The sequence below is a fragment of the Pteronotus mesoamericanus genome, unplaced genomic scaffold (assembly GCF_021234165.1).
Source record: "Pteronotus mesoamericanus isolate MK-2021 breed Mesoamerican mustached bat unplaced genomic scaffold, CSHL_Meso_final contig_25, whole genome shotgun sequence".
Taxonomy (NCBI): domain Eukaryota; kingdom Metazoa; phylum Chordata; class Mammalia; order Chiroptera; family Mormoopidae; genus Pteronotus; species Pteronotus mesoamericanus.
This window is the reverse complement of record NW_026555105.1, coordinates 17,197,657-17,269,532: the sequence shown is the minus strand read 5'-3', so window position 1 is coordinate 17,269,532 and position 71,876 is coordinate 17,197,657. Positions and strand designations below refer to the sequence as shown.

Below are 71,876 nucleotides of genomic sequence, written 5' to 3'. Positions count from 1 at the left end.
CCACAAGCCAGAAAGAGGGTTGGAAATACGCTCGGGAAAATAAACCCAATAAAGAACGAACAGAAGGACAACAGACTACACAAGCTGCCAAAGCTCGTTTTTCATTCATGCGGAGTGAGGAGCCAGGCTCAGGCCCCTGGGCCCGATCATGGCTCCTTCCACTCCAGAGGGCACCCGGACCACGCCGCCCGCAGCTCAGCCGGTGATGCGAACATCGGTGCGCCGGCGAAGACGCCGGGCCCGCAGCGCCTCAGGCATGATGGCGAGCAGCTGCTCTTGCACCAGCATCTCCACGATCTGCTCCTTCGTGCGGATGTCGGGTCGCAGCCACTGGCGAGAGAGCTCCCGCAGCTGCCGGAATGCCTCTCGCGGGCCCGCCGCGTCCTGGTAGCGGAACTGTCGGAAACGCTGACGGAACGTCTCCGGGCCAGGCCGGGAGCCGCCAGGGCCAGACGGGGAACGCAGAGCGGCCTCAGCAAGCTGCGCGGACCCCGAGGATGTGGGCTCGAGGGGCAGCTCCTGGGCCGCGGAGGCAGCCGCGGGAGGCGGAGAAATCACTTCGGGGACAGAGGCGTTGGGGCTGGAGGGTTCGGCGGCTGGCGTTGGCGCCTCAGAAGTCGACGAGGAACCCTCAGGGTTACGCTGCGCATCTGGGCTCCTACCGGCTCCCTCCTCTTTCTCCCGCGGCAGCGCGGAACTCCCAATGGCCGCCAAGCCCGGGTCGGTCGCCGCCATGACTCCGGCTCTGGACGTCACTCTTTGTCCTGCCGTTGTGGGTTCAGCACTGCGTCTGCGTCGGGGCGGAGTGAGAAAGAAAACGTTTTCCGCTAAAGGGGAGGGCCGGCGCAACCAGGAGGGAGGCGGACACGGCAGGGAAGGAGAGCACCCTAAACTCACCGACAGCAGCGAAACGCCTCAGGCTGACGAAAACGGAAGAGTCCGGGGCCGTCTCTAAGATGAGCTCAGCGCGCAAGCGCAGGAAAAACGAGTCCCAGCTACAGGAAGCGGCGCCCCCTTGCGTTCTCGAGTCGCGTCAGGAGGTGAGAGCGACCGCGCAGTCCGGGGCCCGTCTAAACGTGCAATGGCTTCCTTGGGACGGTGGTCTCTCCAAGCACCACTTCGAGCGGGAGTCCATATTGGTGGATGGGGATGAGTCGGAGAAGGAGCCGGAGCCCAGAGAGGTTCCTGTCTGCCATGGTCGCTTCACATCGAAGGTGACCGGTGCCAGCCCGCTCCGGTTTGCGCGTCTGCCCTCTAGATACTGATGAGGATGTTGGCGAGTGCCGGGCGCGCGGGGGCTGACGCCCGACCCCTGCCCTCGGCGGGACAGCTGACCGGTGGGCAGGCTGACGCGGAAGCAGGGCTGGACTGAAGAAAGTTCTTAGAGAATATAACGTGTGTAAGATCCTCAGCACAATAAAACTGGCCCTTCCCATGCCACAAAGTAACTTTTTGCCATTATTAGGCCTTGCGTGTCCTCTGAAACCAAGGGACAGGTGATTCTGTGGGTTGGGCTTTAACTTTAGGATTAATAGATACACTAAATGTGTTGCTCGGTATGGTGGTCACTAGCACATGTGCTTACCAAGCCCCTTGAAAGGTGACTAGTTGGCATTCTGAGGTACTGTAATATAAAATGCACAAGGACTTAGTGTGAAAAAATAAGGCAAAGTATCTCAACTGTTCATATTATATTGGAATGATAATAGTGTGCATATTTGGGTCAAATAAAATACGATTGAACAATTTTGGAACCAGAAAAGTAAGTGTTCGTGCTGCCTGACCCTGCCAGAATCAGTAAATAGAGACAAGGATTGAATTGTGCTTTATTCATAAAGCACACCTATTCATAGGTGCCTTATTCAGATGCTGGCAATAGGTCATAACATTTCATCTCAAGCCAACCTTTTTATTAGGAGAAGAAAGGGTAGGTAAAAGGGGTTTGGAAAAAAGGTTAATTGGTTAACTGTTGTAGTCAGAGTATTTTTTTTTTATCTGTTGATCAATTTTTTTATCTGCTTCATTGACATTCCCTCCCTGGAGCACATTGGCTCAGATACCATCTAGTCCCTTGCAGACCCCCTGGACACAAAGGTTGAATTGCTTGTCCAGCTCCTGGAGTCATGTAAGTCCTTAGTTCCAGTTCTTGAAATAATAGCTTTCCACATGCATTAATCACTTAAGCTTATTAACTATGGCCGAAGCTAAAATCTTTACCTCCTGACTTCCCCTATCAATTTCACGTGCTTCACTTTACAGTACTTTTTAAATGTGGCTACTAGAGAGTTTTAAATTACATACATGGTTTACATTATTTTTTTTAATTGAATGGCACTGTGGAATGAATCCCCATAGCAGACTTTATTTGCCTTAGGCCAGAGTTGTTGAGGGGATTAACCCAGTAAAGCCCTGGGAAAGAAAGGCCTTTTAAAATGTTTGCTGTTGTCTTCATTAGATAAGTTGTTTGCTACCTCTGAGTTAGTCACTTCCTAGTCTGTCACTTAAGCCTATCAAGTAAGGCTAAAATCTTTAACCCTTGAGTTCTCCTATCATTCCCCCTTGTTAGTTTTTAATTATCTTATTTCTATAAGATTAGTTTACAAACTAGAACAACAAAAGATACCTTAGTGGGGTGTTACAATTCCTCAAAACAGTGTTAGTGCAGTTGACAGTATTTGCACATTTTCCAACTAGGGCCACATTAGCATATTTAAAGAAAACATTTCCCTGCCCTTTAGAATTACCACAGGTCCCCAATGATCTTTCCAGGGTAGTACAAACACCTATAAGACATATAAGTTTGTTTGATGTAGGTTCCAGTCTACTTTTCTTCCAGTTGGCTTTCTGGGGATCCTGTCTTCCAAGTCTTGAGTAGCATCTTATATCCAGGCTCAAAGGAATGTGGGGGAGAGGTTCCTAATACAATTAATCGCAACTAAGGTCTGACTTAAATGTTGTACATAGTTGTTTACCTTCACTTCTTGATCTACATACATATCTCCCATCCCAATCATAACCTGAAATAGTCACCTATACACAATTTCATAAAGACTCACTTGAATCCCATTTCAAGGAGCCACCCTTATCCTGAGCAGGGCAATAGGTAATACTTGATCCCAGTGGAGACTGAGTTTCTTGACATAGTTTAGCTACAGTTTCTTCAAGGTGTGATTCATTTCCTCTGCCTTCCCAGATGCCTGAGGTCTCCATGCCATTTGGAGTCTCCACTCCTAAAAATTTACTAACCTTCCATGTAATTTCTGAAACATAAGCATGTCCATTAGTGCTCTGGATGCTGGCAGGTAGGCCAAAGCAAGGAATTATTTCCTTCAGTAACTTTCATTACCTCAGGAGATTTCTCAGTTCTAGTAGGCTAGACCTCTACCCATCCTGAAAAGGTATCAACAGAGACTAACAAATATTTCCATCCTTGGACCCTTGGTGTCTGGGTAGAGTCTGTTTGCCAATTTTCAAATGGGCACTGCCCTTGGTATTGTTTCCCTTTCTTTTTTCCTGATGGGGATCAGTCTTCTGGCACATGTGGCTTTAGAAATTCCAGGATCTGTGAGCCATGGTTTAATATAGATGGTTCAAACCCCCAGCTCTTAGCTTTCTCCAAGTCTGTGGTTGAGTACTCAGGGTCAAATTGTGACTAGGCTAGAAATGGTACAAAAGGCATTATAAATGTTCTTTCACTGCTTGGTCACCCAGATTATTTCCTCTAGCCACTTCAGTGTCCTCTTTATGATGCTCCAGGCAGTGCATAACTGCCACCTGTAAAGTTACCTGGACAGCTTCTAATAATTATAAGATTTCTGCCGCATGCTTTATTTCCTTTTTATTGGAGGTTAATAGTCTTCTTTCCTTCCAGAGCGAACCATGTGCATGAAAAATGAGGGTAGCGTACCTTGAGTCGGTATACATGTTCACTCTCATTTTGTGTGACAATTGCAGTGCCTTTGTCAATGCAGTCAGTTCAGCTTTTTGAGCAGAGGTTCCTAGTGGTAAGGACTTGGTCTTTACTATTCCTTCAGGAGCCACAGCTGCACATCCAGCTTTTCTGTTTCCTTTGTCCATGTAACTGCTTCCATCAGCATGTACAGTCCAGTCTGTGTCTTCTAGAGGATGGTCCTATAAATCAATTCTGCTAGAATAAACTTTATCAGTCATCTCAGCACAGGCATGCATTAGCGCAGCCAAGTCAGACTCTGGGAGAAGGGAGGCAAGATTTAATTTACACTTTTGAATTGCTGGATACCTGCCCATTCTTCCAGCAGTGAGCCACACATCTTTTTGCTCCAGCAGGTTCAACACTTGGTGGGGTGCATAAATGATTTTAGACCGTCCCCAAGAAAACTTTTTCAGCTTCCTATAAAAGCTCTCAGGTGGCTGCCACAGCTCTCAAGCAGGCTGGCTGCACTAGACAGTGGAATCTAGTTTCTTTGACAAGCCTAGGAAGACTCCTTCTGCTAGGTTCAACAGGAACCCAAGAAACCATACTGCTTTTTGGCAAATCTGGGCCTCCTGGGCTGATAGTTTATAGCCACAAGATGCCAAATGGTTCAAGGTAATAGTTAAGTAATGCATCTACATATTATAACAAGTTCTTCCTCCTATTTTTAGAACCTTTTTAAAAGTCCTGGCTCTGGGTCTTCCCAAAAGTTCTTGAGCCCTTGTGGTAAGACTGCCCAGCAGTACTGAGTCTTGACCTGAGACTCCAGGTCCTGCCATTCAAAAGCAAACAATGGTTGAGAGTCTTGGTCAACCAGAATGCAAAAGAAAGCATCTTTTAAGTCCAATACTGAGTACCAGAGACTGTCCACAGGTATACTGTTCAGTACAATGCCATTTATGGCCCTTAAGTCTTGTATTGTACAGGGAGCAGAAGGGCCAAACGAGTCAATATTCCTAAAACTTCTGAATTATTGAGCATATTTCTATGGGGGGTCTTCTTTTGCAAGAGATATTGCCTCTTATTGGTAGTCCCTTCCCCTGGTTTGTGGTCAACTTTAACAGGGGAGGCTTGCTTAGCCTTCCCTGGCCTTCCAGCAGCCCACACAATGGGATTTACCTGATTCTCAATTTTCTCTGGGCAGGATTACTTTCCTCCTTCCCAACAGTTTCATAAGAAACTGCTGGGTGTGCTCTGGATGGACCTATAGGTGGAGCTGTTGTCCTTCTGGATAGAAAGTGATTTGGGCATGGAGTTTTGACAACAAATCCCTTCCCAGAACACCATATCTCCCACAGTACAGTCTAATGGCTTCAAGAAAAATTGGCCCTGCCTGGTGTGGCTCAGTGGATTGAGCACCAGCCTGCAAATCAAAGGGTCGCTGGTTTGGTTCCCAGTCAGGGCACATGCCTGGGTTGCAGTCCAGGTCCCCAGTAGGGGGAGCGCGAGAGGCAACCACATGTGGATGTTTCTCTCCCTCTCTTTTGCCCTCCCTTCCCCTCTCTCTAAAAATAAATAAATAAAATCTCTAAAAAAATTATTAAAGAAAAAGAAAAATTGGCTTTCAGGACTTCCAGAAATTCCAGTTACAATTCAGCTAGAGGGCTATTGACCATGCAATATGTTGCTCTGGTATCAGTCGAAAGGTCTACAGTTCGTCCCCTAGACTGATAATTTTACCTGATTTCTCAGACTCTGACCTCCTTTTCCCTCTCTTGGGGCATTCATTTTTCCAGTGCCCTTTTTCCTTGCAACATGATTGCCCTGCCCCCGAAGGAGCTTTTCCTCCACCAAATTTGGTTCCCTGACAGGTTTGTGATGGAGAAAGTTGTTCAGGTTCATCACCTTTGGCTCCCTCCGCTGAGTAAGGAGGAGAATCCCCCAGGGTTGGAGGGGCCATGGGAGCCCGGGCCATGGGAACCCTGACCATGCTCACAGCAGCCTTCCTCATCTTGATCTCTCTCTTCTGAGCTTCTGCTGTCTGCCACAGGCATATTCTTTCCCCCCCAACCCCCCCACCCCGGACTATTTTCCCATTTCCCTAGTCTTTGACAAAACAACTCGAATAGCAGTATAGTACAGTAGTCTAATGACCCATTTATCAGCCAGTATTCTCCTGTGTCCAGATTATACATAAGCCAAGCAGTATTGCAATAAAGATAATCATTTTCTTAGGTTCATATAAGCATAAGTCGACCAGTCAACCAGAATTTGCCCCAAAGGGCTGTTTCCTGGAACAGAGTCTCCCCCCTCCACCATTCTACCAGACAGAGCTCTGTAATATCACACAAATTGGAAGGCACCTTAATTAAACCAGAAGACACCTTTTTACCAGGCAGATCTCTGTAATACACAAGACAGGCTCTGTAAACCAGAAAGTACTTTTACCAAATAGAGCCCTGTAAACCAGAAGGCACCTTTTTGTTAGACAGAGCTCTATAACCAGAGGCGCCTTAATTATCCCAGGACTACAGTCCTGAACCAGAAAGCTCAGTGATTCAATCGAAAGTGAAGGCAACATGGGGTGCCAAGAATCAGAGAAGGAGCATCCCCAGGTGAAATCATTTGACATCTGCCAGGGAGTCTCCAAATCTGTACCCTGGGGCCCCCCAATCCACACAGCCAACAGGGCTCCCTGCCAAATACCCAAACTTATTGGAGCGTTCCGAAGTCTCTCCCACCAGAGTCACCAGAAGACTTATAAATATATTTTGTTATCTCTATTTTATGAATAGGGAAATTGAGGCCCAGAGAGAAACAGGTAGGTGCCCATGTGAAAGGTCTTGACACTTGCTGGCCCTTTGAGCTCTGTGCCGAATGAGTGGGCCTATTTAACAACCATCACACACCAGTGGCCCTGATAAAAAAACTTGCCCTGACATAGGATGTGCTCTCTTGACTGTGTAGAAGTAGATCTTTACAGAACAGTTTCCAGGCCCTGAAAACCCTGAAGGTTATCACAATGGATCTCTAATGTTTTTTAGTTACTGCCACATAAAAATTGGGAGATTTCACATGCAGTCTGGATTTCCAGGTTTTCTTGAAAAAGCGAATGAGCTGTCCACACTGGACCCACCCACATTCCTGCTAGTCAACAATCAGCTGGAGCTGAGTCCAATCTTTTTCCTTTAGACAAGATACTCTGTCCCAGTAGCTTCAATCCCCATCACTCCCTATTATTCCCTGAGATCCTGCAGAGTGTTTGCATAATTACAATACTATTGCTCTCAGGTTGTTTTCCTTAAAGCTGGTATTTTTCTCTATTTCATTTTCAGAGGTAGGAAACAGGGGCCCAGAGTTTGTTATAACTACTAGCTTACAACCTTTATTTCCTCTGCCTCTTGGCAGTTGGGTTTGCTGCCCTGAGTGAACCGACAGTCCTCTTCCCCGTGTGGTAACAGGCAGTCAGTATCCAGAGCTAAGGGAGCACACCAAACCCTGCTTCAAAGAGGAGCGGTCATCAAAGGCCTCACTGGAAAGGGAACCTTCAAGCTGAGACTCAAGAAAAAGGGTGGAGTTGGGCATTCCAGGTAGAAGGCACTGCCTATACCATGGCACAGTGTGAATGGGAGCAAAACTGTATGGAAACTGCTGGCTAGACGGGAGTGGTTGAGATGCGGGGAAGGGGTGAGAGCTGAGGGTGGCAAGTCAACTGGAGGTTAAATCATACAGAGCTTAGAATTCCATGTTGAAAATTGAATCCCTGTCCTCTCAAGAAAGGGAGTGAATTCTGTGGTATTTGGAATCATAGAATGTTAGACCTCCAGTTCATTTCTTTCATCTGTGTTAGAATCATAGAATATTAGAAATGGAAGGGGATATCTTAGAGATCTAGTGAAATTGTGGAATGTTAGAATGGGAGGGGCCATAGAGATTAAATCCAAAAATTGGATTCAGTTATTCTAAACTCTTTATGGGTCAGTAAGCCCCCAGATTCTTAAAAAAATACTTCTTCCTAGAAGAGTGATCTACTTAAATACTTTTGCTTACTGTTTTAGGTAATTTCCAGGTATCCTTGAACTCATCCAGGGTGTAACTTATATTTCATTATATGTAACACCACATTTGGTTTATCCATTCATTAATTGACGGGCATTTGTGCTGTTTCCACCTTTTAGCTAGCAGAATAATGCTGCTATGAACATTGGTGTACAGATTTCTCTTACGTCCCTGCAGTCAATTCTTATGGATACATACCCAGAAGTGGAATTGTTGGATCATGTTCTAATTCTATATTTACTCTTTTGAGGAACCACATACTGTTTTCCACAGCAGCTCCACCATTTTACATTCCCATCAACAAGGCACAAGGCTTCCAGTTTCTCCACATCCTCTCCAACACTTGTTCTTTTGTATGCTTTTAAATGTGAGATATTAAATAGAAATTTTAAGATGTTACCAGTGGCAAGAAATTTAGATTTTCAACAGATTTAGTAATCCTGTAATTTCATTTACACACACCACACATTACGTACATCATTCCAGGGGGCCAGTTTTGCTCACGGTGAAGAGGAAGCGGGTTCAGCTAATTAGATGGTTTGGATAAGAGGTCTCCAGGATGTTTCATTTTCTGCAATTTTAAATTTAATGCAAAGTCTAAGAAGCTGGCTCTGGCCTCTCTACTGACTTTACTGCCTTCTTTTTGATAACCTATTTTATCAAATGTGTTTGATCTTGGAGTGAAACCTGTTTCTTTGATGTTTTGATGAGCTGCAGATAACTGGACTAGTGTGCTTAATGTAGTGGATTGTGCTTGTAATTAACTCAGTTATTAGTAATTTCATTCCTGATAAACCAGTGTGAGTTCAGACGCCTAGATACTTTGTATCCTTTTGCCTTTCTCTTCACTGATTTCTATTTAGATGAATTTCTGCTAGTTCCCAGTCAATTTTCAATGAATCTGTTTTTATGTAGTGCTCTGCCAGTAGCTCTATGTTCCTTATTGCATTGCACTGATTTTGTTTTATTACTTAAAAAATGGATTCATTCATTCCCTGAATAGCATTATATATATATAATTCAAGAGTCACAAAAGAGTAATTGTTAAACTTTTTCATCCTTTTCTCTCTAGTCTTAATTATTATTGTTAATTCCCTTCATATCTTTAAATATGCTTACACATCTGTTTCTTTCTTTACCAAGTTTAAAAGGTGACTTAAGATTTACAGTTCTTAAAAGTTCTCATCACAAGAAAAAATTTTTAACTGTGAATTAATGGATATTAACCAAATTTATTCTGATGGTCACTTCACAGTATATACATATATCAAATCATTATGTTGCACACCTTAAATGAGTACAATTATATTGCAATAAAACCAGAAAAAAAAAGATTTACAGCTATAAAAGTCAAAGAAAGCCATGCACTTACTGTCCTCACATCCCTCTATTACCACCATACTTGTTAGCTATATTATTTTCTGGTTCCTTTTTAACTGTTCATTTTCAACTCCTTTACTTGCTTTTTGCAATCCTATCCTCTGTATTCAGCAAGGCTAACATTCTTTTTGATGTTTCAGAAATGACCTTCTCTTCTGAGATTTTTTTTTTAAACACTTGTTCCCTGAGCTCTGTCAATGCCATTTCCTCCAGTTGTCTCGTCATCTCTTCTTTGAACTATGGCATCTTTGCTTTGATGTTTTGTTTTAAAATTCACTCAGCCTTCTGAGTTCTTTCTTGTTCATAATTATCATCTGTTTCATGTTAATTTTTTTCTGGTGGGTGCCTTTCATCTGCCATTTGTTTTTCTTGTTTCCTGCCTCTCCCACTTCTGCAGTAATATATTTATATAGATTTGGTGCTATTTATTTTTTACTGTAACTCCCCCATATATGAAGAGAACCCATTCCCCAATTAAAGATAAGCAAGTTAAATATTTAATAATATTTTAACTAAAACATCAACAAAGTAGGCTGAAGCTCATTTTGGCCCATGGGTGGCTAGTTTGTGGCCTTTGTCAGCCCAGTCTCACTTTCGGCCACACTTCCCAGGCATCTCACATTCCAGCCGCATCTCATGCTCCCTGAACAGGCCCTACCCTTTCTTCATATATGTTTATAACTATATTATAGTGAGACTTCATTTTATGCTTGAGATTACATTTTTCTTCCCCATTACATTGTGAACTCTATGAACAGAGACTGTGTCTTACCTTTTCCTCCTTTATATGTAGTTGGAGCTCTGTGAATGTTTGTCACATAACTTTTATAATTAGCAAAACAATAGTGATCTTATCTTAAAAGGAAATTATTTGTGGAATTAACTTTAACTCCACTTTTTCCCCAAATCTTTTAATGTTTTCTTTTTTTAATATATCTATTTTATTTATTATGCTATTACAGTTGTCCCATTTTTTTTCTCCCCTTTATTCTCCTCCACCCTGCACTGCCCCATCCCCCCAGCGTTGCCCCAGCCCTTAGTTCATGTCCATGGGTTATACAGATAGGTTCTTTAGCTTCTCCATTTCCTACACTGTTCTTAACCTACCTCTGCCTATCTTGTACTTACTATTTATGCTGCTTATTCCCTGTACCTTTTCCCTTTTCTTCCTTCCCCCTCCCCTCTCCTCTGTTTTACTCTTCATAGTTTTTGATCTTCTTTTTCTTAGGTAAGTCCCTTTAACATTTCATATAATAGGGGCTTGGTGATGATGAATTCCTTTAACTTGACCTTATCTGGGAGGCACTTTATCCGCCCTTCCATCCTAAATGATAGCTTTGCTGCATAGAGTAATCTTGGATGCAGGTCCTTGCTTTTTATGACTTTGAAAACTTCTTTCCAGCCCCTTCTTGCCTGCAAGGTTTCTTTTGAGAAATCAGCTGGTAGTCTTCAGGAACTCCTTTGTAGGCAACAGTCTCCTTTTCTCTAGCTGCTTCTAAGATTCTCTCCTTATCTTTAACGTTGAGTAATGTAATTATGATGTGCCTTGGTGTGTGCTTCCTTGGGTTCAACTTCTTTGGGACTTTCTGAGCTTTCTGGATCTCTTGGAAGTCTGTTTCCTTGGCTAGATTGGGGAAGTTCTCCTTCATTATTTTTTCAAATAAGTTTTCAATTTCTTGCTCTTCCTTTTCTCCTTCTGGCACCCCTAGGATTTGGATGTTGGAACGTTTAAAGTTGTCACAGACATTCCTAAGCCTCTCCTAATTTTTTTTGAATTCTTGTTTCTTCATTCTGTTCTCATTGAATGATTATCTCTTCCTTCGGCTCGCAATCATTGATTTGAGTCCTGATTTCCTTCCCTTTACTATTGGTTCCCTGTATATTTTTCTTTATTTCACTTTGCATAGCCTTCACTTTTTCCTCCATTTTGCGACCATACTCTACCAATTTAGTGAGCATCCTGAGTACCAGTATTTTGAACTGTGCGTCTGATAGGTTGGCTATCTGTTCATCGCTTAGTTCTATTTTTGGAGCTTTGATCTATTCTTTCATTTGGGCCATATTTCTTTGTCTCAGCATACCTCTTACATTGGAAGGGGTGGAGGCTTAGGTATTCGCCAGGGCGGATCAACCCAAGTTGCTGAGTTGTGATGCTGTCTGTAGGGGAGGGAACGGGGCTGCTTACTTGGCTCTCAGCCAGCTTTCAGTCACTTTCCCAGCTACTCACAAGCAAATTGGGCTCTTCTCATGCTGATACCCGGGTAGGTGGGTTTGTGTACGTTCTAGGACCCTTTGGGTCTCTCCAACATACTCTCCTGTGTGGCTGGGAGTTTCTCCTGCCACTGCAACCCTCACAAGATTTTACCTCCAGAGGTTTTGAGGCTTTCTTTTCCTGCACTGGAACCCTGGACTGCACGGTCTGTCTCTCTCCCCTGCTGTTCCTCTGGTTTCTCTGCATGCAAATGAGGGACCGTCTGGTGTGCCAACCCCCACCTTGCCTCATGGCCTCTCTACCCCAGCTGCCTGTGTCCGCCCTTCCTACCAGTCTGATGAATGTTTCTTCTTTAGCTCCTTGGTTGTCAGACTTCCATACAATTCAATTTTCTGGCAGTTCTAGTTATTTTTTGTTTTTAAATTTGCTGTCGTCCTTCTTTTGGTTGTGTGAGGAGGCAAAGTGTATCTACCTACTCTAAGTCCATTTTATATGGAGGAAAATGAGGCCCCACGTGGTTAAGGGATTGACCCATGATCTCATAGGAATAGGACCAGTACTGTTTCTGACATTCTACTCTGTAACAGTTCAGTTGTAAGATTAGGAGCTGGGACAAAAATGGCAGTTTCTTAATTTTTTAGAACTGACTTTAATGCCTGATTGAGTCCTTAGCCTGCTTCCTAGCACAAAACTTAATCATTCTTAATGATTCTCAAACTTAATACTTTTTTGCATTCATTGGTTGATTCTTGTATGTGCCTTCACAGGGAATCAAACCTGCAACATTGGCATATAGGGATAATGCTCAAACCAACTGAGCTATGAGTCCAGAGGCAGACAACTCAATTTAGATGTCTTTAGGTAAATGGGGATCCAATCCAGTAATTCTGAGGGAATGTAATTTCAGGTTTATTCACTCATTTTAGGTCAGTTTAGAGCTCTCTAAACTTCCTGCCTCTTCTTCCCCAACACTGGTACAATTCCTGGGAAAACTATACAACCACAGCTGCAGTAGGCAAGGCTGGGAGTGTCTGCTTTTGGAGCCTTATCAAGTCCTTGGGCTTGCTTACTGGCATACTCTGATGTCCCTTGTTAGTCTGTCATCTGCATGTCAGTTGGATCCTCAGGTAACTTGGGAAACTGATGGGACCACCCCCCGTCTATAGCCACCTCCCACCATCTCTCTTGATTTCCCCTTGCCCAGTAGTTTCTCTCACTAGCCCTCTAAACTTTTATAGGGGATCTCCTTGTATTTTCTTTAAGACCAGGTCTGTGGTAGGGGAGGCAAAAACTCATTATTGCACTTTCTCTCTTTCTTTTTATTAAAATATATATATATTTTTTCCCTGCCACCCCCCTCCGCCCCTTAGTTCATGTTCATGGGTCATGCATATAAGTTCTTTGACTACTCCATTTCTTATACTGTTCTTAACATCCCCCTGCCTATTCTGTTCCTACCAATCTGTACTTCTTAATTCCTACACCTTTACCCCCTTTCTTCCCCTTCCCCCTCCCAACTGTTAACTATCCAAATGAGCTCCATATCTATGATTCTGTTTCTGTTCTGCTTGTTTGTATAGTTTGTTTTTTAGATTCAATTGTTGAGAGTTGCGAATTTACTTCCATTTTAATGTTCATTGTTTTCATCTTCTTTTTATTAAATAAGTCCCTTTAGCACTTCATATAATAATAGCTTGGTGATGAACTCCTTCAGCTTTACCTTGCCTGGGAAGTACTTCATCTACCCTTTAATTCTAAATGATAGCTTTGTTGGACACAGTAATATAGGTTGTAGGTCCTTGCTTTTCATCACTTTGAATTCTTCTTGCCAGTCCCTTCTAGCCTGCAAAGTTTCTTTTGACAAATCAGCTGATAGTCTTATGGGAACTCCTTTATAGGTAATTACCTGCTTTTCTCTTGCTGTTTTTAAGATTCTCTCTTTATATTTAACCTTTAGCATTTTAATTATGTGTCTTGGTATGGTTCTGTTTTCATCCATCTTATTTGGGATTCTCTGTGCTTCTTGGACTTGTATATCTATTTCCTTCACCAAATTAGGGAAGTTTTCTTTCATTATTTTTTCAAATAAGTTTTCAATTTCTTACCCTTTTTCTTCTCCTTCTGGCACTCCTATGATTTGAATGTTTGTAAGTTTGAAGTTGTGCCAGAGGCTCCTTACCCTATTCCAGTTTTTTTGGATTCTTTTTCCTTCTTGCTGTTCTGACTGAACTTTTTTTTCTTCCTTGTGTTCCAAATCATTGATTTGATTCTTGGCTTCATCCATTCTACTGTTGATTCCCTGTAAGCGTTTCTTTGTTTCATTTAGTGTAATCTTTATTTCTGCTGGGTATTTTTTATGCTGTTCAAGTACCCAGTAAGTTCCTTGAGCATCCTAATAACCAGTGTTTTGAATTCTGCATCTGATAGATTGCTTATTTCCATATTGTTTAGTTCTTTTTCTGGAGTTCTGTTCTTTAATTTGGGCCACAATTTCTTTGTCTCCTGATTTTGGCAGCCTCCCTGTGTTTGTTTCTATGTATTAGGTAGAGCTGTTTTGACTTCCTGTCTTAGTAGCATGGCTTAATGTAGAAAAACACAACTGTAAGTTGACTGGGGCGGAGCCTTAGATAATTGCCAGAGTGGGGGCAACACCTCTGGACTAGGTTGATGGAATCTCAGATATGGTGCAGCTGTTCTGTGGGTTCGTGGCTCTGTGTGGGGGAGGGCTCAGAAAAGGGACACTGGCCACTGCCTGGCCTCTGGAGTTTTGTCTAGTAGGAAGCTGTCCGCTGGCACTTGTCTTGATGCCAGACACTTCAGTTTCTACCCGTATGCCACAAGTGCTCTTCATGCTGCTGCCCTGGTGCTGGAGCCCAGGGGGAGTGAGTCTGCATATGACCTAATTCCATTGTGGGCCTTTTAAGAGGAGACACCTGAGAATCCCAAAGGTTCTTCCTCTGCCCCAACCCCCACTGGTTTTTACAGCCAGAAGTTATGGGGACTTATCTTCCTGGCACTGGAACCCTGGGCTGGGTGGTCTGGTGTGGGGCTGGGATCCCTTGCTCCCGAGATATCCCTCCCAACTTTTATCTACCACACGAGTGTGGGATCATCCATTCAGTGTCTCCACATCTCTGCCCTTCCTACCTGTCTGAATAAATGTGTTTCTTTAATTACTTGGTTGTCGGACTTTTATACAGCTCAATTTTCTGACGATTCTGGGAGATAGTTATTTTGTATTTTGGTTGTAATTTTTGCTGTGGTTGTGCGAGTAGGTGAGCCATGTTTACCTGCACCTCCATCTTGACTGGAAGTCCCTCTCTCTTTCTTTCTGAAACTTTCTCTTCCTTTGTTTCTGAATCTTTTGCATCTTTCCTCCAGGTAAGGGGAAAAAAGCCAGTTCTATCTCTTTTTACCTCTGTAAGTGGTTAGTGTCTTACCCCAGGAATGGTGACCTATTAATTTAGTAATTCAAGCCTGGGTCTTTGTTCCCAGCTGCCCAGCTCTTTTCACTGTGTTCAGTGCCCTTACATTTGGCTGTCATTTTGGGGAGAGTTTGCAGATGGGCATAGCTAAGTAGGAATGGCAAACCAGGCTATACTTGAAGTCATAGTCATTCACTGAAGAGTCTTACTTTTTCTAAATTTTTAAAAAATTTTTGTTGATTTTAGAGTAAGGAAGAGAAAGAAACATTGATTTTATTGTTCCACCCATCCATACATTCATTGGTTGCTTCTTGTATGTGCCCTGATGGGGGAGTGAACCCACAACTGTGGTGTACCAGGATGACGCTTTAACCAACTGAGCTACCCAACCAGAGCTCACTGAGGATTCTATACAAGAGCAAATTGTGATTATCAACTACCATCTTTAATCTAATCGGAAAAAGTACTCTATACTCTATATTCTCTACTTTTGAAAGGACCCCAGAGTCATTGAGTTCCAGTCACCAAGTTCCTTTCAACATTCAGCATCCCATTTGTTTGAGGACTTCCAATTTTCTGAATGTTCCTGATTTACTGATTTATCAAGATTTATAGGAGAATGACATACACTTACATTTCAGGGTGTCCAAGTTCTAAGCCTCAGAGTGGTCCCCAGGCTGAGGTGTTGGATGCTCCAGGCCCCAGCCCAGGAGCCTTCTACTTTGTTTTTGATGGCCCCATGGCTCTGATAATCATTTAGCCACTGAGCTTCAGTCTCCTCATGTGGTGTGGGCATGAAGTCTCTCACCTTGTGGTAGTTATGAAGATGAAATAAAATAATGCCTATGAGAGTTTAATAAATGTTAGATGGTCAGATTTTGGTTCCTCTCTTCCTTCTAAAATCCTTCATTGTGACATAAGGAGGTTCTGAGGATGAGATTCTCTCAGAACAGGCTTCTAGCAGCTGTTGGTAGGGTATGAGTTGTGGAGAGGAGCACTTACCTTGCCACTAAGGGAAGCCATTCATTTCTAATATAATTGGATTCTTGGGGAAGGATTCGTGGTTCTGCCTTTGAAAGGCAAAGGGGCTTGTGGCACTTGCCAAACCAGGAACCATGAGGAGAGCTATGATATTTCATTCCTGGCAGGCCCTGAAGAAGGAACTGGTGAGGAGTGTGAAGGGCCCTGGGAGGGAAGAATGGAAGATTGAACGGAGAGGTATTTTGAGAAAGGGAGAGGCAGGTGTGGGAGGGGGCCTTGGAATGAATGTGGCAACCTTGTACCTTTTGGAGTGACAGCGTGTGCACAAAGGTAAGAGTCCCAGATTAGGCCATAGAAAGACTGAATTCTGAGCCCTACCCCCTGGACGCTGTACAAGTCATAGGCTATCCTCTGGGTTCCTGAGTTGTGCTCTGTGCGCACTCTTTCTACTATTACGAGATCGGAGAAAATAAGGCCCAGCAGCAGAGTAAAGTAATAGGTTAAACTTATGGATTCTGGAGCCAGGCTTCCAGGGTTCAATTCCCTATCACCCATTAGTCACATGACTAATATTAGTATTATGCAAATTACTTGGTTTACTGTGCCTGTTCTTACCTCTGCAAAAAATTGTTGAGGATTAAATGAGTCAATACTTATGAAGGGCTTAGAATAGTGCCCAACAATGGTAAGTTGTTCTCAATAAGTATTAATTTGTATTAATAGAGCCTTTCCCTATATTACTTTAGATATATAATTTTTTTCTTTTAAGTATTTTATTGCTTATGCTATTACAGTTCTAATTTTCCCTCTTTACCCACCTCTACAGCATGCCCCCCATTTCCACATCAATCCCCACACCATTGTCCATGTCCATTCATATATGTTCTTTGACTAATCCCTTCACCTTTCAACCAGTCTCCACCTCTACCTTCCCCTCTTACAGCTGTCAGCGTGTTCTGTGTTTCTATGCCTCTGATTCTATTTTGCTCATTAGTTTATTTTGTTCATTAGATTATATTTATAAGTGAGGTCATATGGTATTTTTCTTTCATTGACTGGCATATTTCATTTAGCATAATAGTCACCAGTTCCATCCATGGTGTTGCAAAAGGTAAGAATTTCTTTTTTTTTTTTTTACTGCTGCGTAGTATTACATTGTGTAGATGTACCATCCTTTTTTTTTTTTTTTACCCACTTTTCTATGGATGGGCACTTACGCTGTTTCCAAAGCTTGACTATTGTAAATAACACTGCTATGAACACAGGCATGCATATATTCTTTTGCATTGGTGTTTTGGCATTCTTAGGGTATATGCCCAGAAGTGGAATCACTGGGTCAAAAGGCAGTTCCATTTTTAATTTTCTGAGTAGATATATAATTTTTAAAGAAAATATTACAGTTACAGGTGAAGCTTCTCACCACCCCACTCCCTGTCTCCTCACTGGTAACTAACTACTTTCCTGAGGTTGATATGTACCCTTTCTATATATATATTTAAATTTTATTACATATGTATGTAAACATAGAAATGATAAGCATCCATAAGCAGCTATATAGTGTGCAACACACTTTTAAAAATGGTATTCTAAATTGCATCATATTTCACCTTTTTTCCACTCAAAATTATGTGTGAGCTTTACCGACATTGACATACATAGCTAGGGCTCTGTTCAATTCTGTGACTATACTGTAATGGGTTGATGCATTCTCCTACTGATGGAAACTTCAACTGTTTTCAGCTTTTTAGTGTTAATATGTGCCATGTTCATCCTCATGGCTATCTCCTTGTACACATGTGTAAGTTTCTCTAAAGTGTATATTTAAGGTGCATACAATTCCTTGATTGTAGAGTACACACATCCGCAACTTTTAAAAATATTGCTAAATTGCTCTCAAAATTAGTTGTACCATGTTTTCCATTCCCCCAGTCTGATAAGTATAAAATGGTATCTTATTGTTACTTTAATTTTTATTTCCATTATTTTGAGTGGTATTCAGAATTTTTTCATTGTGTATTGCTGATTTGAATTTTCCCTTCAAACTACCTGTTTATAGTCTTTGCTTATTTTTATGTTGGGTTATTTGTATTTTTTTGATTTGTATAGTTTTTTGAATTAAAATTCCGGATAGTAATCCTTTGTAATAGTAATCCTTTGTAATTCTGGATAGTAATCCTTTGTCATAAATATGCATGGCAACTATATTCTTACAGTCCTCAATTAGTCTTTTCATTGTGTTTATGATATCTCTATTATCAGAAGTTAATGAACAATAGTTTTTGGTTTTTACATTTTTTAAATTATGAAAATTTTCAAACATGAAAGTTGAAATATATATAATGATCATCCTTAGATCTAACAGTCAACATTTTGCCTTACTGGCTTTGTGTTTGTGTGTGTGCATGTGTAGGGGTATATGTTTGCTGAATCACTTAAAAGTTACATACTTTATAATACTTGCTTAAAAATAAGAACACAATCACAATATCACCATACTACTAAGAAAATTAAAACTAATTCCCTGTGTCATATAATATCCAGTCATATTCAATTTCCTTATTTGTTCCTAAAATGTATTTTATAGCTTTTTGTGATGAATTAGGATCCAGTCAAGGTTCATAGTTTGCATTTGTTTGTGTTTTTGAGTCTTAATCTAGAGCAGCCCCCAAAACTGTGTTCTTTTTTCCTCATGAAATTGACTTTTTGAAGAAACTGGGATAGGTGACTTGTAGATTGTTTCACATTATGGATGTCTCTTTAGTGCTGAACTTGCTTCCTTATTCCCTGTATTTATACTTGGAGGCAGAGGGTGACTGTCCTTCTTCCCAAATTCATATTTGGGATTTGTCTTCAGTTCCATTTCCGAATTCCCAGGGAAAACATTAGATGGACCATCTGGATTAGGTGTTACGTTAGTTTTCTATTGCTGATTTAACATGTTACCACAATTTAGTGGCTTAAAACAATGAAAATTTATTAGCTTATGTAGGGTTAGAAGTCTGGCATGAATCTCCCTGAACTAAAATCAAGGTGTTAACAGGGCTGTGTTCCTTTCTAAGATTCTAAGGGAAAATCCACTTTCTTGACTTTTCCAGCTTCTAGAGACTATCTACATTCCTTGGCTCATGGCCCACTTCCTCTGTCTTTAAAGCCAGCAATGTTGCATCTCTTGACCATTCTTCCCTCAGATCCATCAGATTCCCAAGTTCAGGCTCTCTGCATCACCCCTCACTTCCTGCCACTACTATTGCTCTTTATTTTCTGGACCAGTGAGGGACTAGATATTTAACTAGAGCTGTACTGGTGAACGCTTGAACAGCTGGCCCCTGGGGAGAGGGATGCCCCCATTTGTAGTCATTGCCAGTACTTATGTGACATAAATATTCTCACTGTGGGCAATTTCAAGCTACCAACATGATTTCAACAGTCTTGAAGACTTCCTGAAAATATAACCATCATTCCAGCACACCACCACATTGAATCTTATTACATTTCTCCTTCAGCATAATGCAGTCTGCTGCTGATAGTTGAAAACAGATCGTTTCCAATGCTCTTGTCTGTTTCGTTTCCACAGGGGCTGCACCAGCTCATCCTGGATATCATTGTGATGATCCGAGTTTGTAAAATGTTCCGCCAAGGCCTCAAGGGATTCCGAGGGTATCAGATCACTGAGACTGTTAACAGAAGGCACCCTATCTTCTCCTTCTGGGATGTAAGCTCCTGGGCTCTGCAAGATTAGCAGAGTTAAAGGAGGGCCTGTAACTAGCATCCCACTTCCCAGTCTTAGTTCTATATCAACAGAGAGAAGACAAAGGGTAAAGCAGAAGGGAGGCCCCAACTGTCACTTTTATTAATGATGAAATTTATATTGGGGATGACTTGGATCATCAAGTGAGAGGATTGCCTAATACTGAACCCCAGAATGAACCCCTTGCATGCCAAATCACAGGGAGTGCTGGACCATAGCAGGCCTCCACCACAGCAGCAGGGCCTCCTGCCTTCAGCTCCCAGTAGAGAGGGGCAGAGCAGAATGTGGGCTCAGAGGGAAGGAGAAGGGGGTGATCATGCCCAGTTTCTCCTTCCAAATCTACCAAGAGGTTTGTCGCCCCCTCTTAGGGTGGAAGGAGAGGGGGTCAGTAGTGTTCAACTAGTACAACTCCCTCCATGTGGAAACAATGTCAGGAGCAGGAAAGAAGCCATGTCCATTCCAACAGCGATCAAAAGAGCCAGAAGAAATCCAGATGGGGTTTTCTGAATGCGCACCAGCTGTTCATCTTCTCTACCTTCTTTCCTGTTTCTTTACTTAAACAAGAAGGGAACATTTGCAAGACTCTGTTCACTCCGGTGACCATGCTTTCTAGATTTTTCTAGAATCTCCATTTCAAAAATTGTATCCCAGTGGTAGATGATGAGCCCCATTGTGGTTCAGAAAAGTTGATCACAATTTGGTTAACTTGTTCTAATTCCCTAAAGTCGTCGTCATTACTACCCAGGGCTCCAAAGTTTCCCTTACCCATTTTCTTGTTATGTCAAGAGTGACTAGTGACTAGACATAGCTTCTGCCTCCTCCCTGCATGCAATGATTCACTGCAAGAATTTCCCCAAAATGATTTTGAAGGAAAGTAGCTAAGGAGAGGGGTTGGGGGTCTAGTGGTGATTGGGCAATGGAAAGTGGTTTCTAAGAAGCCAGCAGGTAATGTAACTGTGTGTGTGTGGCTGAGTTTAAGATGTAGCACGGAGCAGGGGCCTGTGGACAGCTGGAGAAGAAGGGCAAGCCCCAACTAAAGACATTCAGGTTCATATATTTCGGAAACACTTTGCTGGCCAAACCAAACAAGTCTACAGCCAGATTCTGCCCTGTATTTGGGCCATGAGATGGGAAAGGATGGAGTAGAAGAATTGTTACCTAGGAGACTGAGGTTAGCTCTCAGGAAGGACATTCTGACTCAGGGTGTCATGCAGTGGTGAAGTGAAGGGCCTTGGAGACCAGGAGGAGTCATTGGTTGCCTGCAGACCTGGGCTGATGCCTGGGCAGTTGAAAGTTAAAGATCAGAGTCAGGTTTCACATCAGGGTAGGCTTGCGTGGAAGCCTCTCAAGGGCGGGGTATATGGATCACATGGCTGCTGGGCAGAAAGCTAGAGGGCTGGGGCAAAGGGTCAGGCAGAGAGAGCCAAAGACTTATTTTCAGGGGAGTATGTGAACCTGGATCCTTCTGAACACCACCTCTTTCCTTCATTGGCCTCCCTGAGAAGCACCATATGGATACCCAAACTATAAATGAGGGGAGAGGGCAGAGATCTGAGTGAGTTCTGGGGAAGAACATAAAGAATAGCTAGAGATGCATGGGGCCCTGGTTTGGCCCAGTATGGTGGTCAGGGCCTTGTTTGTCCTCTTCTTTCACACCTACCTCCCCCTACATATTTTTCCCACTCTCTTTGCTCATTCCTTCCTTCCTTCCTCCCTCCCTCCCTCCCTCCCTCTTTTCCTCCTTCCCCTCGCCTCCCCTCCCCACCCCTCCCCTCCTTCCTTCCTTCCTATTTATTTATTTTTAGAGAAAGGAGGGGAGGGAGAAAGAGAGGAAGAGAAACATCAATGTGCGGTTGCATCTCACACATCCTCTACTGGGGACCTGGCCCACAACCCAGGCATATACCCTACACTGGAAATTGAACCAGCAACCCTTTGGTTCACAGGCCAGCGCTCAATCCACTGAGCCACACCAGCTAGGGCTGCCCCTCTCTCTCCTCTTCCCACATCTTCTCTGCATCTGTTAGGAGATAGAGTTGGATTAATTTATCCTCAAGACCTCTTAAAGCTCCTCTTGGCCATCCTCTATATGGGAACCATTTACTTGCCATGTAGTCCTTCACTCTGCTGAAGACAAAATGGAGTAAGATAAGGAAGATGTGCTGTGTCTGGCTCATTATAGGTACTCAGTAAAAGTTGGCTTCATTTATTCCTTTCTTTTTATCCCTCCTTGTTGTTCTTTCCCCCTATACTTTCCTATTTATTTGCTGCCTTTCCCTCTTCCTTTTCTTTCTCCACTCTTCCTCTCTTTATTCGCCATTTCCTCTCCACACTCCCATATTTCTCTCTCTTTACAATAGTTTGTTGTTATTGCTGGGCCCAAGTCTTGAGCTGAGTTGGGGCTTTTGAGCGGAGGTGGACATGAGAAGCCCCGCTGGTAGGTTTCCCATGGCTCCCTGCCTGCTATGGTGGTCTGGGTACACTGAAGGGTTTCAATGCATAATTCCAGAAATAGTCTTGTTGATTCTCCTTCCTCTCCCCTCCTCCTCCTCTTTTTTTTTTCTTCCAGAAAAAGAAGCAAGGTCGAATCACATTTGATACTATGGACTTCGTTGCAGAGTCGGTATGCATAGTTCTGACCTTGATGTTAAGAATTTTCTTTCTACATCGTGTCCTAGAAGAAGCAATGGGCTGGGCATCAGGACAGCTGGGTTTAGTCCAGGTTCTGCCACCAGCCCAGTGTGTCATCTTGAGCTAGCCACTTGGTTTCTTCCTCATCTATAAAACAGGCGATCTCAGTGATCCCTCCCAGTCCTGGCATTTCAAAACTGTGAGCCCCTCCCTACGCCCAACTCTTTGTTGCTTTATAGCTGAGCAGAGCCACCAGCAGGGAAGAGCTCCCGCATTTGGACCCATGGGACAATAGCAGAAGGCACAGCAGAGGAAGTGAGAGCCCCAGACAGAGGAGAAATAATCAGGGTGGTGGGAAAAGTACTGGCCCATGTGAATTCTGGCTCTGTCCCAAACTCTCCAAGAGATGCGGGGCACACTTCTGGGTGTAGGATGGCCATTCTGATGAGGAAATGCCTTATGTCTGAATGAGGCTTTGGACTGTGTGACTTGTTCTCTGAATTTCAAGAATCATGATTACCTTCCCAGCTGGCTTCTCCATATCAAATGCTGGATAGTAATTGAAATTTAAAGGGACCTACCTATTTTTAGGGAAGATCTGAGGTTCTCATCAGTGAAGACCTGACTTCACCCTGGCCTGGAGTACCATGTTGGTTTTTGTCTCAGAGAAAGGAGGCCAGACAGAGCTTTATAACATTGCCAAGATGACCTGTGCCCCTTCTGGGTATAATCTGATTTCTCATGCCCCATTATGAATGAAGCACAATTAAGTCATCCAAATTGTTTTTTTGATTTTCAGCATTCCAGACTGGCCAGTGCCTGACACTGTACACTGAAGTTCACCCAAGTTTTTCCCTTCACACAGAAGAAACTAGGGGCCTCTCTGAGAGTCACAGAACTCTAGAGATGAAGGCAACTCTGTGTATTACACTAGAGGGAGAGAAGAGGGCACAAAGGAAAAATCCATTATATAGGCAAATCTTCTCACTCTCTTGAGTGACTCTGGCTCCAACACAGAGACAAAGAGTAGAGACTTAAAAAACCTGCCCTTTGAGTGACTGTTAATGGGTACTGGTTTCTTTTTAGGGTGATGAAAAGGTTGTAAATTCCATGGTGGTGAGAGTTGCACAACTCTGTGGATACAGTGAAAATCATTGAAGTACACTTTAAATGGTGAATCGTTTGGTGTATGAATTATATCTCAGTCAAAAAGATCTACACACACATATTTATATAACCTGCCCCTCAGGACAGCACTTGGATTGTGACCAAAAACTAAAGCTCCGTATAGTCCATACTGGGACTGCTAACACTAAACTTCTCAAAGAGAATCTTAGAATTAGACACTTAGACTCTAGACTCATTTATTATAGCACTTGTGAGACATTAAAAACAGCAGGTACATTTCAAAAACATAGTTTGAAAAAGAACACCGATTGAAAAAAACCAGGTTACGTAAATGATGTCTGCAGTCTGACATTTATATAAATAAAAGCAAACCAATCCTATACATATTCTGTGGGCACACGTGTAAGTGTATAATAATGTATAAAGACAGTCAACTCTGGTGATGGAGAGCAGATTCATATCAGGGATGATATGGTACAAGGGGTTTTAACCACTTATATTGTTCTGATTCTTGATGGAAAATATAGTCATGCAGTACTTGTGTTATTTTCAGTGTTTATTTATACATAAGAAAAAGACAGGAAACCAGTATGTCAGATGTTTATGGTTAGCTCTGGGTGGTGGGATCAGGGGCAGTCCCTCTTTTGTTCCTTTATCCTTCCTGTATGCTGGAGAACACAGTGAGGGGGCTGCTGGCCTGAAGAGAATGAGGGTGAGAGAGCTGAGAAATGGTGTTTGGGAAGCAGGCAGGGGCCAGGTCTCCCAGGCCCTGTTTGGATTATATTTCCTTTTCCCTGTTCCAGATAATTCTTTGATCTCCCAATGTATGCCTAAAACTGTTTCTGATTGTGGGGAATACTAGGTTGTATAACATTCCCACCTGCACTTAAGGAGTTCATTTGAATGAAATTAAGGCGATAAAATTTACTGGTGAAGTTAAATAAGAATTAGTTCTGTAGGAACCCAAGAAAGGGGTTCCTAAGGATTGGGGAAGGGGTGGTGGGAAAGATTTCCTGAAGGAATTAGGACCCCAAGTGGGCCTGAAAAATCATTTTGATTCATAGAAGCTAGGAGCATCTGTGTTTTGTCATAAATGTACCCTGTGGTAGAAATCCCAATGGGTTATTGATAGCAAAAGAATTAGAAAGGAGAAAGATTGGATTCAGACATAAAAATGGCCAATACTTCCATAATCCTTGCTGTGACAGGCATGTTCTAAGTCCTTTACACATATTAATTCTGCTATGTATACATATAGTTTCTGCTATTATCAATAGGGAAATTGAGGCTCAGGGAGAAGTGGCTTAAGACAGACAGCTTAGGAAGTAGCAGGCCAAGGTTGAAGCCCAGGCACCTGGCACCAGAGCCCATGAGCTTTTAATCCCTGAACTACACTGCCTTTCTCTTTTTCTTATTTTTTCTCTCTCTTTTTAACTTTTTTTCCCTAACACTTACTCTCTGAATGAATATGCAGGGCTTTGGGTCTGTTGTTCTAATGTCCAGAGTCATGTCCCACTTTCATTTTTGCTTCTGTGACAATTACTGTTCTGTAAGACTGCCGGCATTCATTCATTCCTTCCATAAATATTTTGTTGCGTGCCCGCTACATGTGAGACATTATTCTAGAATGGTAAACAAGATAGACGAAACCATTGTCCTGTTTACATCGGGCTTATACTCTAGAGCACCTAGTACTTTCTATAATAATGGAAATGTTCAATAAGTCTGTGTTGTCCACTGTGGTAGTCAGCAGACACATGTAGCTACTGAGCACTTGTGTGACTGAGGAACTTATTTCTTATTTAATTTAAATTTAAATAGCTACATGTGGTTATTGGCCACCACATTGGACAGTGCAGTTATAGTTTATGTGTGTTTGTGAGTGGGGGATGGTGGGGAAATGACAGATAATATACAAAAAGGAATTAACGTAATTTCAGAAAATATTAATGCTTGGAAGAAAAGGATTCAGAGCTTACAGGGTGCTGGGAAGGGGGCCCTGTTATTTTAGCTCAGTTAATCCAGTAGGGTCTTTCTGAGGACGTAGGAGTTGAGATTAGAATGAGGAGGATGGGGTGGCCACATCTAGGGGAAAATTCAGAGGAAGAGCAATCCAGAGGAAACAGCCCAGGCAAAGACCACAAGACAGAAGCAAGCTTGGCATCTCCAAGAGATGGGTGGAAGGCTAGAGACTACAGAATAAAGGGGAGAGACTGGAGATGAGGTTGGAGGGGATTAGGGAGATAGAGAGTCAGACCATGTGGGTTCCCAGGCTGTGGTACAGACTTAAGATTTTTATCCTAAGTGCAATGGGCGCCCAATGGGAGTGTTAACAACTTAAGTACCATTTTCCCAGCAGGTGGGAATAGTGGGTGAATCTGCATGCCTACTGATCCATGAGTCCTGGTTCATGAGGGTCAGCTAATAGTCTTTGTAGGTCCCATTTCTTAGTCTTCTGTAGCATACCATGGTATAGGTTGGGTCAAGGGGGGTCTCCCCTGACTGTAGTGTGCATGTGCTGCTGGACTCCTGGAGCCCAGGAAGCCCACATTGTCTGGGATGGGAGGAGCAGTCAGTGAGCAGCAATGGCAGTATGGTCAGAGGCTGAGGGTATAGGCCTTGACATGCAGCAGATCTATGTCCTAATCCTACCCAAGTGTCTTTGCCTGTCAGATGGGAATGAGAATTGTGCCTCGCTTCTTGGGCTGGGCAAAGATGCAGTGAGATGGTGTGTACAGGATGCATTTCCTGGTGTGTGGCTCACAGTACGCACTTACTACATGTCAGCCACTGTTGTGGGGAGTGGTGGGGAGTGTAAAAGCAGCAGTGAGCGAAGCCGCCTGCTGGCCCATGGAAACTGCTGGGTCCTGTGTGTCACTCTGGTTTTCTCTCCCCAGGGTTACTTCCCTCCAAAGGCCATTGAGATAACACAGAAGAAGCCTTCTTGGAGGACAGAACAGGAGATCCAGACCCTTTGTAACGTCTTGCAGGTTCTGGATTGCTACCGGAATTACTCGGAGCCTCTGCAGCTGCTTCTGGCCAAAGTCCTGCGCTTTGAACGGTCAGTGGGAGGCATGCCCCTTGGCCCCTGGGCTGGAGCTGGGCTGGAGCTATGCAGAACCGGAAGAGCCCAGCTGAGAAGTCCGCAGCAGGTGTGCTAGCCTCTGCAGAGTGTCAGCCATTGGAAAGCCATCTGTTAGTTCACCTTGCACACTGTTACGGTTGCAGTACAATTTATCTCATCCGTTTGTCGAGAGTCTACCCAGAATTAAGGAGCCACTGAATCTGGAGAGGATCTGGTAGGATCTAGTCCAATTCCCTCATTTTGCAGATGAGAAAACTGAGTCTCAAAAGGGGAAAATGACTCATCCTAGGTCGCCCAGATAATAAGTAGCAAAGCTGAGGCTCAAATCCAGGCCCCAAAAGCCAGAGTGAGTCACAGGTGACTATACTACATCCAGATAGGAACCAGGGCAAGGCTCTTGAACTTGGATGAGAAAATAAATTATATCTGTGTTTTCATTTATCTCTAATTGAAATTTATCTCTTTTTTAAAAAATCATGGGTGTAGGTAACAAACCACTGTATTACTAGACATTATTGTGACTTTTTCACCAAAAGAAATCCCAGGTATTTTCACATCATATTTAAGTTGTTGGAGATTTCTGGAAAAATAGTTTATTACATCTTCAAAAATAAGGTAGTTATTAGATATTAGTTATGCTTCTCTTATTATTTGGTGCCTTAATAAAGAGGCACACATACTGCTATATCACAGATTTGGGGTTTTGGTAGCTGAAATTCTGCCGTATTTTATTTTATACATTTAAAATGTTATTCTCTGAAGGCTTCACCAGATTGCCATTGGGCCTATAGCACAAAAGGTGTCATGTAAATATCTTGTACCAGAAAAGTTTAAGAGGTGCATATGGAAATATTGCCATTTCCAGGACATTTCAATGGCTTACAGGGGACAGCCTAGCAGAATATTTGAGGTAAGTCCTGTCTTGAAAATCCATGATGTAGTGTCACTGTAGGTATGTGCTCTGATATCTTCCTTCATGGAGGTCACAGTCTAGGACATAGTCACAGTAGATTATGACCTTTATGAACCATGCAGTATCCTTTCTACAGGTAATAAGCCAGGTGGAGGAGGTTATTCTCCAGCTGGCTTGACCAACGGAGTTTCACAGCCGAGGTCGCGTTTGAACAAGCAGTTTTGACAGGTGGAAGTGGAAAGTTCATTCCAGGCAGAAGGAACCATCTGCTTTGTTCTAGCCCAGTGAAGAAGAGCAAGGCACGCTCTCTCTCTCTCTTTTTAAAAATTTTTTAAAAAAGGTTTTATTTATTTTAGAGAGAGGGCAAGGGAGGGAGAAAGAGAGGGAGAGAAACACTGATGTGTGAGAGATAAACATCAATGGGTTCCCTGTTGCACACCCCCACCAGGGGCCTGGCCCACAACCCAGGCATGTGCCCTGACAGGGAATCAAACCACTGACCTTTTAGCTCACAGATCAGCGCTCAATCTACTGAGCCCCACCAGCCAGGGCTGTCATTGCTATCTTAAAGTAAGATTCCAGGGCAGGCAGAATGGTGTCATGAAAAGAAAAAGAGTTGTGGAGCTAGACGCTTTGGAATTGAATGCCGTTTGCCCCACTGTGACTTCAGGCCAGCCACTTAACCTTTCTGGGCCTAATATCCTCATTAGTGAAATGAGGATAATATGGATTTTATATATCAACATGGTGATTGTTAAAGGCAGTCGTTGATTATTGCCAGGAGTGGGAATTAGCATATTAGACAGGATCCTTCCAGTTGCAAGTGACAGAAAACGGCCCATGGGTATGCAATAGTGGCTCATGTATCTGCAAAGTCCTGTGATAGTTCTCCAGCTTCCGACTGAGCTGCATTGAGAGCCTCAGCATAACCAGGACCCAATGTCTATCTCCATTCCTTGGCTCTTCATAGCGTAAGCTACCTTCCCAGCCAGACTCTCTTCTCACAGTGGCAAGATGGCTGCTTCCATCACAGCTCCAAACTTTCATCCTTTTGGTTTAAGTCCCTAGAAAAAGAGAGAGTAACTCCTCCAAGTCCCTCAAGTCAGAGCCTTGAGATTAGTTCTTTCTGAACCAGATTGGCTTCACTTGAATCATCTGTGGGCAGGGATGCTCTGATGGTCTAAGAGTCGAGAAAAGGTATTTCCCCAAAACAAAATCATGATGCAGTTGGTAGAAAAAAATGTGACCAGATGCTTGTCAGCAAAAGCACAGATGTCTACTACAGGAGATTCAGGTGCTAATGCTGACTCAAGTGTGACTCGCTGTGTGACCTTCAGCAGGTTGTGGGCTTCCTGGGCCCCACTTTCCTTATCCTGAAAATATAGATTGAGCTAGATGGCCTCTGGGGGTCTTTCTGGCTCCAGCTATAGGAGTCTATTCTTTAACGAACACTGGCTGTGCTCTTTTGTCCCCAGTGTCTTATTTCCTTGCTGAATATGCCTACCTTCTCCCATTTAGTTATTCACGTGGGTCATCACCTCTTTCCTGAGTTGACCATTGCCTCTGGTTTGGATCCAAACAAGCTCACAGCCAGAGAGGAGGCTGAAGCTTACTGACTCCAGACTAATGCTGTCCTCAGTCCATCTGTTCTCTGATCCCTGCTCCCAGGAGTTTGACACAGGGTCATGTGGCCGGTGGGTGCTCTGGAAGCTCAGAAGGGGAGATGTTGCTGAGGACTGAGTCAGGGAGGTGTTACTGGAGGAGATAGGATCTGAGCTGGACCTTGAGCTCCTTGGAAGAATTTGAATAGGTAGGTAAGAGACGAAAGGCCATTCCAGGCGGGGGGAGAAGTGCAGACAATTGACGAAACAAAGGAAGTAACACACTCAGCCTGTTGCAGGGGGTTGGCTCTTCTGCTGCTGGTAGCTCAGTGAGGAGAGGAAGGGGGATGAGGAAGACCTGCTGAGGGTGCTGTGGAGAGATTGGAGCTGAGGGACATGGCAGTGTTCTGCAAAACATTGGTCTACAAAGGCCACTGATTCATCAGACCTTGGCAGAAATTGAAGGGCAGGCTTTGGGCTCCCCATTTCCTTCTGGGTAAAATCCAAATTTAGCCCAGCTTTTGAAGTCTTTGTGGTTGAACTGAGCCAGATTTCTCTTCCACTACTCCCCTGACCTCCTCCTTATCTCCCATTTTTCCCTCTAATGGAGTTTACGGTATTCCTTTGAATGTGTCATGCTCCCAGCCTCTGGACATGCTGTGCCTTTGGACATGGTGGTCTGCTGGCTGGGATGTTCTTCCATCTCTCTGTCCATCTGGATGGTGCCAGCCACTATCCCAGAACTTTCTTTGGGCTTCCTAAGCTGTGTTAAATGTCCCTTCTGTGCTTCTGAGTTAGCCTGTGCTTACCTTTCCTTAAGCATTTTTAAACCTTACTTGACAATAATTTTGAGAAAAAAACTATGTCCTTATCACTGTGCCTGATAGACACAGTTGGCATTTATTTAACTTATTGAATGAAGGGAATGAATGAATGTTGAAAGAAGTGAGATTTGAGCTTGCATTTGAAATACAGAAACTTTCCTCTGAGTTTAAGAACTAACTCCCAGTTTTCTCTGGACCTGGGTGCTTTTACTAGATCTAAGAGTTCCCAGTTGGATATGAGTTTTTGAGGATCATAATAAGACCATTTATCTCTTTCTAGGCATACTCATCTGTATTTTATAGATAAATAAACAGATGCTCAGAAAGGGGATATGATTTGCCCACTGGCACAGGGGCAGGACCAGGATTGGGGTTCTGGTCTGACTCTAAAGCCAGTGCTCTTAATTATTTAGCTACTTATCCATTGCTTTTAGCATTTGTTCATTCATTTACTTCACAACTGTTCTTTGAGCGTTTACTATGCACCTAAGCGGGCTGACAAAGGCTCTGCTCTCAGGAAGCTTCAATCTAACAGAGGTGGGCAACAAGATAAGTGTTAATAAAGAAGTGAAGCTTGATGGAGTCCAAACCGGGCTCTTCTGGGGTCCTTCCTAGTCCCAGCCTGTGCTTTCATGCTCCAGAGCGAAGAACACCACCAGTCCAGCTCTCCTCCCAGCATTGATTGGGCTCTGTGTCGCTACCAAATCAAATTGCCGTGATCTTTTCCCAGGTTTGGTCGCAGGCGTGTGATCATAAAGAAGGGGCGGAAGAACAACAGCTTTTATTTCATCTACCTGGGCAGAGTTGCAGTGACCGAGGATGAGGATGGCAGCAGTGCTTTCCTCGACCCCCATCCAATGCTGCTGTACAAGGGCGACTGTTTTGGGGTAATGGGGGAAGGGCCTGATCTCCTGGGGTGGGGGTGGGGTGTGAGAGGATTCCTGTTACAACCTCTCAGCCAGAGGCAGTCCTACTTTATACGCTGGGCAAGCCACAGCCCTCTCCAGGTCCCAGCACCCTTAGCTGTCAAATGCTGAATGAGTTGGACCAGGCAATGTCCAAGGCCAACCTCTTTTTTTTTTTTAAAGATTTTTATTTATTTATTTTTTAGAGAGAGGGGATGGGAGGGGAAAAGAAAGGTATAGAAACATTGATGTGTGAGAGACACATCAATTCCATGCCTCCTGCATGAGCTCCAGCTGAGGACTGGGCCTGCAACCCAGGCATGTGCCCTGACTGGGAATCAAACCAGTGATCTTTTGTGTTGAAGGATGACGCCCAACCAATTGAGCCACACCAGTTGGCCAAGCTCTTCTTTTATGATATTTAAGGAATATGCTCCCTATATAACTCCTTGGAGATACAGTGACTCCTCAGGCTTGGAGATACAGTGACTCCTCAGCCTTAGAGATACAGTGACTCGTCAGTGTGGCCTCTCCAGCTTCCTGTCTCTGGCCCAGTCAAATGTGTTGCCTCTTTTACCACAGGCAGTATATTAAGAGGGAGGAGTGGGCCCATCGAAGGGGGGATGAGCAAGAGTGCAGAGCTGGCCCGGGAACCTGCAGTCTGGGAAGGAGAGATTCCCAGGGAAGCTGGAGGGATTAAAGCAGGAGATTGGTGTGCATGACCGCAAGCAGGAAGCCAGAGGTACCTCTCACTTGTCTTTGCCCCTGTCTACCCAACAGGAAATGGGTCTTCTGAGTTCTTCAGTAAGGCGGGCCACCGTGGTCTGCATGGAAGAAACAGAGCTCTTGGTTGTCGACAAAGAGGATTTCCTTGCTAACAACCTGAACCAGGAAGTTAAAAAGGATGCTCAGTATCGGTTTGATTTTTTTAGGTATCTCCATCATCAGCCAGCATCTTCCCCTTGGGTGTTTATTAGGTGCCAAATTTGTCTTAGGCCTGGTGGGAAACTCTAGGTGCTTTTCTCCCTGCCTGAAATGTTCTTCAGTACTCATCTCCCACCCAACTTCTCTGTAAAACTCCTATACCTTCAGGTGTCAACTCAAATATCCCTTCATTCTAGTAATACTAGAATGGCTAACAATTATTGAGTGCTTGCTGGGCCAGGCAGGGTGCTAAGACCTTTGTACTACCTGTCTTATCTAATTTCACATGCAGTCCTGTGAGGATGTTTCTCTTACTCTCCCTAGTTTACGGGTGACGGAAGTAAGGCTCAGGACGCGGATGTCCCAGAGTGCCTGGTTCAGAAGTCTCTGAGCCTCCCCACCCCACTTCACTAACCAACCCACCTACCCTTGCCCCAGAATAGAGAGGGTGCCCCCTCAATGCTTTTATCACACTGTATTTCCATAAAGCCCCATCCAAGCTAACTCTTGATTCCACAGTACTTTCTTTACAGTGTATTTGCCCCATCAGACAGTAGCACTATGGTGGCACGGCCATATCTGCCCTTTTCACCACTGTAATCCCTGTGTTGTCGTAGTGCCGGGCACATGCAGGTACTCATTTAGTTATCCTTAGGGAAAGAATGAAAGTCAATGAAGTATATGCACTGGCACTGAAAATACAGGCTGTAGGTTGCAGGCTATAGAGAATCATGACAGGCAGAGAGTCCCTGTGGACTAGAGCTGAGAGAGAGCTTCACAGAGGGGCTGGAGCCAGACAAGGGGGAATTTAGTCCCCAAGGGAGGAGTAGTTCATTTGTTCACACAGTGGAAAAATAGGGCTGGGTTCCTTCAGTCTCACCTCATATGCTTATTGGCCATGTGACCCTAGACAGGTCACTTCACTTCTCCAGTGTTAGTCTCGTGCTCTGTGAAATGGAGATAATGATTCCTCTCTTCCAAGGTCTTTGTAAGATCAAATGAGAGAATCATGGGAAGTGTGGGCCCAGTGCGTGGCACATAGTAGTTGCTCCTTCTATGGGGGTCCTGCTTTCCTTCGGTGTCTCCAGATCCTTCTCTTCATCTAGACATGGCACCAACCCTGTTCCCCTTTGGTGCTCTGGATGGAACTCAGTGTCCCCACAGGCCTGAGTCACCGAGCTCTGAGCTGAGAGAATATAAGACCATTGGTAGTAGCCCCTTGGGACCACACATGAGGGAAGACAAACACATGCATGTGGTGTATAAGGTCAGGCAAAGACATGTGGTCACTGTGGCAGGCCTTCAACCACAGGGAGCAATCTGGCAAAAAGAAGTGAGTCCAGACACTTCCCCAGGGCTAAGTATTTGAAGCCACTAGGCCTCAGGATACAGGTAGGAATGGGTTGCCCAAACCAAAGTAGGGCCAAGATTTCTGGGCTTGAGGGGCAGAATAGCTGGTGAGCTGATGTGAGGCCCTCTCAGGGTGTTCCTTGGAATGGGAACAGGTGAGTGAGCCACAAGGTTGTGGGCATAGTCTCCTGGAGGAAGAACAGAAGTGAGAGAATCACAGTTGGCGGATTACACAGGTGTACTTGAGAAGCAGCAGAGGGGAGTGGCTACAGGTGAGGGCGTCGAGAAGCGGGCAGAGGGAGCCAAGGCAATAAGTGAAAGGAGACTGGCCACAGGCTAGGTGATTGGACCGTGTGTGAAATCTTCCAACCACAGAACATGCTCCCTTTCTGGAAATTGCTAAGAGCTGTGCGCATTCTGTGATGGAGGGTGATTAATTGTAACAGTCTTTTCCCTTCAGGAAGATGGACCTGTTGCAATCATGGTCTGATGAGAAGCTCTGGAATCTGGTAACCCTGGGGAAGGTAGAGAAGTACTCGTATGGGCAGCTGATCTCAAAAGACATTGTCAAGTCGTCGGCTGTCATGTTTGTCTGCAGGGTAAGAAGTCTATGTTGGGGTTAGCTGAGGAGGGCGTACCTAAAATAACATCCTATGTCCAGATAGGTGGGGTTTGCAGCACCTGCAACTGGCATTTGCTGCCTCGTTGAGGGTTTAATTTATATATTTTTTTTGATTACTAGTAAGATTAATCATGTTTGTTTACTATCTAAATTTTGTCTTTTGCGAAGCACTTGATGCCTTTGCCAACTTCTCTGTTGGTTGATAATGAAAAGAAAATCTAACATACTGAGTGCTTACTGTGTACTAGTTTGCTCACTTCACATGCTTTATTTAATTTCAGCCTCACAGGAGCACAGAGGAGGTTGGTATTGTTATTATTCTCATTTTACAGAGAAGGAAACCTGAGGTACAGGAAGGTTAAGTGGTTTGTCCAAGGTCACACAGTTGCTGAGGGGCTGGAGTCCACCCCGGTCTGACTCCAAAGCTCTCTTCCTCAGGAGCTGGGATTTGGAATTTGAATTGAACAGTCTGCCAATTATTGATTCTTCTCAGATCCTAAGTAGTTAATCATTATTATCATCTTAAGAGTCACCAATTTTTGAGGTTCTTTGGCTCGTACCAGGGGTTCCACTAGCATCATTAATTTTTATGTGTGTATTTTGGAATAGGTAATTCATTCACATGGTTCAAAATTCAAAAGGTCAAAAGAGTGGTAAGTTTCCCTTTCACCTCTTTCCCCTGCTGCCCAATATTCTTCCCTAGAGGCAATCGCTGTCACCAGGTTCCTGCATGTCTGTCCTGTATATATTCTCTGTAGACATAGGCAAATGCATGTGTATATGTTTATTCCTTTTTTCCATAAATGGCATCAAACTATACAGTCTGTTCTGCACTTTGCTCTTTCATTTAAGAGTATTTCTGTAGATTGTTTCATATTAGTACATATAGAACACATTCATTCTTTTTTCTACCTGTGTATTATTTTACTGTATGGTTATACTTTAATTTACTTAACCAGATTCCTATTGATGGATATTTAGGTTGTCTCAATCTTTTATTATTTCAAACAGTGTTTTGATGAATAACCATATACATAGTATTTCACCATAAATATTCACCAAAGCTCTATACGGAAGATATTATTAACCTATGTACAGAAAGCTGTTGTAGGTAAAACACCTTAAGAGAGACCACCCAGCTACTAAGTGGCAGAGCCAGAGTCCTGCCCCCAAACTTTTGGTGTTTTCCATGTACCTATTATCTAACTGTTAAGCCACCATAGACATTTGTCAAGTTTTTGTCAAGGTCCAGGCCCTGGAGGGATAGAAAGATGGAAAAGACTGATTCTCTCTCCTTATATATCTCCTCCAGTAGACTCTGAGCATAGACAAAAGAGTAATGCCAGCTACCAAGTGATTAGTGCAAACTCTGTGAGTTCTAAGAATTCAGGAGAGAGCCCTAGCCAGGTAGCTCAGGGGGTTGGACCGTCATCCTGATGTGTCAGGTTTGGGTTCCATCCCCAGTCATGGCACATTCGGGAATCAACCAGTGAATGCATAAATAAGTATAACAGCAGGTATTTTCTCTCTCTCTCTCCCCCTTCTCTGTCTCTAAAATCAATGAATAAAAAAAAGAAAGAAAAAAGAAAAAAGAATTCAGGAGAGAGCTCTCTAAAGACTGGAGGCTTTAAGGAAGGTTTACTGGAAGAGATGAGGTGGGATATGAGCCTTTGTAGTATTGGACCATTAGATAAAAGGAGGGGACAAAATTTGTTGTGTGCTGGAGTTGGCTCATAGTGGCCTTTGAGAGCTGATTAAGTTTTCAGGAATTCTATGTATCAGAAAACACTATAATTATTAAAGATTAAATTATATAAACCTCTAATTAAGTACATTATATTGAAAATAACAGTAATAAATGCTGAAAACTCACTATTTTCTAATGATGTTACTGCATTTTAGTATTATCAATGTTTTTGAGGTTATTATGTCTATTACATCTGTATGGTGTAAATACTATACAGTTGTGTATATTTCTTCTCAACCCCACATTCTATGACTTCACTCACATTGGTAGCTTAAAATTGGCCACCATGGGAGTATTTACACAGTGGGAATTGGCAGACACTCTAAGTCATGTCTTGATTTATGGTTTTGCTGATTGTCCTAAGAAAACTATAGAGAAAATGTTTATAATGCAGATAATATTTAATAATAGGGTCTGCAGCCATTACACTATGAAGAGGAGAAAATTGAAAAGATATTCTTCTAGTATTTAAAAAGTATTATCTGATTTATCATAGAAATTAGTCATATCATTGATGAACAGTAAAGTTCTGATATACATAGTGATAAAGCTAAAAGAGGCTTCAATTTATATATAATTTATGATTTATATAAGAGTGAGAAATAGTTTACCAGTAAATTAGAAATCAGATTTAATAATATTAAATTTATTTGGAAAACAGTGGATTGGGATACAAATTCATTTGTCAAGTCATGGTTGAATTGTGACTATAAATTGGCCATGGACATAAGAGTTCAGCCAAAGTCAACAGAAGCATCCTGTGAGAATCAGTTGGCTATGTGGAATTTCCAATAAAAGTATGGTATATTTTTTTAGTTATAAGTTGGGTATAGCACACGCTTTATAACATTAAAGTTTATTAGATTTGTGTACATTTTCCTAGAGAGCCAGTTGTTAAACCTAGCAGCACCACCAAGGATGTGGCTTGTGTTATTATTCTGGGTTCAGTCCTAAAGAACAGAGTCAAGTCTAGCTATTACAAGCAGAAAGGAACTTATTGGCTAACAGATTTATTAAATGGCTAACACATTTATTGGGAGTTGGGGAAGGCCTGAAGAAACAGACCTAGACCGAATATGACTCCCAAACAACTCCAGATCAGGACTGCCACAGGTGATGCTGCTCCTGCCACGTTCAGGAAGCCACTTCGATAGCCGCCACTTCGATAGCCACCACTTCCACTGACAAAGTGGATGTCTGGCAGTTCCAAAACCAAGCCTATCCAAGTGCATCGGACTGGTAGAACCCAAATCACATCCAGAGCCTTAGCTGGGAGGGAACTTAGGAAATGTACTGTTTGGCTTCCAGCCTCTACACACAAAAAGGGATTGGATGCACAGGATCTGACCCAATCAAGGGTGGAGATGAGGATGAGGTCCTTGCCAGCTGATGGGAATAGTGGGAAGCCAAGCTTGCAGTAGGGATATGCCTGGGGTTTTTACAAGTTTGGAGAATCTTTATGGCCATGTGAGAAGAGATGGGGGAGAGCCTGGAAGAAGTGGTGGAGTCCTGAAGGTCAACCTGAATAATTTGCAATTCCTTCTCCTCCCTGATACCTGCTCTGTCATTCCTAAAAGTGGTTTTACCAAAAAACTTTTCCTAAAAAGATTTAGGTGGGGTATAAGTTCAAGACTTCCTTTAATCAGCAGGATGATTACATCCTGACCAGCAGAAAGTGGGGGATGGTTCTTAATCTGTTTTGGCCTCCATTTCTTCATCTGTAAAATGGAACCAACTTACCTCCTAAAGTATGTAAGGAGGAGAATTTAGCATATACTCACTCAGTTAACATTTATCCTCTAATCCAGTGGTCCTCAGAGTGTTGTGGTTGGACTAGCAGCATCCAAATCACCTGGGAACTCATTAAAGTTGCAAATTCTCGGGCCCACCCAAGAACTGTTAAATCCAAAACTCTGGAAGGAGGGGGGCTCAGTAATGTGTTTTCACAGCCTTTCAGGTGATTCTGATGCACACTAAAGTTGGAGAACCTGTGATTTAAGAGATGAGTTTTCAAATTTGGGTAAGTATAAAGAATATCTAGGGTGCTTCTTAAAAAGGCAGATTCCTGCCTCCCCAAAGAGATCCTGATTCATTAACTCTGAAAAATTGCATTTGGAATAAGTGTTGCAGGTGCTTCTAATGCAGGGGTGCTTGAACTTTGTTCTGAGAAAAATAATAGAGATGTCACAAACTCATCCTGGCCAGCAGATAAGTTTGGTTTGTTCCTTCCAATGTTTTATTAAAATTTGAATTAGCCCTGGCCAGTGTGGTTCAGTTGGTTGGCATATCCTCACATAGCCAAAAGGTTGCAGGTTCGATTCCCAGTCAGGCACATACCTGGGTTGCGGGTTCGGTACCAGATCTGGACATGTATGATTCCCCGGTCCCGGTGCATGCAGGAGGCAACCAGTTGATGCTTTTCTCTCGCATTAATATTTCTCTCTCTCCCTTCCTCTCTCTCTAAAATAAAAAAAATGTCCTTGGGTGAGGATTAAAAAAAAAAGCTGATTTAATCATCAAGGTGAAGATTGTACAGAAAAATTCTGGTTTCTGCCTTCTTTTGCATATTCAGAAGATCAGGCAACACCAGCTGGGGTCCCATCTAGCTGGTGTTGAAGGGCACCTGCCCCCTGTAAATGGACTGGTCTTTTTATTTTTTTAAAATTTTTTTTAAAGATTTTACTTTTAGACAGAGGGGAAGAGAGGAGAAAGGGAGGGAGAGAAACATCGATGTGTGGTTGCCTCTCACAGGTCCCTCACTGAGGGCCTGGCCCACAACCCAGGCATGTGCCCTAACTGGGAATTGAACCAGTGACCCCTTCGTTTCCAGACCAGCGCTCAATCCACTGAGCCACACCAGCTAGGGCTGGTCTTTTTATTTTTTCGTTTTTATTTCCTGTCTAGCCAGCTCCCTGAGTATTCATCTGCTACGGAGACTGAGATGTCCTGACTCCTGTAGTTTACTCATATTACCACAAGAGGGCAAAATCAGCAGCTAGTGGCCGGGAGTCCTTGAGACCCAAGAAAGTAGAACCTGATTTCCTGCTGGCATCACAAACATAATTAATGCCCATAATCAACTCATTTTGAACAGTTTATCATTTGGGGACACATGGTGAAATTGTTTTCTCCACAGATACAGATGTGATTAAATACCCATGAGAGGCTTTCTAAGAAGAAACTGTTGGAGTGTTTCTCTCCAGCACCTGCAGTTCCTTGTTGATAAATGTTTGCTGAATGAATGTTGAATAAAACTCCATGCACAATGCCTGGCATATAATAAGGGATTATTAAATGTTTTTATCCCTTCTTCTCCTCTTCAACAGTAATCTCTCTTGAACCTTAACCCTTCATAATGTGCCTCTTAGAGTACTAAAAAAGGGCAAGATTTTATAAAGACATGAATTTTAAAATGACATTTTTCTTGCCTATCAGATTAGGAAAGATGAAAAGGATTGTGCAAACCCAGGTGTCAATGTAACACAAAGATGTATTACAAGGGGCTCTGTTATGCACTCTCAGGGGGGGTGAAAATTGATCTAACATTTCTGGAGGGCAGTTTGGCAATGTTTACTGAAAGCATGCATAGCCCTGGCTGATGTGGCTCAGTGGACTGAGTGCCAGCCTGCGAACCAGAGGGTCACTGGTTCATTTCCCAGTCAGGGCACATGCCTGGGTTATAGGCCAGGTCCCCAGTTGGCGCATGCGAGAGGCAACTGATGATGTGTCTCCCCATCTCTTTCTCCTTCCCTTCTCCTCTCTCTAAAAATAAATAAATAAAATCTTTAAAAATAAAACATCCATACCTTTAGGAATTAATCCCAAGGAGATAATCAAACATGGGTATTCTATTAGGTAAACTAGATTTTGCTGCAATTATAAACAATCCTCAAATCTCAGTGGTTAACTAACAAAGATTTATTCCTTCAACCTACTACTTGATCATAGCAGGCCAGCTGGCCTTGCTCCTTATGGTCACTCAGGGACCCATGCTCCCATGATCAGTAGGATGGGGGAAGGGAATGTTGAGAATCAAGCACTGGCTTTTAAAGTTTCCACTGAGAGTATCACACATCATTGTGCTGACAGAAATTGGCCAAAGCAAGTAACAAGGCCATGCCTTATTCAAAGGAGTGGGAAAAGTACAATCCTGACATGTGCCAGAGAGAACTCAAGTATCTGTGAACTGCTTTAACAACCACTCTATGCATTAAGATGTTTGGATAAGATTATTAATTAAAGTTGTTGACCATGGCAAGCCACAGAAACCCACCTGCAGTGGCTTAATGAATAGTGATTTTTCTCATGGAGCCAAGTGTAGATTTAAGCAACCTAGGGCTAGAAGAGCTGTTCTAGGAAGTCTTCCAGAACCTAGGCCCATTCTAGCTTCTCCTTTCATCCTTCACAGCTTATAGCTTTCATCCTAGTGGTCACAATATGGCTATCCACCTCCAGCTATCACATCTGAGTTTCAAGCAGAAGGAAGGAGGAAGGACTACCATACCTTTCCTATTTTATCCATCAGTCTCCCACCTGCCCTCTCATTAGCTAGGACTGAGTCATTGCCATGCCCACTGTTGGAGAATTTGGGAAGGTGGCAAGTTTTGTTTTGTTTTTTTTTTTAAATGTGGGATTTTACTGTCCTGAACAAAATGAGTTATATACAATACTGACAAATTAGAAACAAGCTAAATATTACTCTTCAAAACTATTTTTTGAGGTGTAACATATGCAATAAAGAGCTCAAGTCTAAATTTTACAGTTTGATGAATTTTTACGTATGTACTCACCTGTGTACATACGTAAATCAGTATCACTTAAATCAAGATAGAGCACATTTTCAGTACCTCAGCTGACTCCCTTGTGCCCTTTTCCAGACAGATTCCCTCTATGGTAACAACTGTTCTGACTTCTGTCATCACAGATTACTTTTGCGTGTTCTTGAACTTCACATAAGTGGAATCATATGATATGTGCTCTTGTGTCTCACTTTTTTTGCTCATCTGAATATTATTTTCAATTATTTGAAAATTCTTGCATACATAGAATAACACAAAGTCAATGGAAGCAATGATGTAGAATCATATTGTTTGGCATGAAAAATGTCCTTGATATATTCAGTTTTAAAAATATTACAAAAGTCTGTTTACATAAATGGGCTCATTTATGAAAAAATTAGATATGCTTATGGAGAAAAGCTTGATATAATATGCACCAAAATATTATTATTTGTTATTCCTGGGTGTTAAGATTGACATAGTTTTAACTTTATGCTCTGTTTGGTTTAAATATTTTTAAATTAGACTTTTGATTTAGAATAATTTTAGATTTATAGAACCTTAATCTGGATTCATCAATTGTTAACATTTGTGGCATTTGCTTTAATATATGTTTTTCCCTGCCTGAATCATTTGAGAGTTACGTGTCATTCATCATACTTATTTACCCCATACACTTACATGAAAGCTTTCTATAAAATCTGAAATTAACCATAGAATAATTATCAAAATCTGGGAATTTAACATTGGTATATAGTCTACAGCCCCTGCCAGTGTGGCTCAGTTAATTGCAGCATACACCAAAAGTTTGGGGTTTCGATTCCCAATCAGGGCACATACCTAGGTTGTGAGTTCAATCCCCAGTTGGGGTACATATAGGAGACAGCTAGTCGATGTTTCTCTCTCACATCAATGTTTCTCTCTCTCTCTCCCTCTATATCTAAAATCAAACATATCTTCTTAATTTTTTATTTTTAGACAGAGGAGAAGGGAGGGAGGAAGAGAGGGAGAGAAACATCAATGTGTGGTTGCCTCTTTTGCACCCCGCACTGGGGACCAGGCCGGTAACCCAGGCATGTGCCCTTACTGAGAATCAAACCAGCGACCCTTTGGTTCGCTGGCCAGTGCTCAATCCACTGAGCCACACCAGCCAGGGCTAAAATCAATATATTTTTTAAAGCTTAAAATAATGTATAATCTATAGTCCATAATCTGTTTCACCAAGTATCCCAATAACATCCTCAATGATCATTTTCCAGTGCCAACATTGTATTTGGTTCTCATGCTTTTCAGCTATTTGAAATTTTATAAGTATATAACTTTTTTTTTTTTTTAAAGGACCTGGAACTACTTGTATCGAGCAAATAAAATACAGTCTAGTGAGTCTGTAATACAGAGGGCTTATTTTCAAATTGTGGCCTGCTTGGAGCCCTTGAGACTAAACCTTTGGTTTTGTGTCCGTTGATGTGTCCAGGGCAGCTGTGAAGTCCTGCGGCTGTTAGATCTTGGTTCCTCGCCTTTCTACTACAAGTGGATCTGGCAGCATCTGGAGCTGATAGATGACAGAGCACTGAAGACCAACCTCAAAGGTAAGCAGCTGTCTATTTCTGGCAGCTGGTAGCACAGCAGGGGGCACCTGGTCCCACCCTGTTTCCAGTTTTCAGCCCACAGAGTCTTAGAAATCTAGGGCTAGGAAGGCCTGGCAGGACGTATGGTTGGACTCCCTCTTCTACAACCTGTGGGAAACTGGTCAACACAGCCTGGCGGGTAGGCTCCAGCCTGCCTCTGCCACTCCTTTTCTGCCTTTCCCCTTCGCTTCTGGTTCCTCTAGGGAGACGGCAAGGGGAAAAGAGAGCTTGGAGCTAGACAGAGCCTGGTTTGCATCCCACTGATTAACTGGGAGACTAGTGAGTACTTTAGCCTCTGGGCCTGGTTTAGAGCATAGACCCAGGAGCCAAACTACTTGAATCCAGAGTCTTTCTCTTACCAGTTGTGCGATTCTAAACAAATCACACTCTGTCCCTGTGTATCCATGACCTCAGTCTGTAAAATGTAAATTGTGGTCCCTACTTCATAGACTTGTTATGAAATTAGGCAGATGACAATATAAAGCTCTCAGAACACTACCTGGATACATTGGAATATAGTAGATGTTCATCTGTGAGTCTGTCCCCACTTTCCTTGTTGGTTGGTTGTTCCTTAGATTCCACATATGAGTGAAATCATATTGTTTTTTCTTTCTCTGACTGGCTTGCTTCACTTAGCATAGATGGAGAGAGCAGGATAACAGCTGGTGGGGACACTAGGGGGTAGAGGGATTGAGCAAAAAGGAAAAAAGACTCATGGACATGGACAGCAGTGTGGTGATTACTCGGGGGAGGGGGTATAAGGGGACTAAATGGTAATGGAAAAAACACAATAAAGATTAAATTAAAAAATAATGAATATAGTAGATGTTCAGTGTCATTATTACACAGGTTACTAAGGAAGGCTGAGTGAGATCATGTACGCACAAGGCCTGGTAGGTGCTCAATAAATACCAGTTCTCTTATGTCGACTTTTTTTCCTGTTTTTTTCCACTGCCAATCCACCAGAGAAAAAGCTGTATCCCATAAATTCCCTCCCCCTTTTTTTATTGTGGCAAAATGCATAAAATAAAAATTAGTATCTTAACCATTTTTAATCATATAGTTCAGTCGTATTAAATACATTCATAATGTGCAACCATTCACTACCATTCATTTTCATAACTTTCATCTTGTAAAACTAAAACCCTGTACTATTTAAACAGTAACTCCCCATGTCCTCCTCTCCCCAGCCCCTGGCGGCAACCATTCTACCTTCTGTCTCTATGATTTTGACTAGTTAAGTACCTCATGTAAGTGGAATCATACAGTATTTGTCTTTTTGTGACTGGCTTATTTTACTTTGTTTAATGTCCTCAAGTTTCATCTGTGTTGTAGCATGTCAGAATTTCTTCCCTTTTTAAGGCTGAATAATATTCCGTTGTACGAATATACTACATTTTGGTGATCTATTCATATGTCAAATGACACTTGAGCTGCTTCCACATCCTGGCGTTTGTGAATAATGCTGCTGTGAACATGGGTTTACAAATACCTGTTTTAGACCCCTTTTTCTTTTGAATATATGCCCAGCAGTAGAATTGTTGGGTCACATGGTAATTCTATTTTTATTTTTTTCAGGATTTGCCATACTGTTTTTACAGTGGCTACACCATTTTACATTAATACTACCAATGCACAAGTGTTCCAGTTTTTCCATGTCCTCACCAATACTTGTTTATTTTTTAAAAAGTGGTATCCATCCTAAAGGGTATGAGGTGGTTTCTCATTGTAGTTTTGATTTGTATTTTCCTCATAATTAGTGAGGCGCAGAACATATTTTTTTAAAAAATCATGTTTATTCTATTACAGTTGTCTCAATTTTTCCCCCTGTGCTCTCCTCCACCCATCCCACCCACACCCTGCCCCCACCGCTCCCAGTCAATTCTCACACTATTGTCCATTGTCTGTTGGTCATTCATACATGATGTTTGTCTAGTCCCTTCCCCTTCTTTCCACCATTACCCTCCTTCCCCATCCCCTCTGGTCACTTTCATTCTGCTCCATGTTTCCATGCCTGTGGTTCATTTTGTTCATTAGTTTATTTTGTTGAATAGATTCCACTTACAGGTGAGATCATATGGTATTTGTCTTTTACTGACTGGCTTATTTCACTTAGCATAATATTCTCCAGTTCCATCCATGTTGTCACAAAAGGTAGGAGTTCCTTCTTCCTTTTCCCTTTTCTTTTTTAAATGTAGATTGATTTTATGTATTTATTTATTTTAATGTCAAATTCCATTATAAAATATTAAAAAATTTAAATCTATTATAAAGTCTCAGCAATTAAAACATGACACCTGCACAGAAGTAAGTAGATCAGTGAAATAAAATGAACATTCTAGAAATAAATGTATATATCTGTCTAACAATGTAACATATGATTAAATTGATACTTCAAATCAATGGGGAAAATAAGGCTTATTCAACAAATGAAGTGCATGGACCACTATTGCTTGAAATAAAACAAATATAGAGCCCTATTTCACACATTATACAAAAAATATTCAGGTGAGTTAAAAGTCAATACGTAAAATCTAAGGAGTTTTAGGAGAAAATACAAAATAATATTTTTCTTACCCTGAAGTAAATATTCAGACCCAGAAACTATAAAGTAAAATATTGACAATATGACTATATTAAACATTTAAGACTAAATAGTAATATACATATAAAAAAAGTTAAAGGACAAGCAATAGAATAGGAAAGTATTTTTAACACATCTAGGAAAAGGTTAATAGCTTTTCTAGGGAAAATATTCTACAAACATTTAGTAAAAAATGGATAAAGAATACCAAAAAGTCATTTAAAGCTTTTTAAAAATAGAAATAGGCAAGAAATATACAAAAGCAGGTTTAGTTTCAACAAATAATAAAGGAACAATTAAAATATCACATCATTGTCATAATCAGATTAATACATATTAAAAATATTGGTAATATCAAGTATTGGCAACTGTGAAAGGAACTGGGTATTCATAGACTCCTTTTCTTCATCTTCTTAAAGCAGCCCCTTTAGCATATCTTGCAGTGCTGGTTGGGTGGAGGTGTACGCTTTTAGCCTTCTTTTGTCTGGGAATCTCCTTATTTTGCCTTCCATTTTCTTGAGAGCCTTGCTGGGTAGAGCTGTCTTTGTTGCAGGCCTTTGCTTTTTATGACTTGGAATATTTCTTGCCATTCCCTTCTGGCTTGTAGTGTTTCTGTTGAGAAGTCAGCTGCTAGCCATATCGGGGCTCCCTTGTACGTTACTACCTGTTTCTCCCTTGCTGCCTTTAGGATTCTCTCTTTGTCTTTGATATTTGCCATTTTAATGATGATGTATCTTGGAGTGGGCCTCATTGGGTTCCTCTTGAATGGTACCCTCTGTGCTTTCTGGACTCATGTGACTTTTTCTTTCCTCCAGTTAGGGAAGTTTTCCATCTTTACTTTTTCAAACAGGTTCTCTATCCCTTCCTCATCCTCTTCTCCTTCTGGTATCCCTATTATACAGATATTATTATGTTTTAGGTTGTCCTGCATTTCCCTAAATGCCTCTTCATTCTTTTTGAGTCTTTTTTCATTTTCTTGCTCTTTCTGGGAGCTTTTGTCTACCTTGTCCTCCAGCTCACTGATTTGATCCTCTGCTTCATCTAGCCTGCTTTTGATGCCTTCTACTGTGTTCTTCAATTCAGAAATTATATTCTTCATTTCCTCTTGTCTCTTATTGATAGTTTCTATGTCCTTTTACATGGTGATATAGTTTGCAGTAAGTTCCTCGTAGTTTCCCTGTAGTTTTTTGTAATTCTCTCTGAACTTACTGAGTTCATTGAGCTTCTTTAGAATTGTTGGTTTGAACTCAATGTCTGATGGTTTACTTGTCTCTATTTCATTTAGTTCTCTTTCTGGGGATTCCTCCTTACCCTTCGAGTGGGGGGATGTTTCTTTGTCTTCCCATTGTGAGACTTTTCTTTTTTGCTTCCTCTTTTTAAATTGATCTGTCTTGATTTCCTGACTTTGTGGTGTGAATTTCTCTGGTAGGAGACCACTGTTTTTTCCTCTCTGGATCTGCCTCTGATGATGTCAGATGTTGTCCCTGTCTGACCTTAGGCAGTCTGTTTGAGACTTCCGGGAATCTACGGTCTGTGGCTGTCTCCTTCAGCTGTTAATCTAGTCACTCTGCACTCAGTAGGCCGTCTTAGACACCACAGGGTGGGGCAAAGTCCCTCCTGGGGGCAGGGCTATTGGGTTCTCTCACGCTGTTGCCCCTCAGGGGAATGGTCTGCCTGAGCCAGATAGCTGCTGCTGTATGGGAGAGGAGTCAGCACCAGGATTCTGCTGGCTACTCTCTCCGTTTTTTGCCCAAAGCCTCCGTCTCCATTCTCTCTTCAAGTGTTTCTAGACCACTCTGCGCCCTATTTAGCAACAGGGATCTACTATCTATGGCTGCCACTCTGTACTCAACAGGGCCAAATCCCTCCTGGGGGCATGGCTATTGTTTCCTCTCATGCTGCTGCCGCTCAGGAGAGTGGTCTGTCTGAGTAAGATGGCTACCTCCACATGGGGGATGAGTCAGCACTGGGATCCCACCAGTTACACTCTTAATTCTCTCCCCAAAGCCTCCTTCCCCAGTCTCCCCTCAGGCATCTCTAGCCCACTCTGCCCCCACCGTTGCTGGAGACCAGGGTAAGTGGCTGCAAATAAAAATTTTTGCGTTGGCCCTTTGAACAGCTCTTTGCATCTCCAGCTTCCTGTCTCTGGCAGAGAGCAACCCTAATGTTTTTCACAGCTGGCTGTTTTCTGTGTACTTTTTGGGCTCTGGTGCTGTAGGCTGGAGATCCCCACTTATAGTTTAGACCCCACTCTTCTCAGGGGGATCCAGCTGGCCATTTTAGTATCGCTCTGGTGCTGCGCCCATGGGCCCTCCACCTGCCTTCTCTAGTCTCTACCGCACTCCTTACCAGTTAGGTTGTGCTAATGCCGATTCTTCTGTCTTTCCGAGGTTATAAGGCTCCCCTCTTGCTATTGTTCAGTTGTTTGTTCCAGGTGATTTCTCCATAATTTAGTTGTAATTCCAGATTGGTCCTGTAAGGAGGTCAATGTGAGTTCCATTCATTCCTCTGCCCTCTTGATTTGCAATACCTTTTCACATGCTTGTTGGCCATTTTTATATCTTCTTTGGAGAAATGCCTATTCAAGTTCTTTGCCCATTTTTAAATCTGGTTGTTTTTATTTTTTTTTTAAGTGTTAGGGTTCTCTATATATTCTGGACATTAATTGCATATAAGATATAAGAGTTGCAACTATTTTATTCCATTTTGTAATTTGGTTTTTACTCTGTTGATTTTGTATTTTGATGAGCAAAATTTAAAATTTTTCATGAAGTTCATTTTGTCTATTTTTTGTCGTTGTTGCTGTGCATTTGATTTATGTCCAAGAAGTCATTAGCAAATCCAATATTATGAAACTTTTGCCTTATGTTTTCTTCTAAGAGTTATATAGTTTTAGATCTTACATTTAGGTTTTCGATCCATGTTGAGTTAATTTTTGTATGCAGTGTTAGGTAAGGGTCCAGCTTCATTCTTTTGCACATGGATATCCAGTTATCCCAGCACTATTTGTTGAAAAGATTATCCTTTCCCCATTGAATGATCTTGGCACCCTTGTCAAAAACCTTTTGACTATATATGTGAGTGTTTGTTTTTGGGCTTTTCATTTCATTCCATTGATCTGTATGTCTATCTTTATGTTAGTACCACACTGTTTTGATTTTTGTAGTTTTGTAGTAAATTTTGAAACCTGGAAATTTGATTCTACAGCTTTGTTTATCTTTTTCAAGATTGTTTTGGCTATTTGGGGGTCCCTTAAGATTCCTTATGAATTTTAGGATGGGTTTTTCTATTTCTGCAAAAACATCCCTGGGGTTTTGCATTAAATCTATAGATCACTTTGAGTAGTATTAACATCTTAACAACATTGGCTTCCAACCCATGGACTGGGATGTGTTTCCATTTATTATGTCTTCTCTAATTTCTTTCAGTGGTGTTTTGTAATGTTTATTTTATAAGTCTTTCATGCCCTTGATTAAGTTAATTCCTAAGAATTTTATACTTTTGATGCTATTGTAAATGGAATTGTTTTTGTAATTTCCTTTTCAGATTGTTTGTTGTTAATGTACAGAAATGTAACTGATTTTTGTGTTGACTTTGTCTACTGCTATTTTGCTGAATTTATTTATTAGCTCTAACAGTTTTATCCTGGAATCTAGGGTTTTCTACATAAAGTTTATGTTGTGTTTTCACAGACTTCATGTCAAAATACTTTTAAATTTCCCTTTTGATTTCTTGAAAGAAAAGAGCCCATTGACCCACTGAATGTTTAGAATGGTGTTATTTACTTCCCAAATATTTGGGGATTTCCCAGGTATATTTCTGTCACAACTTCTAAGGGAACATACCTTGTATGATTTGAATCCTCTTAAATGTATTGAAACTTGTTTTATGGATCAGAATATAGTGTCTCTTGGCAAATGTTCCATTTGCATTTGGGAATGGGTGCAGTGTTCTTTGAGAGTCAGTTAGGTCAAGTTGATTGATAGTGTTCAAGACATCTATACCCTTACTTATACCTGTCTACTTTATATATCAATTATTAATGTAGAGTTGTTAAAATCTCTAACTACAATTGTAGATATGTTTTCTTCCTTGCATTTCTACCAGTTTTGCTTCATGTATTTTGAAGCTCTCTCATTAGTTGCTTAGACTTTAGGATTGAATTCTTGCTCATTATGAAATGAACTTCTATCCCTGGTAATCTTTGCCCTAAAATCCACTTTCCCTGATATTAGTTTAGCCACTCCTTTTGATTAGTATTAGTTTGGTGTATCTTTTTCCATCCGTTTACACTTCACCTCTTTGTGTCTTTATAAAGTGGGTTTCTGAAAGACAGCATATAGTTGGGTCTTGCTTGCTTTTTAAATCAAATCTTGACAATCCTGCCTTTTTATTGACATGCCTAAATTCACATTTAAGGTTATTATTGATTATGGTTGGTTTAAATCTACCATCTTGCTATTTGTTTTCTATTTTTCCTAGGTGTTCTTTGCTCCCCTTGTCCTTTTGTTTTTTTCTTCCTTCTTTTAGATTAATTATTTTGTATTGTTCCATTTTATTTTCTTTGTTGGTTCATTAGCTATAACTCTTCATTGTATTATTTTAGTGGTTGCTTTATGATTTATTGTATATACCTTTAAGTTATCACAATCTATCTTTAAGAGATATTATACCACTTCACATATAGAATCAGAACCTTACAATGATGAACTTCCACTTTCCAGATTTTATGTAATTGTCATATATTATACTTTCACATATATTAAAAATCTTACAATACATGTTTATCACTTTGGTCTTTAACAACCATCTTTTAAATAGACTTCAGTAATAAGAACAAAAGTCTTTTATATTTACCTGTGTAGTTACCATTTCTGATGCTCTTCATTCCTTTGTATAGATCCAATTTTCTGTAGTACCATTTCCTTCTGCCTGAGGTACCTACTTGAACATATCTTATAGTTCAGATCAGCTGGTGATGAAATTTTCAGCTCTTCTGAAATGATTTTGAAATGAAAATGAAAATTATTTTGTTTTCACTTTTGAAAGAAATTTTTGCTGGTGTCGAATTCTAGGTTAACGGGTGATTGGCCCCCACACCCAGGATGGTGCTGGGTGGGCAGGAGAGGTGCTCTGACTCCTTGGCCCAGCCAGAGAAACTCAAATTCAACACGTCCCCTGCAACCGCCCTTCCTGCTGCCTCCCCCAGCACAGGCACTGGCCACACTGCTGATTCAGCTTCTCAGGCCACCTCTGTTCCTACACACAGATCCATCCATGAGACTTATTGGCCCCACCTCCCAGGCCTGCCTGCTCTGACCAGCCCACCATGACCTCCTGGGTTATCGCACTCCATGTTTTCTGCTCCTGCTCTGCGCTTCTGTCCTGACAGTGATGAGGTCAGACCAGGCCTTCTGCTCAGAAACCTGCAATGGTGCCAACCTCACCAGAAGGACAAGTCACCAAAGTCCCCTCCCCAACTCCACACAGTCAGCCTGGCTTCCTTCTGCTTCTGTGACATTCAGACGTTCCGAGCATGCTCCCTGCTGTGGACTGAATGTTTGTGTCCTCAAAATCTGTCTGTCTGTTAACATCTGATCCCCATTGAGATGGTATTTGGAGGTGGGACCTTTCAGAGGTAATTGAGTCAAGAGCTATCAAGAATGGGACAAGTGCCCTTATGAGAGGCCAGAGAACAAGCAAGGTCTCTACTATGTGAAGACAACCAGAGGACAGTCACCTGTCCAGAAACAGGGTCCTCACCAGACACTGAATTGACGGGCACCTTGATCTTGGACTTCCCAGCTTCCAGAACTGTGGGAAATAAATTCATGTTGCTGATAAAAAAAAAATTCTAGATTAACAGATTTTTGTTGTTATTGTTCAATACTTTAAAGATGTATTAAAGTCTGTCTTCTGGCTTGTATTGTTTTCAAAAAGAAGGCTGCCAACATTTTTATCTTCACGTAACCTCTTTGCAGAACTTTGTTTATTCTCTGTACATAATGTGCCTTTTTGTTCTGGTTGGTTTAAAAAAATTTTTTTTATCAGTAGTTTTAAGACATTTGATTATGTTGTGCCTCAGCATAATTTTCATCATGTTTCTATGCTTGGGGCTTATTTAGTTTCTTGGATCTTTGAGTTTATATTTTTTTCATCAGATTTGGAATTTTCTGGCCGTTAATTTTTCCTGTCTTTCTCACTCTCTCCTACACTTTGGGGACTCCAACTACATGTGTATTGGGTTACTTGAAGTTGTTTCACTGATACTCATTAATGTTTCTCTCTCTCTCTTTGTTTGTTTGTTTGTTTTAGTCTTTTTTCTCTCTGTCATTTTGGGTAGTTTTTATTGCTATGTTTTCAAGTTTACTAGTCACTGCATTGTCCAAGCTAGTATTAATCCCATCCAGCATATTTTTTCATTTCAGACCTTGTAGTTTTCATATTTAGAAGTTTCATTTGGGTCTTTTTAAAAAAAAATAACTGCCATGTTTTTGCTTCATATACACAAAATTTCCTCTTTGTGTATGTGATAATAGCTGTTAATAAGTGATAATGTTTTAATGTCCTTTCATATTAATTCTGTCATTTTGGGGCCAGTTTCAATTCATTGTTTTTTTTCTTGTATGTTTCATACTTCCCTACTTCTTTGCATGTATGGTAATTTTTCATAGGATGCTAGAAACTGTGAATTTTGGGTGCCACATATTTTTTTATTCCTATAAATATTCATGAGCTTTGTCCTGGGTTATAGTTAAGTTACTTGGGAATATTTTGATCATTTGGAGACTAGCTTTTAAGCTTTGTTAGGTGGGATCAGAGCAGTGTTCAATCTAGAGCTAATTTTGCCCCATTCATAATGAAAAACCGTTTTGAATATTTCATGGTGCCCCATGACTCATGAGGTTTTCTATTCTAGCTATTGGGAATAGGAACTACTTCTGGTCCTGTGTGAGCTCTGATGATTTATTCTCTAATTATTTTGGACGATTCTTTCCCAGTCTTAGGTACTAGCATAACAAATCACTCCAAAACTTATTGAACTAAAACAATGAACACTTATTATCTCTCAGTTTCTGGGGGTCAGAAATTTGAGCGTGGCTTAGCTGGGTGCCCTTTGGTTCAAGTCTCATGAAGTTGCAGCTGTCTGCCAGCGTTGTGGTCTCATCTGAAACCTCAGCTGGGAGAGAGTCATTTCCAAGCTCACTTACATGGCCATTAGACCCTTACCTCAAGAATGTCTCTGCGGAGCTATTTCATACAATAGCTTGCTTCCCTGGAAGTAAGAGAACGATGCAGAGTGTGCCTGAGGCAGAAGCTACAATCTTTTAAACCTAATCCAAAGTGACATCCCATCACTTTTGTTGTGTTCTGTTTGTTAGGATCAAGTCCAACCCACCCTTCATAGGAAGATACTACACAATGTGTGGATACCAGGAAGCGTGGGGTTAATTGGGGGCCATCTTAGAGGCTGCCTACCATTGCTGATTTGCTAACATGATACACATGCTGTTCAGTACTCAGCTGAGACTGAAGGGGGAGCCTTGGAAGATCTTCAGAGTTCTCTCCTGCAGCTCTCTCCTCCCTGGCGCTCTGCTCTGTGAACTGTAGCTACTTTGCTCTCCCTGGAGTCTCAATTGTATTTCATCAATTCAGAGAGATCATGTGGGTTTCCTTCCTCTGCACCATGTCCCAGAAACTGTCCAGGCAGTAAGCTGGGGCAACAGTAGGGCTCATCCCCTTTGCTTTCTATCTTTCAAGACTGTGGCAAGATGGCCAATGTCTTGAAAACCACTTTTTCATACATTAGCCTGAAACTTTAGTAGTTTCAGGTAGAAGAGAAAATCTAATCCATGTTAGTCCATTTGGCTGGAACCAGAAGTTTAGATCTATGTTTCTTAATAGCTGAGTTTCATTCTATTGTGTGGACATGCCATAATTAATTAAACTAAAAAGGTAATTAACCTTTTACAGATATATTGGGTTATTTCCAATTTTTCACTTTTACCTTCCTGTGGTGAATTTCCTGGTGTGTTTATCTTTACATACTTGTGCAAGGAAACATATTGGATAAATCCTTAGAACACTGAATCAAGTCATTGATCTGGTGTGTACTGGCTGTGCACATTTAAAATGTTGATAGATATTACCAAAATGCCTTCCAAAGAGCTTATACTTAGGTCTTCTCATGTGTGCCCTGTTAAACCAGGACTTTCTCCTCGTGCAATTTGGACTTATTTCTGTTAACATTAACTTTAACAGTTGATTCTGACACTTGAAGATCTATTTTTAAAAGCATCCTTATTGAGCCATGGCTGGGTAGTTTAGTTTCTTAGAGTATTGTTCTGACACACCAAGGTTGTGGGTTTGATCCCCAGTCAGGGCACGTAACAGAATCAACCAATGAATGCATAGATAAATAGAACAACAAATCGATGTTTCTCTCTCTCTCCCCACCTTTTTCTCTCTCTAAAATAAATAAAAATTTAAAATGATCATTTTTGAGGTTTAATTTTCATGCACTAAAACTCATACATTTAAAATGTGTAGTTCAGTGAATTTTTGAGAAACTTATCTGTTATAACCACCAGAATCAAGTTATGAGATTCATCACCCCAAAAGGTTTCCTCGTGCCCCATCCAAGACAATCTCTATTCTTCATCCAAGGCCCTAGGTAACCAACAAACTGCTTTCTATCTGTATAGGTTACATTTGTCTTTCCCAGGGTTTTATGTAAATAGAACAGAATCATACCACATATACTGTTTTGTGTCTGGCTCCTTTCACTCAGCATAGTGTTTTTGAGTACTGAGTTTCCTCCTTTTTATTTCCGAGTAGTATTCTCTCAGAGAACTTGTTAATAACTCTCATGGAGGGGCTGTTATGTGCTGGGTACTGTGCTAGGAGCATAGCACATGCTTTTATCTATAATTCTTACTATTATCCTGCAATTGTTCCAAGAGATTGTGTGACTTGTTCAAGGTTCTATGGATGGTTATCCATTTGTCTTTTATTGCTGCCCTCACCCCCAATCCCAGTTTAAAAGCCCAGGTAAATGTCATCTGCCAAAAGGTAGGAGAGTTGAATCAGATAGATCTGAGTTCAAAATAACCTTCAGCCTTTTCCTGGGTGACTTAACCTCTCTGCTGCTCACATCTTTTAAATGAGGCCAATGACACTTATCTGGATGCCATGGATATTAAAAGCCCCAGCTCAGGGCCTAGCACAGAGAGACAATACGTGGATGCCTCAATGTTGTTTTTTTTTCCCGTTCTATTTTTCTTAATTTCCCCATGCACCATACTCACCAGGCAGGTCAGTACGATATACCTCCCACTGCCACCCCCACAGCCCTCATGCATGCAAAGACCTGCTAATGTGTTTTCCTGTGCTTTCTTTAACAGAATCTTCTCCTGTACAGAGATTTAAGGAATTCCAGATCAAATCATATCCTGTACAGGATTTTAGTTCTCTGAAACTTCTGCATCTCCAGAAAGCCTGGGAGCAACAGGGGACCAGCTTCAGTAGGAAAATTAATACCCAAGAAAGCAGTCTTCCAAAGACCCTGGGCTCAAAGATCAAGTAAGCTTAGCTCTTGGCAGATAGAAGGGTCCATTCTGGTTGAAAAGGATGATGCAACTTACAGGGAAGAAATGTCAGGGATGCTGGGAAGGGGGTGGAGGTAGCAGATGCAGCTCGACCCCAAAGGTTGGGGGCTGTGGGAAAGGTAGCTTGAGAGGCACTAGGTTTGACATCCAGGAGCTGCATTCTCTATTTCTAACTCTCAGGGCTGCTCTCAGTGGTTAGCTACTTCCTTTCTCAGGGAACCCATTTGAGGAAGAAGGGGCTGGACAGAGCTTCCAGCTCTGATATTCTGTCTGTGTGTCAGTGGGCCTTGAGCCTCTTCAGAAAATTCGAACTCTCCAGAGTGGCAGTATATAAGAGCGTGGGCTTTGGAGTCGGTTCAGCCCAGGTTCACATCCTGGCTTGGCTGCTTATTTTAACTCTGTGTCCCTGGGCAAGGAACTTGACCTCTGTAAGCCTTATTTTCCTTGTCTGTAGATAATAGTGTCTAAATTTCAGGGTTGTTGCAAGCCAGCGATTGAATAAGATAATGATAACTATATCTAACACTTACGGAATATTCTGCCTGGTGCTGGATTATCTAATTTAACCCCCCTCGCAAAAACCCTGTGAGGTGAGTGTAAGTACTGCTATTGTCACTCCCATTTTTCAGGTGAGAAAACCAAGGTACAGAGAGAGATTAAGTTAGTCACTTGAGGTCACACATGTAGGAAGTGGCAGAACCAGGATTCAAGCCCAAGTAGCTTGTTAGTGCTCAGTCTTATCTAGTACAATTGTCACGATGGGAAAAGGTGGATGAGCTTTTGCCTCAGCCCAGAGAGGCTGAGGACCAGGAAAGGACACTCAGGAGGCACCAGGCTACAGGCAACTCAACACTAGGCCCCGAGCAACATAACAGCCCCCTCGCCGCCATTAAATATGGAATAAAAGTATTGCAATGATACTGATAATGGCATCAGTGTCACCATCTCCATACTGCCATAGTGCCACTTTCCTGGAGCCTTTTGCCTGTTACCATTTCTTGCCTGCTTGCCTCCGTGATGAGCATCCCATGGATTCTGAGTTTTTTTTTCTGTGATGGATATTCTTTCTAAGGTATCCAGTGCTTGAAATCCTAATCCCAGTTCTTCTGAAGGTAGAGATGGAACAGACTCTGTTTCTCTGCTATAAATCAATAAAGGAAAAAGGACAAGTTGGACCCAGAAGTGAAAAATAAAGGATATGCTGGGCATGTGCCACTTGTGTACAAGCCCCGAGGATGGGGGTGAGAATAGAAGCCAGCCTTATTTATGTGTTGGGTGAGTTCAGCTATATTTTCAGCTGATAAGTAATTTTTTTTCCTGCTTCTAATCCAAATAGCATAGCCTGTCTCTTCCTTCTATGTAGTCTGAGACCAAAGAAAGCACAAGATTGCCTGGTAAAATTAACCCCAACATGAACAAAGTACAGAGTCTCCAAGCCACCCATGGAAGCCTGTCTTTGTAAACAAACAAACAAACGAACGAACGAACGCCATCTCTTCTCTGCTTTCCCCTCAAGAAAAGCCCCACCTCCTGTTGTGTCCCTAAAGGTACAGAGCTTACTCTTTGTCAAACAGTCTGTTCCATTTTTGGACAGCTCTCAGAAATTCCTTCCTCACGTTGATCAGAAGTCAGCCAGCCAGCCTGGACCTCTCACCCAGCAGGCCTGGTTCAGCTGCGTGAGTTCATTAGCCCCCTCTTGGACACGACAGCCTTCAGGAGTTTAAAGGGGTCCTGTCTTCTTCTCTTCCAACTCTCCCCCCTTATTAAACTTCTCCAGTTCCTGATACAATCAGTCATTGGCTTGCTTTTCAGTTTTCTCACGTCTGGGAGAGGGAAGGAAGATCTCCCTGTACAGTAGAGTTGGAGCTGGTTATCTGTGGCCTCATGAACTTGCTGTGTCACAAATGAGTTCTTTTTAACAACTTGTTTAATTTCAGATCCAGGAGTCCTCATCTGATTGAGTGTCCCATGATCAATACCAAGCATGGTGATCTCCCGGAGGAGGCTTCAGTGGGGGCCTACATCAAGATCCACACCATGGACGAAGGAGAAGTCATCGTAAGTGTATAAAGAGCCTTGTTTACAATACAGTGTGTAATATGATTGGGTGGGGGTATTAAATAATGACAGTAAAGGTTTAAAAACACCCTGTTCTGTATGCAGTGATCTTAAGAAACATTATTGATTTTTTTAGATATGATAATTTAAGAATTACCATATTATGCTTATGTTTTTAAAGGGTTTTTATATTTAGGAGATACATGTCAAAATATTTACAGATAAAATATGACATCTGGAACTTGCTTTAAAATAATTAAGAAATAAGGCAAGGGTGTCCCCACTCACTACTCCTATTCAACCTTGTACTGGAAGTCCTAGCTAGTGCATTAAGACAAGAAGAGGAAATAAAATATATTCATATTGGAAAGGAAGAAATAAAGCTGTCTTTGTTTGCAGATGACATGATTGTCTATGTAGACAATTTAAAGAATAAAAACAAAAAAACTCCTAAAACTAATAAATAATTATTGCAAAGTTGTAGGGATAAGGCAATGAACAATTGGAATTTGAAATTAAAAACACAAATCCATTTGCAATAGCACTAAAAAGTAAAATACTTAGATGTAAATCTAACAAAATATGTTCAAGATCCATATGAAGAAAACTATTAACTATAATGAAAGAATTCAGAGAAGATGTAAATGAATGGAAAATATTCCGTGTTCATGGATTGTATGATTCTAATTCTGTGACATTCTGGAAAAGGCAAAATTATAGAGATAATAAAATGATCAGTGGTCACCAGAGATTTGGAGTTCAGGGAGAAGGATGAACAGATAATACACACGGGATTTTTAGGTGAGTAAAATTATTCTGTGTGTTACTGTAATGGGTTCAAATCTTTACGAATTTGTCAAAACCCATAGAACTTTATACAGCACAAAGGATGAACCTTAATGTATGTAATTTGTAAAAACAGAAGACATTGTCTGGAAGGTCAGGGGATCCCAGGAAGGAATAGACTATGACAAGAGAATCTAACAATATTATAGATGAATGAAACCACCTCAGTGAAGGGAGTGAGAGAAAAAATTGCTGATGACCTAAGTATTTGGAGATGACTGGAATCTGTAAGGCTAAAAGCAAAAGGTACTAGAGTACACAAGCATTGTATTCTAGTTCACAAAGTTTTTTCCCATTGGTATATGCATTAATAATCAATACTTCTGTACATGTATACTGAAATGGATCAATTAAATAAATGAATGGCAGGTGGTAGCAGCCAGGTATCTTGCCACTGCAGTAGAAATTTGCAGATAAGCAAGGGCAAGAGGTTAGAATGATCCATGTGGTAATCAATTAGAGTTGAAGACAGTATGCACTCATGTTTAGCTTAATATTGATACAGATAGTTACATATAGAAATATTTATAAATATATGTATAAACATGTATCTTTTGCCCTGTCAGCTGATAGGGCCTAAAAGAAATGACACTCCTATAGCAATGAGCACACTTAGCACCCAGATCTTGGTGTCTCATACCATTCTTCAACAAGAAGAAAAGGGTTCCTTGGGAAATGATTGATTCTAAGACTAGAGCAAGGAATATTCAAAATGAACCTGGGATATTTTGTAGTGCCAGGAAATACTCAAAGTATAAAATAAACATCCATGAGTACACACTAATGCAAAGCATAAATAATAAATAAATTAATAAAAAGAAGAGAAGAGACAAACCTCTGCATAGAAGAATTCCAAATACTTTATGTAGATACCCTGCCCTAAAGGAGAGGATGCATATAACTCCCTGCTCTTTAGGTGTGGGTTACACATAGTGATTTCCTTCCAAGAAGTACAGTATGGAAAGAGGGGAAAAAGTAACTTTATAGTGGTAAAACCTGAGAAACTACCACAACCCGGTGATCAAGGCCAACATCGACAGTAGTAAGCCATGTCAATAGTATGTTCCCTCGATACAATATGATAAAAACTGGATATGTGATGAGAATGGCACTTTATCTCTGTGGTCCTCTTCTGGAGCTCTGGGTGTAGCCAGTCATCTTAGTCTGGGAAGCTGCTCACTCACATATGCTCTTTCCACTGTTCCTCAATTACAGTGTCTCCAGAGTCCTCATCATGCCCTTCTTACCAGTGAGTGGCAGGCTCTTTAATGCTTCTGCCCTGCTGGACTGCATATCTTTGGAGGCAGGAAGGTCAGCTTAGTACTGTCTGGGTGTCCCAGGCACTACCTCAGCCCTTGGTCAGTGCCCATAGAGTATTTCGAGCTCTTAGGAATCTTTCTTTTATTCAGTAAAACTCTGCCTCCTGCAACTTTAACTGGCGCCCTGTACCTCCTCCCACCATAGGACATCCCCAAGAACAAAACAGAAGAAATCAGCTTCCTTGCCATGTGATGGCCCTAAGTATTTAGAGAATTCTGTTTTGTTTTTCATTCGGCATGTATGGAACTAGGCACAGTGCCAAAGCGCTGTTTCTTATTTTCTTATTCAGGCAAAACATCCTCCATTCCTTCAGTTAGTCTTCAGGTGATGTAGTTTGCAGCCTTCTTACGCTCCACGTCACTGAAGTTTGTCAGTGTTTCTGAGTGAGGTGCTCTAGACTGAACACAGGCTGCCTGAGGCCAGCTGCCTGGCCCATAAATGCAGCCTGGCACATTGCAAGACAGAAGAGCCAGGGATGCTTGGTCCCTGGGCAGAACGGAGGCACCAGAGGGCAGGGAAGGCATTGTCCTTTTTGGTATATGGTGAGAGGAACATGAGTCTATGTAGGCTGGCACAGAAACAACAGGATGCATACTGTAGAGGGCCTGCAATGCCAGAATAGGAGCCTTGGACTTGATTTTCTAGGAAGACCTGGCCGGCTCTGGGTGGGGCTTAGGGCAAGGACCTGACTACTTCATTCACCACACAGAGCCCAGTGCAGAGAAGGGCACCTACAAATATTTCTTAACAGGACCCTTTTAATGAAGATGCTTGTGGATGTGCCTTTGGTAAGACCCTTTCCCTGCTTTCAAGGCCCTGGCTTCATTTGCAGGAAAATGAATGATAATAGCTGTTATTATATCACTGACCAGAAGATAGGAAATCACATGTTCCTCTCCTTGGGAGCAAGAGGTGGAGCAGGGTTGGACCTGGAAAAATGAAAGCCTGGGACCCTGAGCAGAGACCTAGGTTTTGAGCCAGGAGGCATTAGGGAAACACGTTCTCCAGAGAACAGGCATCTCGAGACCTCAGGGATGGTCAGGACTGGGCAGGTCAGGGCCACGGAGAGAGCAGAAGGAAGATGACACATTGCAAGGGGGTGGTGTCTTATTCTCATTTTGTTTCTAATTAGACAGCTGTGTGGCCTTGGGGAAATCACTTTATTTCACTGAATATGTGTTTTCATCATAAAATTAGGAAATTCACCTTAGTGAATTTCCAGCTGTGACGTTCTGTGATTCCATCGGAACATCATTCAGCAGGTATTTCTCGAGCATCTACCATGCTCCAAGCATTTTACAATGTACCAGTGTCAGTGAGAAAAGTGACATCATTCCTGACTTCATGGGGTTTACAATCTAGTCTGGGAATAGAAAATACAGAGATAAATTAGCAAACACATAGAAAGTTGCAAATTGCTGTTAGGAACAGAGTAGAAAACTGGGTTGTGGGGGCGGGCTTCTTAAATAGGGTGGTCAAGGAAGGCTGCTCTGAGGAGGTGATATTTTTAAGCTGAGACTTGAATGATGAAAAGAACAAACTATGGATAAACTGAGGGAAGAGTATTCCAGATAAAGGAAGAGCAAGTTCAAAGCCTGAGGTGGGAGAGAGCTTGGCATGTTGAGGGGACTGGAAGGGATAGCAGTGTGGCTAGAACAGGGTAAACAAGGCAATGTGAAGTCAGGCTAGAGAGCCCGGCAATGGTGAGATAGCCCTGGCCTTAAGCTATTTGAAGGGTCTAGGCAGAGGAGGGGCCTGCGCCCCTACTAGGGTGTTGGGGGTGGATTGGAGGTGGATAGGAGTGCCAGAAGACAGTGCTGCCCTTAGAGAGGCCCTGAAAAGATCACTGGGTTCGAATACTGGCTTCACCACTTTCTGTTCATAGGCAGGTTACTTAACCTCTTTGGGCGTTAGTTTCGACATAGTATAGTGGTTGAAAGCATGGACTGTGAAGACAGGCCACCTGGGTTCAAATCCTAGCTTTATTGCTTCCATGCTGTTATGTTCAATAAGTTTCTGAACCTCAGCAGAATCCTCTATAAATGAGGACTCACCTCATGGGGCTGTTGTGAGGGTTACATGAGTTAATATACACAAAAGTTACAGGAGGGGCTGGGATTTAGCGAATGCTCAGTAAACTTAGCTGGTGCTGTCGTCATTATATCACCATTATCATCATCATCATTATTATCATTGTTAATTACAAGGTATATGACTTTTGGTGAGTAAGTTTCCTTTTCTGGGCCTCATTTCCACAACTGAGGATGATAATCCCTATCTCATAGGGTGGTTGTGAGGATTAAAAAAAAATACACACACGCACATGTATGTATGTATGTATGTATGTATGTATTTCTAATATAGAGTAGGAACTAAAGGGCAGCCATTATGGTTTCTATGCAAGGTCTGGCACTACAGAAGGGCCTTCACACCCTCTGTACTGAGCATAACTGATTTGTGAGGTGCTTCGTGTCTCCCAGAACATCCTTACACACGCCGTCTTATTTGGACCTTCACCAACTCTCTAGAACCTAAATGGTGGTGGTGACAGGGTTGCTGTTCCAAATCCCACTTCACATCTTTCAAATTCAGAACGCTTCAGAGACAGCATTTCACAGATGGCTTAGGGAGGTGGAACTTGCCCAAAGTCACACAACAAGTGAACAATTGGCTCTTCCTTCTTAAGCCAGGATTTTTCCCGATCCCAGGTGGCCTTCTTAAAGCTGCCCTCTTGGTTTATGGGCCCCCTTCTGCTTAAACCCTAAAAGGTAGGATACTGGAGGCTCTGGAGCCACTGACCTCTCCTCTCACTACCTAAGTCTTAATAGCTGAGAATGCTGAGGCGTGAGCATTGGATTGAGAATTCAGCAACAAGGGCTTTGTTCCATCTCAAGGTGTCTCCTTAAAAAGGGGGTTACACTCTGTGTAAAACAACCAGTTATGCCTATTGACTTCCATCTCCCTTCCAGATGCAACCAGATAAGGATCCTTGCAAGGGAAACAAAGGAGCATCATAAGCTGCAGAGAGGAGGCCAGTGGCCTCCAAAGTTTATGCAGGATGGAAAAAGAACTGAGGTTCAGTAGGGACATGCATTTAGGAGCAAAGACCTGCAGAAAAGAATGGGGGAGGGGTGGTAGCTGCAAAAGGGAAGGTTTAGAAGAGGAGGACTTCCTCTTTGATTTTTGTCATAGTCCTAAGGAAGAGAAAATAGACTTACTTGGCACAAGGAAGTGTTGAGATTGGATATTAGGGAAACCTTGTAAAATGCCATCCCCTGGAGAGTGACTGTGGGTATGATTCTGGGAGAGAGCCAGCTGCCTGCAGGTAGGAAGAGGCGGGGGGCAAATGCCTTAATGGCTCTTCTAATCTGAGGAGTGGGAGGATTCGATGTCGTGTAGCAAAAGGAGTCCTGGACTCCTCCCCATCATTTGCCAAATGACCCTAATGGATTCACTTCCTGTTTGCGGCCTTGTTTTTCCCATTTAGAGTATCTGCCAGTAGAAGCCTCTGAGGTCAAACGTTCTGGGACTTTTGTTCTCTAGGGCCTTCACCAGCTCCTCCTCCCATATAACCAACAAGACACGCGGCCCTTGATCCTCCAGAGTTTGGGAGTTGAGTTGATAACGGTGAGGAGAGAAAAATTTCGTGAACTGATGGACAGCAAGGTAACAGAAAAGTTGTCTAGGTTCGACATCAAGTACCCCAGGTCAGTGCTGGATATGTGTGTACACCCCACGAGATCAAATTAACACAGTTTCACCTGTTATTTTAGTAAAAGAAAGAATAAAATGTTAATACCTAATGCTACAAAGGATGGATGAAACTGGTAGTTGTTGCTAGATTCTAAATTGCCTCAATCCTTTGGATAATATAATTTTACTATGTTTCAAGGGCTGTAAAACTGTTCCTACCCTTGAAAGCAGTGGTCCACCCATGAATTTATCTTTATATAGCTAAGTTATAGGGAAAACTACATGCATTAGAATGTTCATAGCATTTATATTCGTAATACAGAGAAAAACCACCACCACCATCCACACATGTTATAAGGGGATAGTTTAGAAAATTGTGGTCCATTCACTTGATAGAATATAACTGTTTCATTAAAATTATAAAAGTTTAATGGCTCCAATAGCAGGAGAGTAAAATGGGTAATATAATGATAATGAAAAGGACAGGGTACAAAATTGTGTTTACACCATGACTATGCCTTTGTAAAACACAAGCGAAAAATCTAGAAGGAGATAGGCAAAACTGACAATTGCTGTGGTATTGCCAAATTTGTAATTGTCATTCTTTTTGGAAGGTGGGACTAAAAGGGACTTTTTAGTTATAGTTATATATTCCTCTCATTTTGTTCTTGCAATGAGTATGCATTGCTTTTTTATGAGGGAGAAAAATATGGTAAAAGTTGTGTCAGGGTAGTGACACTCAGTGAATTTTTTCTTTATTCTCCAAATTTTCTGTAATGATGGTATATTACTTTCATAATTAAAAAAGATAAATATCTTGAAAGATTCAGTAAAAGATTTTTTTTACTATTTCCTCGTTTTCAAACTTTCCAGAGTGAATACTTTTATAATGTAAAAAAAATTATTTTTTATGTAAAAATTAATCTATTGCCTATACCAGGTCACAAAACTGTTTTGATCTTACACTCTGTTACTAAAAAGTATTTGAATGGATTTTCTCTAAGAATAGATATGTAATATAAACAACACATAATTAATTTTTATTATATCCACATATTGCTGTACTATATATCATATACATTATAAACATAAAAATAGATCTTTAAAAACAATAAGAAAAGGTAGCTATAAATGAAGTCCTATTATTTTCTTCTTTTTTTTTTAAATCTTCACCTGAAGATATGTTTATTTATTTTAGAGAAAGAGAGAAAGATCTATCAAACCTCCCATACATGCCCCAATCAGGGGTTAAACCACAACGTTTTTGGTGCATGGGATGATGCTCCAACCAACTGAGCCACCCAGCCAGGGCTGAGTCCTATTTTCTTTATACTCTCCTCCTACTACTTTCCTCATCTTGTTCATCTCTCTGGGTGACATGCCCCTCAGCCCCACTTTGGGACCCCCAGCCCAGACTCCTACAAGTCTTACCACTGGGAACCCTGCGTCAATCTCCTCCTCACCAGATCCCTTCTGCTCTTGCTAAAACTTAAATCTGGCCATGTTATACTCCTACTTAAACCTTGCAGTGGTAACCTGACCCATGTAGTTCAGTTGGTTGTGTGTCATGAGCAAAGTGAAAGGTCACCGTTTGGATATCCTCAGGCCACATGCTTGGGTTGTGGGTTCTGTCCCCTGTCAAGCCTCATAAGAGATTGATGTTTCTTTCTCACAGCAATGTTTCTCTTCCTCTCTTTCTCCCTCCCCTCCCTTCTCTGTACAAATAAATAAATTAAATCTTTTTTAAAAAAAAACAAACAACACAAACTTTCAGTGGTATCTCACTGCCTATAGGATACAGTGCAGACTCAGTGCCACATAAATGGCTCTTCATAGCATGACCCCTCAACTTCCCTGCAGCTCCTCCTGCCCTGCCTCCAACCCACTTCCGCAACCCAGGCAGATGGCCCCCTGGACCCTACACATGTTTGCCTTTGCCCTCGTAGGCCTTCCTGCCTGAAATGCCATCTCCCAATCCTGTCCCTCTTTTTCTGATAAATTCCTGCTCATTCTTTAAGATTCATCTCCAGAAAACCTTTCCTGACTGACCCCCAGTTGGTTAGTACCCCTTTCTGTACACTCATCATGCTCCCACCACAGCTCTAATGTGGACCATACACATTGTATTATAGCTGTTGAGAGCTGTGTAGTTTGTACAGTTCTTTCTCCACCACTTGGTTAATTGCTTCACAGAAGCAGGGATTGTGCTTTGTCTGTCTTTCATCTCTAGCACTTGTACAGTACCTGATAGGTGCCCAATAAATGTTGAATGAGTGGGGCATACTCATTGCAGAAAACTGGAAAATGCTGAACATTGAAAAAGTGACAACCAAAGTCATTTGCATTGCTTCAGCAATCCCAATTAACATTCTGTGTATTTCTTTTTAGTATTTTTTTAACCACATGGATATGTGCCAAATTTATAATTTATCATTCATACACACACAGTTTTATGATGGAGATCATGCAGATTATACAATTTTGCATCCTCCCCCATTTTCTTTTCATGTGATATTGTGATCAGACTTGGTTTTTCTGGCCAGGGTTGGAAGCAAGTGATTCCAGTGTTAGAGCGAGCGGTGGTGTGAAGGCAGGCAGATCTGTAGTTATGTCCCATAAGCTCCTGAAAGGATTTAGTTTGGGATCGGTATGACCTTGGATAAGTCGTTTCTTTTCTCAAGGCTCCAGACTCCGATCTGCAAAACCAGAAAATTAGACTAGAACAGTGTTCCCTAAAGTATGGAACACATTCACAGAAGGTTCACAAGATAATTTATTGACATTGTCAGTTTTAACAGCTATGTATTTATTCTAGTGTGAATTAGAAAATAACATGACTCATTCACTAAACCTATGATCTGACAGATTTTGTTGCTTAGAACAAAGCCAAAGTAGATATTTAACTGAAAGAAACTAAGTAGATTTAAGGAAAATCATTAGTAAATTTAAAAAAACAGATAATAAATAGATATGGCCCAAACTGGGGCAGTTTTGTGAGAAAAACAAGCTGGGAAACAGTGGTGGTTCTTTGCAGTTCAAAAATGCCACAATTCTCCATGTCCTACCCATATAGAAAATGGCTATTTAGAGCCATCTACCCAAGGAACAATTTAAGGAGCCTTAGCTCCTCGCATAATGCTTGGCATATGATGAGTGTCAGTTAATGTCTGTTGAATTGAAATTCAGAAAAAGTTTGCACAGATTTGAGGGTGGCAGATGTTGGGGCTGCCCAGTCAGCACTTCGTGGCAATCATCTATACTGCTGACAGATTGAAATCTGGCTTATTCATTAATGGTCGAACTCATGGTTTCCTAGACTGCTAAAGCAGGCAGAAATCATATCCCTTATCTAGCTCAAATCCTTGTGTTTTAACTGAGGACCATGAAGCCCAGGAGAGGGGCTGTGACATCCTGTATGTCACAGTCAGTGGCCAGGGCACCTGTCCTGTGAATGCTTCAGGCTAGATAACTTGAAACCTCTTTCCCTACAAACATGTGGAGTGCCACGTAGAATATAATCACAAGAAAGAAGGAAACTTCCCCAAGGAGAAAATTAAAAACCAAAGCACAGAGGGAGATCTAGTGTTGGGATTGCCCAGCGAGGGCGGGAGTTTCAGGGAATCCTGTGTTGAAGTGGTACATCCTGCAAGGACAGAGGAACCTTCAGTTTAAGTGAGTCAGGGATTGGAACTAAAACACCTGCATGAATCTGAACTTTCTAGAAAAGCTACCCCATTTAGTGAAAAACTAGACTAGAAATCGGTATGACCATCAGCATCAGGAGTAACATGGAATTTTGTCTTTCTTAACTTGGAAAAAGAAGAGCGCCTAAGAATCTGTAATTGTCTGCTTGCCCCCCTCAGAGTTTGGTGAGTCCCTTAGCCTCTTTGGCCACAGTTTCTATGTTTGTGAATTGGAGTGGTTATGAGGATTAAAGTAATTAACAAATGTAAAGTATTTGGCACATGGTTAAGTGCTAAGTCAGAGTTGGACAGTGTTATATTTATTATGTAAGAAATTGGAAGTTAATGGAAATTTTTAATGAAGACTTTCCAGTGGTGTGCTGGTGAATGTTTAACAACAAACTCTCTGGAAGATGGGAGGTAACCCTGATTTGAAGTGTTTACCAATTTCTGTAATGTACACACTCCCACCATACCCAATTTCAAGCCATCAACTTGATGTCTTTGAACACAGAGTTGAGAAGAGATGTACACAATCAGCCCTTGTGCGCTGGTGGGAGCTGACTTTGATGCACCTCTGAGACCAATAGGACTAGCTTGTAGCCCACTTCGATCTCTGGAATTTTTATGAAGTTAATCTCTGTGTGTCAAAGTGGACTCTGTTCTGGTCAAATAGACCAGAAGAATGTTATCTGCTTTTGATTTTCGATGCTTGCCTCCTTAGGTGAGAGTACAGGCGAGTCAATGGAAATTGAACATGCCCTTCCCTTGCTGTGGTCTCGGAAGGAAATAAGCCAGTGAGTGCTGAGCCCATGCCACCCTCCCCTGCTTTCCCCACCCTCACCTGCTGTGAGGGTAGGAGGCAGAGTGGAGCCAGGACACCAAGGCCTGTCCAAGGCAGCTATCAATCTGCTTTCTGTCTTTATACGTCTGTTACTAGACATTTCATGTAAGTGGCATCCTACAATATGTGGTCTTTTGTGACTTGCTTCTTCATGTATTTTCAAGGTTCATCTATGTTGCAGCATGTATCAGTACTTTATTCCCTTTTATTGTCAAATAATATTCCATTGCATGTGTGTACCATACTTTATCTATTCATCAGATAGTGGAGAATTTGGTTGTTTCTACTTTTTGGCTATTATGAACAATGCTGCTATAACCTTCTTGTGCAAGTATTTTTAAAAGTATATTGTATTGATTATGCTATTACAGTTATCCCAGTTTTTCCCCTTTGCCCCCCTCCACCTGGTACCCCTATTTCTTCCAGCAGTCCCTTCCCTTAGTTCATGCCCATGGGTCATGCATGTAAGTTCTTTGGCTACTCCATTACTTATACTGTTTTTAACATCACCCTGCTCATTCTGTACCTACCAATTTGTACTTCTTAATCCCTACACCTTTCCCCCCATTCTCCCCCTCCCCCTTCCCAACTGATAGCCCTCCAAATAATCTCCATATCTATGATTCTGTTCCTGTTTTGCTTGTTTGCTTAGTTTATTTTGATTCAATTATAGATAGTTGTGAGTTTATTGCCATAATAACAGCTTGGTGATAGTGAACTCCTTTAGTTTTACCTTGTCTGGGAAGCATTTTAATTCTAAAGTGCTTCAATTCCAAATGATAGCTTTGCTGGACAGAGTAATTTAGGTTGTAGGTCCTTGCTTTTCATCACTTTGAATATTTCTTGCCAGTCCCTTCTTGTCTGCAAAGTTTCTTTTGAGAAATCAGCTGATAGTCCTATGGGAACTCCTTTGTAGGTAACTCTGCTTTTCTCTTGCTGCTTTTAAGATTCTCTATCTTTAACCATTGGCATTTTAATTATGATGTGTCTTGGTGTGGTCCTCTTTGGGCCCAACTTGTTTGGGACTCTCTGTGCTTCCTGGACTTGTATGTCTATTTCCTTCACCAAATTAGGGAAGTTTTCTTTCATTATTTTTTCAAATAAGTTTTCAATTTCTTGCTCTTCCTTTTCTCCTTCTGGCACCCTTATGATTCAGATGTTGGTACATTTAATGTCCCTGAGATTCCTAAGCCTATCCTCTTTTCTTTTTTAATTATTCTTCCTGCTGTTCTGATTGAATGCTTTTTCCTTCCTTGTATTCTAAATCATTGATTTGATCCTCGGCTTCATCCTCTCCCTTGTTGGTTTCCTATAGATTTTTCTTTATTTCACTTAATGCAACCTTCATTTCTGCCTGGGCCTTTTTTTATGGTGTTGAAGTACCCGATTAGTTCAGGAGCATCCTGATAACCAGTGTTTTGAACTGTGCATATGATAAGTTGCTTATCTCCATTTTCTTTAATTCTTTTTCTGGAGTTTTGTTCTGTTCTTTCATTTGGGCCACATTTCTTTGTCTCCTCATATTGGCAGCCTTCCTGTGTTTATTTCTGTGTATTAGGTAGAGCTGCTTTGAACCCCTTAGAAAGGTGCACTTGTTAAGTTGTATGGGGTGGAGCCTTAGGTAACTGCCAGATGGATGGGGCAACCCATGTCACTGCTCTGTTGCACTGTGTTGGGGAGGGCTTACAGAGGGGACAGTGCCGCTGCCAGGCCTCTGGAGTTTCGCCTGGGGGGACGCTGTCTCCCAGCACTCACACTTCACTCTCTCCCTGTATGCCATTGGTGCCCTTCCAGCTGTTGTCCTGGTGATGAGTTCCAGAGGGGGTGGGTCTGCGTGAGTTCTAAGTCCGTCATGGACCCTTTAAGAGGAGTCTCTTGAGACTCTTGCCGTTTATTCTGCTTCCCCACCATCCACTGGTTTTCTTAGCTAGAGTTATGGGGACTTAACTTTCTGGTGCTGGAACCCTGGGCTGAGTGGTCTGGACTGGAGCTGGGATCCCTTGCTCCAGAGGTATCCCTCCTGTTTTTTTATCCATCACACATGGATGTGGGACTGCCTGTTTCCATCTCTGCAAAGCTCCACATATCTCCACACCCATCCCTACCTCTCTGAGCCTCTCCTCGCCTCCACCTCTCCTGTCCAACTGGATGAATGTAGCTTCTTTAGATCCTTGGTTGTCTGACTTCTACACAGCTCAATTTTCTGACAATTCTGGGTGATACCTGTTTTGTAGTCTAGTTGTATTTTTTGCTGTAATTGTGCACAGTGCAAGGCGTGTTTACCTATGACTCCATCTTGACCAAAAGTGAACCTCTTGTGCAAGTTTTTCAGTGGACGTTTGTTTCCATTTCTCTTGGGTATAAACCTAGGAGTAGACTTGCTGGGTCATAAGCTAACTCTGTTAACCTTTTAAGGAACTGTCAGACTGTTTTCCAAAGTGGCTGCACCAGTTTACATTCCACTAGTAATGTATGGGAACCCTTGTTCCAGTATTTTCACATCCTCATCAACACCTATTATCTGTCTTTTTAATTATAGCCACTTTTATGGGTGTAAGTGGTATCTCACTTTGTCTTTGATTTACATTTCCCTGATGGCTAATAATCACATATGTAATTTAAAAATTTCAGTAGCCACATTAAAGAAGTAAAGTGGATGAAATTAATTGTAATAATATATTTTATTGCATTCAGTATATCAAAAATATTATCATTTCAACAGGTAATCAACATCAAAATTATTAATTAGGTATTCTACATTCTTTTTTTGTTCTAAGTCTTTGAAATCGGGGGTATGTTTTATACTCACAGCACATCTCTAATTCAGAATGACCACACTTCAGGTGCCCAATAGCCATATGTGGCACATTATATGGAACAGCACAGGTCAGTGTGGAAAGGTAAAGGAAGCAGAGAGAAGAATCTGGGAAAAGCACCAAGGCAGAAAGTAGTAGATTGTGTTTAGGGATTGCAAAGAGTGGTGGGAGGTGAAGTTGGAGGGGCAGAGGGACAGGGAGGAGCTGGCGTAGGAACCTCAGCAACTGTGCTTTACCCTCAGCGATGACGATATGTGCCAGAAGTGCCTCATGGAGAACAGTTGGAATATCTTTCGGAAGGACCTGGTGAGGCTGCTGGTGGAGCCTCGTCAACATCTACCATTCACCCAAATCCGGCACAAGAAGAAAGGGATCTACAACCCCAAGTCTCTGACGCTGGATTTGTACAGCTTCAATAAGAAGACTAAACCTAATCATCCCATTTTTATTGCACACGAGAAATCCCTCCCTCCATTGAGGGTTGTGCAAGCCATCACAGCACCCCGGTACAAAATCCAAGAACTCCTGCCTCAGTACAAGAATGCTGGGGTCCTCATTTAAACCCAATAAAGGATGTGGGTTTGGCCACCATGTTTCCTGAATGACTACCATAGGAGCTGTGGGGCTTGGAGTGGGGAGTGATGGGGCTGAGCTGTGGGTCTGGAGAGATGTCTGAGGACAGCAATGGGGACACTGTCTCCCTTGACACTTAGGGAGCTGGGTGAGTAGATGGTCGGGGGCTGGGTGTGGATGAGTTAATCACTGGGGATGGTCTCAGGGTGGGAGGATCTTACCTAACAAGATGGATGGGAGACACAGAGGGGCTCAGATCAAAGTGAGCAAGACAGATTGTGAACTTAAATGCCTTCCAAGGGCAGACAAGTGACCTAAAGGACCACAGCGGAAGGACTAGGGAGGCAGCCGGGATGGCTGGGACTGGTGTGTACATTCCCATCCTGATGGAGCAGCTGCTCCTTGGACCCCGTCAGTTGATGCCATGCCAGGAAGTAAGTGCAAGTAAGTCAGGCCTGTTGCTGCTGGTCTATTTTTCAAGAGAACCAGGAAACCCAATATATAAGAAGAGTCCTACTTGTTTTTAAATGTGGGCAACTAATTCAAATTGTTTTTGAAATACTGTGTTAGGCAAACAAAACACATATGTAGGCTGTGTTGGGCCTACAAACTGCTATTCTGCCAACGCTTATCAAGCACCTCCGTCAGACTGCCGGGGACTGGAGAGAGGAGGGACTGTGGGGGGAGGTGTAAGAATCCACAGAGAGAGAGGTAGGGAGCGTGACAGGAGTGGCAACCTGGGTCAAGAATGAGGAGCAAGCAATGTGGCAGAGAGGAGGCAGGCCAGAGACACAGAGGTGGCTGGTTGGACTTAAAGAGTGCTCCTTAGTCCCTCTGGGAAGGGCTCCTGATTTTGCCGCCACCTCTCCCTGACCTGAGCTGGCTTTCCTGTGGGTAGCCCTGGGCCTAGAACTGAAACCTCCTGCCTTTTAGCCTCAGTACCACAGATCCCGTGCCCAATCACCTCTCTCCCTTGGGAAACCCCATCGTTTAGCTTGGACAGTGCCAAGGGGTCTGGTGGAGGCCACAACAGCACAAGAACCTGGCCTGGCCACCAGGAGAGAGATGAGCCCTCCCCCACCCTACACAATCTCTCACCTCCCCAACCCCTAACAAGTTGTGGAGCCTGAGGGGCCCCCGAGTACTTAGCTGGATGTCAGGAGCTCTGGAGAACCTGGCTCTGTTCCCTTCTCACTGACCCCCCTTGAGCATCTTGAGTCCTTTACCTGCACCCCAGTTTCTCCAGTGGCAAAGTGAGCAAGTTGGGCAAGATCAATGGTGTTCATGAGTGAGGGGTGAGTATAGTTTGAAAAGCATATTCAGCATCCTTTTGTATGTTGAATTCAAAAGAAAAAACTTCAGTGTTGCACAGCAAAGGAGGAGAAGTATGGAATTTTTCTATCAGAAGGGATATGGGTGTATAAGGGTAGAGAAACAGTGTGGATTTTAATGATCTCAACTTCCCTGATAGCTACAGAAGGTCAGGGAGTCTGAGACACCTGCGGAAGTCCTGAAAGGGCTGTCTGTGACTTACAAGGATGGGATGGCACTGTTCAGGAACCTGGTAAGTGGGAGTGTCTGACTTTATTTGGGATCTCTTTACACGTAGGGCTATGGCTCCAAGCTGATGGTGCCTACATTTTGTTCATTCATTTGTAATTTATTAAGCACTTGCCCCGTAGCAGGTTCAAAGGAGGATAAGAGGCCATCTCTCTTCTTCTATTCTCTAGTCCAGGGGTCAGCAAATCCTTTCTATAAAGAGTGAAATAATAAATAGTTTAGGTTTTGCCAGCCATACAGTCTCTGTTGTAACTACTCAACTTTGTATGGTGAAAGCAGCTTTTGTGTTCTAATAAAACTTTATTTACAAAAACAAGTGGCAGGCCAGATTTGGCCTGTTAGCCATAATTTGTTTACTCCTGCTCTAGGCAATAGGAAGCCCTTGAAGGTTCTTGAGCAGATATGATATGGTGAGAGAAGCTTATTACTGAGCACTTATTTCTATGACAGCCATCTGG

At 42.1% G+C, this 71,876-nt stretch overlaps 2 protein-coding genes across 2 annotated transcripts in view; one reads left to right on the top strand and one right to left on the bottom strand.

Annotated features, from left to right (window-relative positions):
* SCAND1 (SCAN domain containing 1) overlaps positions 1-968 on the bottom strand; it is a 1,023-nt gene extending 55 nt beyond the window's left edge. Inside the window, exons 1-2 of the mRNA XM_054573820.1 lie at positions 898-968; positions 1-790 (exon numbers count right to left, since the gene is read on the bottom strand). The exon at positions 1-790 is cut by the window's left edge and continues 55 nt beyond it. Of these exons, the coding sequence (XP_054429795.1) occupies positions 196-735 (540 nt within the window). The 5' untranslated portion in view covers positions 736-790; positions 898-968 and the 3' untranslated portion in view covers positions 1-195. The remainder of the gene's footprint in view (positions 791-897) is intronic.
* A 15,115-nt stretch (positions 969-16,083) lies between these two features.
* Positions 16,084-69,846, top strand: CNBD2 (cyclic nucleotide binding domain containing 2). Its single transcript, XM_054573819.1, has 12 exons — positions 16,084-16,134; positions 19,524-19,661; positions 22,267-22,320; positions 26,354-26,517; positions 30,610-30,766; positions 31,565-31,716; positions 33,519-33,657; positions 41,680-41,794; positions 53,822-53,999; positions 55,963-56,083; positions 61,793-61,956; positions 69,528-69,846. The coding sequence occupies exons 1-12, from the start codon at positions 16,084-16,086 to the stop codon at positions 69,844-69,846; spliced, it is 1,752 nt and encodes a 583-aa protein (XP_054429794.1).
* The last annotated feature ends 2,030 nt before the right edge of the window (positions 69,847-71,876 follow it).

Bases quoted from the DNA above. Each gene is read 5' to 3' on its own strand.
- CNBD2 (XM_054573819.1), top strand. From the start codon at position 16,084: ATGAGGAGAGCTATGATATTTCATTCCTGGCAGGCCCTGAAGAAGGAA. The intron at 30,767-31,564 runs GTAATGGGGGAA...TCTACCCAACAG, and splicing joins ACAAGGGCGACTGTTTTGGG to GAAATGGGTCTTCTGAGTTC. The intron at 31,717-33,518 runs GTATCTCCATCA...TTTTCCCTTCAG, and splicing joins TATCGGTTTGATTTTTTTAG to GAAGATGGACCTGTTGCAAT.